General features: G+C 42.5%; 1 protein-coding gene across 1 annotated transcript; it reads left to right on the top strand.

Annotated features, from left to right (window-relative positions):
• Positions 1-789: 789 nt before the first annotated feature.
• Positions 790-51949, top strand: LOC140184949 (CMP-N-acetylneuraminate-beta-galactosamide-alpha-2,3-sialyltransferase 4-like). Its single transcript, XM_072238196.1, has 8 exons — positions 790-820; positions 6210-6297; positions 24917-25081; positions 32418-32531; positions 39421-39607; positions 40853-40987; positions 50803-50952; positions 51860-51949. The coding sequence occupies exons 1-8, from the start codon at positions 790-792 to the stop codon at positions 51947-51949; spliced, it is 960 nt and encodes a 319-aa protein (XP_072094297.1).
• The last annotated feature ends 20140 nt before the right edge of the window (positions 51950-72089 follow it).

Consider the following 72089-nt stretch of genomic DNA (forward strand, 5'->3'; position numbering starts at 1 on the left):
ATGGAGTCATGCGCCAGAGCCCTGATTACCACCTGGGTGGCACAGTTCAGACTCCCAGCCCATGTCACTTCAGACAGGGGTGTGCAGTTCCCATTGGCTTTGTGGTCTGCGCTGGCACAACTGCTCAGAACCCAGCTCCACCGAGCGACTGCTTACCACCCGCAGTCTAACGACCTGGTGGAACGTTTCCACAGGCACTTGAAGTCGGCCCTGATGGCACGCCTCCGAGGGCCAGACTGGGTGGACGAACTCCCCTGGGTGCTGCTTGACATCCGCACGGCACCCAAGGAGGACCTGGCCGCATTTTCGGCTGAACTTGTTTACGGTGTCCCGCTCACAGTTCCCGGCGAGTTTGTGCCAGTACCCTGTGGCCAGGAGGACGCACCTACGGTGGTCCTAACTAAACTCCGGGAGCGGCTTGCAACACTTGCCCCAGTCCATCACGGAACAACACCCTCTTTCGTGCTCAGGGACCTACAACAGAGCAAGTATGTTTTCGTTCGCCGAGGCGCGCACAGACCACCCCAGCAGCGACCATACGAAGGACCCTACAAGGTGGTGCTCCATAATGGGACGACCTGTGTTCTCGACATCGGCGGCCGTGAAGAGACTTTTATCATTAACCGTCTCAAACCAGCGCATCTAGACCTCGAACGTCTGGTTGCGGTACCATCCTCACGACGACGAGGCCGGCCACCTTAAAGAATTGACAGTGTGCAGGCTGTGGACTCTGTGCCTCCTAGCGCCGGTTCTGGGGTGGGTGGGGGGGTCATGTGGCGGCTCGCCCACATGGCAAGCAAACTGGCTCCAGCAGTCGCGGGTGAGTCCGCAGCCAGCGGCAACTGAGAGGGCTCTGAGTGCGGGACAGACCTCGGCCTGGAAGCCGACGTCACTTCCGCCCCACAAAGAGCGGGGGATGCTGGGAGTGGGCACTTAAGGCGCGCAGTTTGAAACGGTAAACAGTTCAACCAGACCCTGCTCAACTCAGTGTGTTGTTTTCACTCGTTGCGTATCAGCGTGACTACAATAGAATCAATGAATCACACCAACAGGGCAAATATCCAGTGTGCAAATAAAAGAAAAAAATGAGCAAGAAATATCGAGAACATGAGATGAAGAGTCCTAGAAAATGAGTCCATACAGTATGTTGTGGGAACATTTCAGTGATGGGACAAGTGAAAGCTCGGGAGCCCGATGGTTGAAGGGTAGTAATTGTTCCTGAACCTGGTGGTGTGAGTCCTGAGGCTCCTATATCTTCTTCATGATGGCAGTAGTGGGAAGAGATCATGGCCTGTGTGCGCGGGTCTCTGATGATGGATGCTGATTACCTGCGGCAACACTGTGTAAATGTGCTCAATGGTGGGGAGGGCTTTAAATAGAGTCCTAGAGTACAACACAGTAACAGGCTTTTTGGCTGATCTAGTCCATGCCAAAACCATTTAAACTGCCTACTCCCATTAACCTGCACCTGGACCATAGCCATCATTGCCCCTACCATTCCTGTAGTTATCTAAACTTTGCTGAATTGTTGAAATCGAACTCGCATGGTCCACTTGTGTTGGCAAGTCGTTCCACACTCTCACAACCCTCAGAGTGAAGAAGTTCCTGTCATGTTCCCCTTAAGCATTTCAGCTTTCACCCTTAACCCATGACCTCTGGTTGAAGTCCCACCCAACCTGAGTGGAAAAACCCAGCTCTCATTTATGCTATTTATACCCCTCTTAATTTTGTATACCTCTATCAAATCTCCCCTCAATCTTCTACGTTCTAAGGAATAAAGTCTTAAACTATTCAATCTTTCCTTATAATTCAGATCCTCCAGACCTGGCAACATGCTGATCCGTGATGGACTAGGCTGCATCCACCACTTTTTGCATGATTTTTCATTCAAGGACGTTGGTGTTTCCATACCAGGCTATGATACAGCCAGCCAATAGAAGTTAGTCAAGGTTATATCATGCTGAATTGTCACAAACTCTTTAGGAAGTAGAGACGTCATCATGCTTTCTTTGTAATAGCACTTGCGTGCTGGGTCCAGGACAGTTTCTCTGAAACAATAACATTGGGGAATTTAAAGTTGCTGACCCTCTCTGCCTCTGATCCCCTGATGAGGACTGGCTCAGGGACATCCAGTTTCCTCCTGCAGAAGTCAATAATCAGCTCCTTGGTCTTGCTGATATTGTTGCTGTGGCATCACTTAGCCAGATTTTCATGCACATGGATTAAAGAAAAATGGAGGCTAAGTGGGTGCCTGGGATGGAAGAGTTAGATCAAGGGTTCCCAACCTTTTTTATGCCATGGACCAATACCATTAAGCATGGGGTCCACGGATCCCAGGTTGGGAACCCCTGGGTTAGATTGATCTTGGAGTAGGTTAAATCATCAGCACAATATCACTGGCTGAAGGACCTGTACTGTGCTGCACTAATATTAACTGTTTCATCCTTCATAGACGCGATCTAACTTCTCAAGAATTTCCAGCATTTTTGTTTTTCTAAGTGTAATGCCCTGGTTCATATTTTTTACTATTGTGCTGTATGTATTCCATTTTGTGCTGTTCTGTGAGAGCTGCTTGGTTTCAGCTTATGTTTGGGTTATTGTTGAAGATAAGAAATGAGGATAAATGTGTGCTATCCGATTAGGATGGTTGAATTGAAGGGGAAGTTTCTCTGGTGAGGGACCCTAAGGTTGGGCTTGGGGCTTTTGTTCGAGAGGAGATGAAGAGAGAAGATACTGGGAGAGAACCGGTCGTAGCAAATGATCCAGTGGGAGACCCGTTTGTCCGAGATGGATTGCCAGTGACGTTCGGAAGGTGGTGTGTGCTTTCACGTTGACCGAGGGCCCAGTGTGTGAATGATGGAGAAGTTCAAGATGAGCTCCAACTTGTGTACATTTGACTGTTTAATTAGAATGGGCCCTTTTATTTTTGTTATTCTTACTAACCCTTTAGTTAAGATTCATAAATATAATTCCTTTTATCATATGCAGTGTACTGTCTGTTATTTCATGGCATTATTTTGTAACAGGTTAGCAAATGACACAGCATCCACACAAACTGGGGTTTGGGATGGGATCGAGCGAGCCTCGATCTCATGGGTTTGGCAGGGCCGAAGGTTGTCTTCCCTAGACTCACGCAGCCAAGGAAAGCAGGGTGCTTCCTAGGTTTATATGATGGGAAGACTATGTAGTACTGTATGTGGTTTCCTTATGCCGTGCTTAAAAGCATGAGAAGAATCAAAAGCATTGCTGTTATGACTGCCTTAACCCTCAGAAGCGGTAGATGATTGAAAACATTGGCAGGTCAGCAGCTAATGAGGGAAAATGTGCAGAGTTGGGATGTTATGTTGAAGTTGTCAAAGACATTGGTGAGGTATAGTTGGGAGTATTGTGTGCAGTTCTGGTCACCTACCTACAGATAAGATATTAATAAGATTGAAAGAATACAGAGAAAATTTACAAGGATTGTGCTGGGACTTGATGACCTAAATTATAGGGAAAAGTAGGTTAAGACTTTATTCCCTGAAATGCAGGCATATGAGGGGAGATTTGAGAGAGGTCTACAAAATTATGAGGGGTAGAAATAGGTTAACAGCATCAGGCTTTTTCCACTGAAGTTGGGTGAGACTAGAACCAACTTGATGGGCTGACAGCCTTGTTTACTGCTGTAGTGATCTATGTCTCTATAACGTAAGATTATAATTTTGGCAGGGCACAAATGAGAAATGTTTTGGTTGCAGAAGAAAATTGCTTCAAACAAATGCATTCGAGCAATGAAATACAAGGAAGTATAAGGAGGTACTGGTCCAAAATATCCAAAATACTTGCATTTGATTTTGAAAATCGAGCTTATTCTCATCTGCGCAAGTATATGTATGCAGGGGTTCAATGAAAAACTTATTTGCAGCATCACTGGCATGTAGCATTAGACCCACAATATTCACAAGACAATAATAAATTAAGTATAAAAAAAAAAGAACAAAAAACCCAAAGTCTATTGTCATGTAAATATGAATGCAGAATATAGTATTAATGGTAAGACTCTTGGCAGTGTGGAGGGTCTGAGTCCATAGGACGCTTAAAGCAGCGGCGCAGGTTGACTCTGTGGTTAAGAAGGTGTACGGTGTATTGGCCTTCATCAATCGTGGAATTGAATTCAGGAGCCGAGAGGCAATATTGCAGCTATATAGGACCCTGGTCAGACCCCACTTGGAGTACTGTGCTCAGTTCTGGTGACCTCACTACAGGAAGGATGGGGAAACCATAGAAAGGGTGAAGAGGAGATTTACAAGGATGTTGCCTGGATTGAGAAGCATGCCTTATGAAAACAGGTTGAGTGAACTCGGCCTTTTCGCCTTGGAGTGACGGAGGATGAGAGGTGACCTGATAGAGGTGTATAAGATGATGAGAGGCATTGATTGTGTGGATAGTCAGAAGCTTTTTCCCAGGCCTGAAATGGTTGCCACAAGAGGACACAGGTTTAAGGTGCTGGGGAGTAGGTACAGAGGAGATGTCAGGGGTAAGTTTTTTACTCAGGGAGTGGTGAGTTCATGGAATCGGCTGCCGGCAATGGTGGTGGAGGCGGATACGATAGGGTCTTTTAAGAGACTTTTGGATAGGTACATGGAGCTTAGAAAAATAGAGGGCTATGGGTAAGCCTTGTAATTTCTAAGGTAGGGACATGTTCGGCACAACTTTGTGGGCAGAAGGGCCTGTACTGTGCTGTAGGTTTTCTATGTTTTCTAAAGTGGTCCAAGTGGCCATTCCCTTGTGACACTGGGGTAGTGATTAGAGTTGTGCAGGATGATTTAAGAATCAAATGGTTGAAAGGAAGTAGCTGTTCCTGAACCTAGTGGTTTGGGACTTCAGGCTTCTGTACCCACTGCCTAATGGTGGCACATCCTGGATGTAGGAGTGTGTGGGAGGTGGTGGAATGTTGATGACAGATGCTGCCTTCTTGAGGCACCAACTCTTGTAGATAAGATTGATGGTGAGGAGGGATCTGCTGTGATGTATTGGATATGCCTGCAGTCAGGAAGGACTTGACACTGAGTGATCAGCACATGGACCGAACATCCAGACAGATTAATGAGACTCACTGCATTGATAAATCTTTGAACTCATTCTTTCCCAGGACCTTGAAACAGAGGAGCTCTTCTGTTGAGACACTCCTCCTCAGCTCTTAGTGCTAATCACATTGGGTACACTTCTGAAGTTGGATATAGCTCCTTTATTAGGGCTGAAACCTCAAGACTTTTCCAATCCATAGATAAGCTTCATGTAACAGACACAAGAGATTCTGCAGATGCTGGATATCCCGAGTAACGTGCACAAAATGCTGGAGGAACTGGGCAAGAGAGGCAACATCTATAGAAAGGGATAAACAGTCAATGTTTCCGAGACCCTTCATCAGGACTACTTCTACTTCACAATTTTGAATGATTTGCCGATGATGTGATTTCTATCTTTCATGGATTAGGGCTTCTCAGCAAATCCTTGACACTTGACGAAACTCGAAGCAGCACACATAGGAAATGGCCATCACCCAGCACGATCCACAGTGACTGCATTTAAAGATTAGTAATTTTATGTTAGAAATTCTGGCCTGTTGCGAATGGAAGATTTTGAATTTGATTCTTAGGCTGAGTAAGTCAGAGATGTAATATTGTTTTATTTTACTATACTACACATTTGAAAATTGATGTTATCAGGGGTGAAATGCAATTGTGATCATTTGCAGCTTGAATTACCCACAAATTTAATTGTCACCATTGATTGTAATTCACCTTTGTGTATTTGATGCATGCCTTCTCGCCTGACCCCAAATTCTGGCCCATTCTGCCTGCTCAACCAATCCCTTGGTCACCAGCATAAGGAAGTGTGCATTAGACAGTCATTACTGCCTGACCCCAAATGACTAGTGCAAAGTTATTGGCAAATCAGCTTATGACATTATTCTACCCCCAAGCAGATGCACAACCCTTTTTACATAGATTAGAAAGAGGTCCCCGGCTCTCAATTCTCTTTCCATTTCCTTTATATTTTTAACAACGTGGCCTTGAGATCCCCAAAGGGATGTACTTTCTTGCTTTCAGGTAAGGCAATAATTGAAGCACATTTTTGTTCATAGTCTGCCTCTGATTGTTAAGTACGTGAGATGTTGGTGTGCAGCTGTGCTAAGCAATTTAATTTTTTTTCATTCATGTGCTTAGGTTGCGGTAAACGTGGATGTAGTTGTCTCTTCATTTTTGCAGTGCTGCTCACCTTCTTCTTTGCCATTCTTTGGAACATGTTCCTTAGGTAAGTCCTTTCTGTTTGGTGTTGATTCCCAAACTGGTCCTTGGGTGCAACTATCATTTCCATGAATTAAATAGAAATTAGCTTTCTTTAAGTCATATTTTACTTAATGACAAATTGAATATTTTATTTGTCTCTCAGGAATTTGGTTTGGAAACAATTCAATATAATTAAATAATAATGATTGCAATCTAACTTTTATTTTTTTTTATTATGCTAAGAAATTCAACTGTATTAAACATTTCAGCAGCTGTTTTTCTCCTGGAGAGACACTTGATTAATCATTTCCAGATCATTCAGCAGGAGTCAGAAATTTCCTTGAGCACTTCATGGTGCCAATCACTCAGTGGCACTGTTATGATCCTGTCTTGTATGCAAGGGATGAGGTCAATGCTCACACACCATTCCTTTTGGAGCATTGTTAGGGATCATGGACTTTTGGGGGCACCTGTTCTTGAACACTCCAAGAACAATATGGTCTTGGCAAGTGAGTGCTAGGCCAGAGCGCAAGTAAATAATTAAATTTTGTCCACAAGTTCCCCTTCATAAAGTGCTGAGACCTCACTATTTCAACTGATTTTCAACTTCTCACCCAACCAACTAGATCTGCAAATTCCACCATATGATCCCCATTCCTCTTGGAGTATACCATGTCCAGTTTCACTCCTTACCCTGAAATACTGCCGGTCACAATCAAGGATCTGATCACACTAATGCCAAATGGTGGTCTCTCCCCTATCTCCCCAACTAAGTATTTATCACTCTCCAGTCTCCTCTCCCCTGATCCCGTCTAAACAAGCATAGGTCTCCTCAAACCCTCCCCAACAGATCCTGTTCTTCTCTAATTTGAATAACTTCTTGGTCTCTTCCCAGTCTCACCAAACCAGGTGCAGGTCTTCCCTGATTCTCCCCAGCACCAAACACCAGGAGTTGCTTTTGGTCCAACACCCAACCCTCTCCTACTTGCAAGAGTCTGATGCCCTCAACTCCTCCAATGCTCCAACCATTCCTGATCAGGCCAGCATAACAAAGAAATACTGAAATAGGCCATATAGTGATCTTGGTCACTTCTTAACTTTCCTGCACTAACCCCTGATTTGCATAATGTTTGGAAAAAATCGATCTGTCTCTCCTTTGCTTACAATGAGTTGCACAGCACTGTTGGATAGAGAATTCCAAAGATTCATTTCTTTCTGGATGAGGAAATCTTTTCTCAGGGCCCATTGATCTCCTATGCACAAGTAAAGTGCAAGTTGGTCCATCTTAACTCTGAACACATACAATAGCCATATGTCCTCCTGAGGTTTGGGCTTTAAGTGTAACAAATTTCTGCTTCTGATGGATGTTTCTGTACTTAGCCCTTTTTTATATGAATAGTTTTCTCTCTGTCCTGTCACAGAACCATATTTTCCATTGCCTTAGTTACATTGAAGACTGTGTCTCCAGCATCCATTCCACACCCCAGTAGTTCCTGCCTAGTGTATATAAGTTTACTCAGTCTCTCAATTTTCTTCTTCTCAATGCTCTTCACTGCAACCTATACTTAAAGTCTCTGAATTATCATCTTCATTTAAAAAAAAAATATGATGCAGGCCAATGGGACCAAGCCAAAGAGTTTCTCATGACACGATGGGCTGAAAGGCCTGTTTCTATACTATATGACTCTATGACTCCATGACTCCATAAACAGTAACCAAAATATTAAATGAATAAGTTGTGCCTGTCATTGTAGGACTGGAATTTCCTTTGCCCTCTACAATGGGCTGACAAATGAATACCCCTGATTTGCAAGGCCCTCACCAGAGAGTTTTTTGTAAAGGACACCAAACTAGAATTTCAGGGTTTAATCTACGACATCAGTCACATCCATGACTTCAGCTCCTGTCTCAGTGATCCAGCTATTGAAATTTTCCTGTGAATGATAAGAACAAGAATCAGATTCAGTTTTATTGTCATAGACATCAGTTGTGAAATTTGTTGTTTAATGGCAGCAATACAGTGCAGACATAACAACTTACCATAAGTCTATTGTGTCTGGTGCTCCCAGTGTGATCGCCTCTCTATTAGTGAGACCTGTCATAAATTGGGGGACCACTTCGTAGAGCACCTTCGCTCCATCCGCCAAAAGCAGAGCTTCTCATTGACCAAACATATTCATTCCAATTCTCATTCCCATTTGCATTCTAACACGTCGGTCCACGGCCTCCTCTTGTGCCCAGATGAGGCCATTCACTGATGGAGGAGCAACACCTTATATTCTGTCTGGGTAGCCTCCAGCCTGATAGCAAGAATATCAATTTCTACTTCTGGTAATTTTTTTCTCCTCCCCTTCCCCTCTTCTTCTATTCCCCACTCTGGCCTTTTGCCTCTTCTTATCTGCCTGTCACTTCCCCTGCGACCCTTCCTCTTTCGTATTCTCTTATGGTCCACTGTCCTCTCCTATCACATTCCTTCCTCTCCAGCCCTTCACCTTTCCACCCACCTGGCTTCACCTATCACCTTCCAGCTATCTTCCTTCCCTTCCCTCCACCTTTTTATTCTGGTGTCTTCCCCCTTCATTTTCAGTCCTGAGGAAAGGTCTTGGCCTAAAGTGTTGACTGTTCATTCATTTCCATAGATGCTGCCTGACCTGGTGAGTTTCTCCAGCATTTTAATGGCGTAACTCACTATAATGAAAATAATTAACAAATAGTGCAAAAGAGCAGCGAGGTAGAGTGCATAGGTTTATGGAGCATTCAAAAATCTAATAACAAAGGGAAAGAAGCTATTCCTAAAACATTGAGTGTGGTCTAAGATTGTGCCAACAACAGTGGTGTCATCAGTGAACTTAAAGTTGACATTTGAGCTCTGTCTAGCCACACAGTTATGACTGTAGAGAGAGTGGAGCAGTAAGCTAAGCATACATCCTTGAGGTGCGCCTGTGTTGATTGTCAGCGAGGAGGAGATGTTATCAACAGTCCATACTGTCTATAGTTTCCTGTTGAGGAAGTCAAGAATCTAACTGAGAGGGAATACAGAAGTTTGAAGCTTAGCCTCCCTTCCTGAGTGTAGCTCTTGTTTTGCTTGTAGTCCGGATTTTGACTGCGGTAATTATTTCCTGACTATAGCTTCATCTTCTGACGCAAGCAGTTATATTCTTTTGATAGTAACATTATTCTGATCGAACATGAGAAATAGGAGCAGGAGTAGGCCATCTGGCCCACAGAGCCTGCTCTGCCATTCAAAAAGATCATGGCCGATCTGGTCATGCACTCTTTTCTACACCTGCCTTTTCCCCAGTGGGCACGTGGCCAAGTGGTTAAGGCATTTGACTAGCAACCTGAAGGTCGTGAGTTCAAGCCCCAGCTGAGGCAACATGTTGTATCCTTGAGCAAGGCACTTAACCATACATTGCTCTGCAACGACACTGGTGCCAAGCTGTATCAGCACCAAGCTGTACCTTGCCCTTCCCTTGGACAACATCGGTGTTGTGGATAGGAGAGACTTGCATGGGCAACTGCCGGTCTTCCATAAAACCTTGCCCAGGCCTGTGCCCTGGAGAGTGAAGATGGATGTCTTAAAACGGATGCCTTTTCCCCATAACTTTTAATTCCTCTACTAAGCAAAAATCTATCCAGCCTTGTCTTAAATATATTTACTGCTTCATTGGGCAGAGAATTCCACAGACTCACCACCATCTGGGAAAAGCAGTTCCTCCTCATCTATGTCCTAAATCTACTCCCCTGAATCTTGAGGCTATGTCCCTTACTTCTAGTCTCACCAACCATTGGAAACAATTTTACTGCCTCTACCTTATCTATCCCTTTCATAATTTTATATGTTTCCATAAGATCTCCTCTCATCCTTCTGAATTCCAGTGAGTACAGTCCCAGGCGACTCAATCTCTCCTCATAGTCTAACCCCCTCATCTCAGGAATCAACATGGTGAACCTCCGCTGCACCGCTTCCAAAGCTAGTATATCCTTCCTCAAGTACGGAGACCAAATCTGCACGCAGTACTCCAGGTCTGGCTTCACCAGTACCCTGTACAGCTACAGCATAACCACCCTGCTCTTAGATTCAATCTCTCTAGCAATGAAGGCCAACATCCCATTTGCTTTCTTGATAGTCTTTGCAAACCAACCTTTTGTGATTCATGCACTCCCAGGTCCCTCTGCACAGCAGCATACTGCAATTTTTTTTACTATTTAAATAATAATCTGCTCTTCCACTTTACCTTCCAAAGTGGATGACCTCGGATTTACCAACATTGTACTCCATCTGCCAGACTCTTGCCCACTCACTTAACCTATCTACATCTCCCTGAAGACTCTCCATATCTTCTGCACAATTTGCTTTTCCACTCAATTTAGTATCATCGGCAAACTTAGATACACTTCATATGGCCCCCTCTTCCAGATCGTTAATGTATATCGTGAACAGTTGCAGGCCTAGCACTGATCCCTGTGGTACACCGCTCACCACTGATTGCCAACCAGAGAAACACCCATGTATCCCAACCCTCTGCTTTCTATTAATTAACCAATCCTCTATCCATGCTAATACATCACCCCCAAATCTGTGCATCCTTATCTAATGGATAAGTCTTTTATGCAATACCTTATCGAGCTCCTTCTGGAAATACAAGTAAATAACGTCCATCTGTTCCCCTCTATCCACTGTGCTCATTATATCCTCAAAGGAGTCCAGTAAGTTTGTCAAACAGGGCCTGCCTCTACTGAGTCCATGCTGTGTCTGCCTGATGGATCCATTTCTTTCCAGATGCCTCGCTATTTCTTCAAGCATGTTCCCAAGTACAGATGTTAAACTAACTGGCCTATAGTTACCTGCCTTTTGCCTAGGTCCTTTTTTGAACAGTGGCATGACATTCGCCATCTTCCAATCCGCTGGGACCTGCCCAGAGTCCAGGGTGTTTTGGCAAATCATCATCAAAGCCTGAACTATAACCTCTGCCATTTCTTTCAGTACCCTGGGATGCATTCCATCAGGTCCAGGGGACTTAATCTACCTTCAGGCCCACAAGTTTTCTCAGCACTACCTCTTTAGTGATAGCTATTGTATCAAGGTGCTCACCTCCCATCACATCCATAACATCTTTCTTTGGCATGTCAGTCGTGTCCTCCACCATGAAAAATGACACAAAATAGTCATTCAAAGCTTCTGCCATTTCCTCATTACCTAATATCAATTCCCCCTTCTAGTCCTCCAAGAGACCTACATTCACTTTAGCCACCCTATTCCACTTTATATAATTATAAAAACTTTTACTATCTGTTTTGGTATCTTGTGCTAGTTTATTTTCATATTCTATATTTCCTCTCTTTATTGCTCACTTTGTGGTTCTTTGTTGCTTTTTAAAGACTTCCCGATCTTCCAGTTTCCCACTACTCTTGGCAACTTTGTATGAACGAGCTTTTAGTTTGATGCCTGCTTTTATTTCCTTAGTTCTCCAAGGCTGGCTCTCCCCACCCTTACTGTCCTTGCCTTTAACTGGAATATACTTCTGTTGAGCACCGTGAAAAAGCTCTTTGAAAGTCTTCCACTGTTCCACAACTGTCTCACCATATAGCCTGTGTTCCCAGTCTACAGAAGCCAAATCCTCCCTCACCCCATTGTAGTCTCCATTGTTTAGGCATAATGCACTGGTTTTAGATTGAACTATTGGAACCTCCATTTGTATGAGAAACTCAATCATGCTGTGATCACTCTTTCCAAGAGGATCACTAACTACAAGATTGCTAGTTTTACCTGTCTCATTGCACAGGACCAGATGCAAGACAGCATGTTCCCTTGTAGGTTCAGTAACATGCTGTTCAAGAAAACCATCACATATGCATTCTATGAAATCTTCCTCAAGACTGCTGTGACCAACTTGATTTACCCAAGTTATGTGCAAGTTAAGTCCCCCATGCTAACTGCTGTTCCATTCCTACATGCCTCAGATATTTCTCAGTTTATTGCCTGTGCCACTGTAATGTTATTATTCGGTGGCCAATCGACAACTCCCACCAGTGATCTTTTTCCCTTTACTATTCCTAAACTCTACCCAGATGGATTCAACTTTCTGCTCCTTAGATCGTCTCTCACTATTGACCTGATCTTATCCTTAATTGAGAGCACTACCCCACCTCCCTTACCTTCCTGCCTGTCCTTCCGCATTACCTGATATCCTTGGATATTTAATTCCCAATCCTCTCCACCCTGCAACCAAGTTTCTGTAATGGCCACTAAATCATACCCTTTGTACTGATTTGTTCCACAAGTTCACTGACCTTGTTATGAATACAACAGACATTAGATAAAGTGCCCTTACACTCATTGTGTCTTTAAAATCTAGTAATCTTTGTCTCTTACGTATTTGACTTTTCTGCACTACACCCTTACTTTTCTCTTTTTTAACTTTTGCTTTTACTTTTTCTTTATCCACACTTTTCTCTTTTGCTTTATCCATACTTCTCCAATCTGTTGAACCCATCCCCCTGCTTTTTAGTTTAAAGCCCCATCCACAACCCTAGTTATGCAATTCGCCAGGATCCAGGTCCCATCATGGTTCAGGTGGAGCCTGTCCTAATGGAACAGCTCCCTCCTTCCCCAATACTGGTACCAGTTTCGCATGAATTCAAACCCACTTCTCCCACACCAATCTTGAGCCACACATTTAACTCTCTAATCTTTTTATCCCTGTGCCAATTTGCACGTGGCTCAGGTAGTAATACAGGGGTTACCACTTTTTTGGTTCTGCTTTTTAATTTAGACCCTAGCTGCTCAAATTCCCTCAGGAGAATCTATGTCATTGATACCCACATGGACCATGACAACTAGATCTTTCCCCTCCCACTGCAAATTCCTCTGCAGGTCAGATAAGATGTCCTGAACCCAGGCACCAGGCAGGCAACACTGCTTTCGGGACGCTTCCCTGGGACAGAGAACTTTTGTCTATTCCCCTGAATCTACCCAATCCCCAATTACCACTACATTCCTCTTCTCTCCCAGTTCTTGAACGGCTCCCTAAATTACGGTGCCACAGTTAGGTTGCTCATCCTTTCTACAGCCCCCACTCTCATCCACACAGGGAGCAAAAATCTCAGATCTGTTGAACAAGCTCAAGGGCTGAGGCTCCTCCAATACTGTCTCTTGGATCCCACTGCCTGCCTCACTTGCAGTCACACCCTCTTGTCCCTGACCACAGACCAAATTGAGGCAGTTAATCTAATGGGTGTGAGTACCTGTGAAACAGAGAGTCCAAGTAACTTCCCCCCGCCCCCTAGATGTAGATCCTGTATTAACTCTGTTCTGACTGCTGTTGGGCATGTGGCCAAGTGGTTAAGGTGTTTGTCTAGTGATTTGAAGGTCGCTAGTTCGAGCCTCAGCTGTGGCAGTGTTTGTGTCCTTGAGCAAGGTACTTAACCACACATTGCTCTAGTGTCTGTGCGAGGAGTGGCGCCCCACACAGACTTTCAATCTGTGCCTTGTAAGGCATGAAAATGCCTGACGCAGGCCTCTCATGGTCTGAGTCAACGTTCCCTCCCTCCCCTCTGACTGCTGCTCCTGTCTTGACTGTAAGACAGGAAGGAAGGAAGTTGAGAAGCAGGGATTACTGCCTGTGCCACGCGACAATGGGTATAGGAATAGAATGAGGTGGAGGATGAATGCGTGGCTGAGGGATTGGAGCAGGGGGCAGGGATAAAGAAGAAGAGGGAGTTGTATGAAATGTATAGGAAATAGGGGGTAAATCAGGTGCTTGAGGAGTATAAGAAGTGCAAGAAAATACTTAAGAAAGAAATCAGGAGGGCAAAAAGAAGACATGAGGTTGCCTTGGCAGTCAAAGTGAAGGATAATCCAAAGAGCTTTTACAAGTATATTAAGAGCAAAAGGATTGTAAGGGATAAAATTGGTCCTCTTGAAGATCAGAGTGGTCGGCTTTGTGCGGAACCAAAGGAAATGGGGGAGATCTTAAATAGGTTTTTTGCGTCTGTATTTACTAAGGAAGCTGGCATGAAATCTATGAAATTGAGGGAATCAAGTAGTGAGACTATGGAAACTGTACAGATTGAAAAGGAGGAGGTGCTTGCTGTCTTGAGGAAAATTAAACTGGATAAATCCCCGAGACCTGACAGGGTGTTCCCTCAGACCTTGAAGGAGACTAGTGTTGAAATTGCGGGGGCCCTGGCAGAAATATTTAAAATGTCGCTGTCTACGGGTGAAGTGCCGGAGGATTAGAGAGTGGCTCATGTTGTTCCGTTGTTTAAAAAAGGATCGAAAAGTAATCTGGGAAATTATAGGCCGGTGAGTTTAACGTCAGTAGTAGGTAAGTTATTGGAGGGAGTACTAAGAGACAGAATCTACAAGCATTTGGATAGACAGGGGCTTATTAGGGAGAGTCAACATGGCTTTGTGCGTGGTAGGTCATGTTTGACCAATCTGTTGGAGTTTTTCGAGGAGGTTACCAGGAAAGTGGATGAAGGGAAGGCAGTGGATATTGTCTACATGGACTTCAGTAAGGCCTTTGACAAGGTCCCGCATGGGAGGTTAGTTAGGAAAATTCAGTCGCTAGGTATACATGCAGAGGTGGTAAATTGGATTGGACATTGGCTCGATGGAAGAAGCCAGAGAGTGGTGGTAGAGAATTGCTTCTCTGAGTAGAGGCCTGTGACTAGTGGTGTGCCACAGGGATCAGTGCTGGGTCCATTGTTATTTGTCATCTATATCAATGATCTGGATGATAATGTGGTAAATTGGATCAGCAAGTTTGCTGATGATACAAAGATTGGAGGTGTAGTAAGACAGTGAGGAAGGTTTTCAGAGCCTGCAGAGGGATTTGGACCAGCTGGAAAAATGGGCTGAAAAATGGCAGGTGGAGTTTAATACTGACAAGTGTGAGGTATTGCACGTTGGAAGGACAAACCAACGTAGAACATACAGGGTTAATGGTAAGGCACTGAGGAGTGCAGTGGAACAGAGGGATCTGGGAATATAGATACAAAATTCCCTAAAAGTGTCGTCACAGGTAGATAGGGTCGTAAAGAAGCTTTTGGTACATTGGCCTTTATTAATCGAAGTATTGAGTATAAGAGCTGGAATGTTATGATGAGGTTGTATAAGGCATTGGTGAGGCCGAATCTGGAGTATTGTGTTCAGTTTTGGTCACCAAATTACAGGAAGGATATTAATAAGGTTGAAAGAGTGCAGAGAAGGTTTACAAGGATGTTGCCGGGACTTGAGAAACTCAGTTACAGAGAAAGGTTGAATAGGTTAGGACTTTATTCCCTGGAGCGTAGAAGAATGAGGGGAGATTTGATAGAGGTATATAAAATTATGATGGGTATAGATAGAGTGAATGCAAGCAGGCTTTTTCCACTGAGGCAAGGGGAGGAAAAAAACCAGAGGACATGGGTTAAGGGTGAGGGGGGAATACTTCACACAGAGAGTCGTGGGAGTATGGAATGAGCTGCCAGACGAGGTGGTAAATGCGGGTTTTTTTTAACATTTAAGAATAAATTGGACAGACACATGGATGGGAGGTGTATGGAGGCATATGGTCCGTGTGCAGGTCAGTGGGACTTGGCAGAAAATGGTTCGGCACAGCCAAGAAGGGCCAAAGGGCCTGTTTCTGTGCTGTAGTTTCTATGGTTCTATGATTCATATTTCTGGATCATTAGGACCTCTTTTGGGACAGGTGTGGGACAGGGGAGGTTTGCTAAGGCTACTGGGGAGAGTTTAAACTAGGATTGTTGGGGGTGGGAACTGAACTGAAGAGACGGAGGATGAGGCAGTTGGCTCACAAATACAAAAAGCTTGGAGACAGTTTGTGAGGGAGGATAAGCAGGTGATAGAGAAGGGATGCGCTCAGATGGATGGTTTGAGATGTGTCTATTTTAACGCAAGGAGTATTGTGAACAAAGTGGATGAGCTTAGAGCACGGATCAGTACTTGGAGCTATGATGTGGTGGCCATTACAGAGACTTGGATGGCTCAGGGGCAGGAATGGTTACTTCAAGTGCCGGATTTCAGATGTTTCAGAAAGGACAGGGAGGGAGGCAAAAGAGGTGGGGGCGTGGCACTGTTGATCAGAGATAGTGTCAGGGCTGCAGAAAAGTTGGACATCATGGAGGGATTGTCTATGGAGTCTCTGTGGGTGGAGGTTAGGAACAGGAAGGGGTCAATAACTCTACTGGGTGTTTTTTATGGGCTGCCCAATCCAATAGTAGCAGGGATATCAAGGAGCAGATAGGGAAACAGATCCTGGAAAGGTGTAATAATAACAGAGTTGTTGTGATGGGAGATTTTAATTTCCCCATATATCGATTGGCATCTCCCTAGAGCAAGGGGTTTAGATGGGATGGAGTTTGTTGGGTGTGTTCAGGAAGGTTTCTTGACACAATATGTAGATAAGCCTATAAGAGGAGAGATTGTATTTGATTTGGTATTGGGAAATGAACCTGGTCAGGTGTCAGATCTCAGTGGGAGAGCAGTTTGGAGATAGTGATCATAATTCTATTTCCTTTACAATAGCATTGGAGAGAGATAGGAACAGACAGGAACAGACAAGTTAGAAGAGCGTTTAATTGGAGTAAGGGGAATTATGAGGCTATCAGACAGAAAATTGGAAGCTTAAATTGAGAACAGATGTTCTCAGGGAAAAGTATGGAAGAAATGTGGCAAACGTTCAGGGGATGTTTATGTGGAATTCTGCAGAGGTACGTTCCAATGAGACAGGGAAATTATGGTAGGGTACAGGAACCGCAGTCTTTTTACGAAGCTTCCATTTCGCTCATTCTCAAAAAGAATAAGAATCCTACTGAAGGTTCTTCGTATAGACCTATCTCTTTACTCAATTTTGATACTAAAATTTTATCTAAAGTGTTGGTTCGCAGACTTGAAAATATTATATCTTCTATCGTTTTGATTATCAGACAGGATTTATTAAAAATCAATATTCCCATTTTAATCTGCGGCATTTGTTAAATGTTATGTACTCTCCATCTAAGGAAATATCGGAATGTGTGATATCTTTGGATGTGGAGAAGGCTTTTGACAGAGTTGAATGGAACTATCTATTTACATCCTTAGAAAAATTTAATTTAGGACCTAATTTTATTCATTGGATTAAATTACTTTATCTATCTCCCTCCGCTTGGGTTCTTACTAATTTTCAGAATTCTAAACCCTTTAAATTCCAACGTGGAACTAGGCAAGGTTGCCCTTTGAGCCCTCTGCTTTTTGATTTAGTATTAGAACCCTTAACAATTGCTTTTCGAGAGTCTAAGGAGATTGCTGGTATTTTAAGGAGAGGCACTATTCATAAAGTGTCGCTCTATGCTGATGACTTATTGCTTTTTATATCTAATGTTACAACCTCTTTACCATTTGTGTTCTGTTTACTGACTAATTTTAGTCAGTTCTCAGGATATAAATTAAATTTGGTTTTGGTTGTTCGTCCATCGTTGACGTTGATGAGGACCTCGACACCATTATGATGGTGTCAAGACTAGCGCGTGATTTGGATTTAAGTGAGGGGGAGTTGCGCAGCGTCAGCCTCACTCTCTCTTCCCAATTCCCATCTGGATCCAGTGGCAAGACAGAGTCTAGACGGCTGGAGATGGGACTAGGCACAGTGGATGACCGGGACGTCTTCTGTGTCTTGTCCTGCTCTACACGTTCCACGACGCTTGCAGAGACCGCCTTCTTGACCGTTGGACCTTCCATTGGTCTCGTCCGCTCAATCCGCCGGAGTCTGTCTTCACATGCTGGGATAGACAACTCCCTATCTCACCGAGGGTTTGAGACCCGTCAGCTACCCTCACCTGGTTTAGCCGGCTTGTGGAAGCCGTTGCCCGGGGTGTGGCCGCTGTCGCATGCAAACAGCTATGGGAAGCCACAGGTGAGAGCTGAGTGCCAGGTGGGGACCAAAGGTGGACTAACTGCCCTGAAAAGGACGTGACATGTTCCCCCACCAGAGGTGCTACCCCTCCCTGACACCCCATACACCCTATACACCCTCAGTGGTAAGAAAGAGGCTGCTATGTGATAAGTGAAACCATAAGGGTGTGGGGCGATGGAGAACTCATGGTGAAATGAAGGCTGGTGAGGCAGGAGGAGGTGGGAGTGTTGAAGCAGAAGCCAAATTCCTGCATCACCAATTTCTTGTGTCTATGTTTTGTCTTCCATTCAGTTCTCTAACTATTGGTTTAGTATAAATATTTAACTATCAACACAGTTTACAAAACAGGGGCCTGAAAGGCCTTGGGCCTATGCTTGATGGAGTTCAGAAAGATGAACAGGGATCTTATTGAAACCGACTGGACAGAGGAAGGTCTGGATAGAGTGGTCGTGGAGGGGATATTTCCATCTGTAGGAGAGTTGAAGATCCAAGGGAGCAGCCTCAGAATAAAGGGATATCCCTTTAAATCTGAGAGGAGTAGGAGTTTCTTCAGCCAGAGGACGGTGACTTTGTGGAATCTGTTGCCACATAAGGCAGTGGAGGTGAATTCATTTGGTATATGTAAGGCAGAGATTATGGGTTCTTGATTGGTAAAGGTGTTATGGGGAGAAAGCAGGAAATCAACTATCATTATATGATGGAGCAGACTTGATAGGCTGAATGGCCTGATTCCGCTCTTGTATCTTGTTGTCTTAATGTAAGTATGACCCAAACTGTGACAATGACACCGAATCATAAAAACATGGTGTTCTGCAGATGCTAGAATTCCAAAGCAATTCTGGAGGAACTCAGCAGGTCAGGCAGCATCTGTGGTCTGAGACTCTTCTTCAGGACTGAAAAAAGATCTGGGAAGATGCCCAAATTAAACAGTAGGGCAGGGGGAAGGGGGACAAGCTAGAAGGTGATAGGTGAAGCTAGGTGGGTAAGAAAGGTAAAGGGCTGGGGAGGAAGGAATCTGATAGGAGAGGAGGCTGGATCACAGGAGAAAGGGAAGAAAGAGGGACACCAGAGGGAAATGATAGGCAGGTGAGAAGAGGTAAGAGGCCAGAGTGGGGAATATAAGAAGAGTGAAGAGAAGGGATTTTTTTTTTTAACTGGAAGAAGAAAATCAATATTCATGCTATCAGGTTGGAGGCTACTCAGACAGGATATAAGGTATTGCTTCTCCGCCCTGAGGGTGACCTTATCTTGGCACAAGAGGAGGCTATAGACTCACATGTCGGAATGGGAATTGGAGTTAAAATTTATGGCCACCGGAAAGTCCTGTTTTTGGCAGATGGAACAGAGGTGCTCGATGAAGCGATCCCCCGATTTACAATGGGTCTCACCAATGTAGAAGAGGCCGCATCAGGAGCACTAGACATGAGAGATGACCCCAGCTGTTTTGCAAGTGAAATGTTGCCTCACCTGGAAAGATTGTTTGGGGCCCTGAATGGAGGTGGGGGAGGAGGTGAAAGGTGAATGGAGTATGTGTAGCATTTAGGCTGCTTGCAGGGATAAGTGCCAGGAAGGAGATTAGTGGCGACAGACAAATGGACAAGGGAATCACAGAAGCAGTGATCCCGCAGAAAGTGGAGAGAGGTGAAGGAGGTAAAGCTCTGTTTGGTGATAGGATCCCTTTGGAGATGGCATAAGTTGAAGAGGATGATGTGATGGATGCAGAGGCCCATGGGGTGATAGGTAAGGACAAGAGGAACCCTATCAGTGTGAAAATGGGGTGAGTGTGGATGTTCAGGAAATGGAGGAGGTTTGGGTAGGGCAGCATCAAAACAAAAACGAAGGAACTGAGAAAAGGGAATATCACTTTTACAGAAGAAAGGGTGGCAGGATATATAGTCTAGATAGCGGTAGGAATGGGCAAGTTTATAAAATGTCAGTCAACAACAAATGCAGATTTTCCTGTTCTGCCAAATGCCATGAATTCTGCAATAAAGGCCTGCTTTGTAAATCTTAATTTACTTTTGTCTTTATTGACATAAAGAACTGGGACACTTACATTCTGTTATGACTGTTTAAAAGTTGTTATGATTCTGAGAACCAGCACTAAATGTAGAATATATCAGCAATCTTTTGACAGATTGAGAGTGACGTAGACTCGTGCAGCATGCATTTATCTCATATTCTTTGTGTTTCAGGCACTCCTTTCGAAGGGAGACATTCTTTCCATTGTAAGTAAAGGAATTTTTTTTTTATCTTTTGTTGATGATTTTCATTTTACTTGACTGCTGAAAGACTTTGAATAGCTAGCACAATTATTTGCATTCCAAATGCTACTAGCATCATGGAATTGTGGGATCCTAGAGATTTATGCGCAGAAAGAGGATGCTGGGGCCCTTTTTATCCAGATGTGAGTCCACACGTAGGGTATTCCTGTCTCCATGTTTGGTGAGTACCCAAGTGAACATCAGAATCATCTGAGAGGGAGCAGACTCTGGTTGTTTACTCTGGCACAGGGATGTTTGGAATTAGAAAATGTGGGAGGAAACTGGAGCAGTCAGGGCAAACCTGAGTGGTCACAGGAGGCATGTGCAAACTCCACACAAACAGTATTAGAGGTCGGGATTGAACTCAGTCACAGGAACTATGAGGCAATTGCCCTAATAGCTGCCCTACTGTGCATTGTACTCTGAGTATATTATCAACATATCAGGGCAAATTGTGAATGCCCATATTCCCGTGCAGATCCCTTAGATGGCAACTTGTTGCCTTCCAGATTTGAATTTGAATCCTGCTCTTAAAACCTGAATGCATGCCGCTTGTTTGACCTGGTATTGGTCACACATAAAATCTGTGCTCCTACTTCATTATAATTTTGGTACTTGGCCATGCCCTCTACAGTTTGTTACATTAGCATATGTCCAGAGGATGTAATCCAAAGGTCTTGACTTGAGTTGACCAATACCATGTCCAGCCATCTTTTCAAGATATACCTGCAAGTTGGGTATATTTTTTTTTACCGGACTGGTTACATCTAAGGAGGGAGCTGGGCATGAGAAACAGAAAAGTGACTGATCTTTTGCTATTGATCAATAATTAGATAGGTTTCTTGTGGACTGGATGCATATATATGTCTTGTAATGTTGACCTATTGGGCCTTTGAGCAGGCACTGAAATAATTAGCCAGAGAGAACAGATACAAAAACACTGAGGGACAATCAGAGGAGATTATGTACAACAAGACCTAGTGAAGGGAGGAATAGAGCAGAAACTGAACCAAGAGTATATAGTCAGCCTTGTGGGCCATCATTGTTGTTTAGTACATCACAAGTTAGCTATTTCTAAAGATTTGCCTCTCATATATTAATTTTTTTATTATTAGTTTTGGATTCCAAAATGCGAACTCTTTTGATTCTGCTGATCTGTAAGTATGACTATTTGATACCTGCATCTGTCCCTGACCTATTCTAACCTCACCTGTACATTTGTTTAGAAGTGCGTAAAGTCTCTGGAGTGGAGAAAGGGATTCATCAATGTTCCTCTCACTCCCATACTGCTTGCCATCTCAAAGTATTGGAGGAGAAAGAACAGTACCTCCATGTTCTCTGTAACTCTCACATGTATGGCATGATCTGTCTGGATGGCACACAAAACAAAATCATTTCAAGGTATCTCGATGTATGTAATAATGATAAGCTAATACCAATATCAAAACGGATGCGATATCCCCATTGATTCTATGGAATCCCTGACCAGTGACAGCTCAAAGTAAGGAAGAAGTATTTTATAATGCCTCTGAGAACCTTGAGTCTATGAGCCAGGTCTTAACTGAAAAAAGGCAAATGAAGCTCAGCACCTCACAAATCACAAACCTGCCCACCCTATCGTGCACCTACAAGGATTCGCTGTCAACCACTGGGAAGCCCTCCCTTGATTCTACTGCTTTAACCATTCTAACTGGCTTTCAATAAAGCTATGCATTTGTATTTCTAGGTACTTCTTTTCCATTACATAGGTCACACTTTCCTGACTGCATCACTTCACACACATTTGTTACTGAAGTACTACGAACAACACCGCCTAATTCTGTATTATCTGCAAACTTGTCGATCATTCTTTGGGCATTCCCATTCAAACCACCTATATAAATAATGAATAGCAAATATCCCAACACTGACCCCTGTGGCACACAGCTAGTCATCCCCGGTCTCTATTCTGAGAAACAAACTTCAAACACCACCCTCTGTTTTCTACCTCCAAGCCAATTTTGAATCCACTTTGAGTGCAGTTGGTGGAGGAGAAGTGTCTGAGAAGCTAGGATATCGATGATCTCTGAAGGTAATATCATTGGCTCTTCCACACTTGGTGAAATGAGTAAGGGAGGAATAGAGCAGAAACTGAACCAAGAGTATATAGTCAGTCTTGTGGGCCATCATTGTTGTTTAGTACATCACAAGTTAGCTATTTCTAAAGATTTGCCTCTCGTATATTAATTTTTTTATTATTAGTTTTGGATTCCAAAATGCGAGCTCTTTTGATTTTGCTGATCTGTAAGTATGACTATTTGATAACTTATTCAACATGATAGCAGTAGCGATAGATGGTAGGGATCAGTGTTTGGGATCCCAACTATTAGTGATTTGGTTGGAGGTTAATATAGTTCATTTACAAGTTTGCTGGTGATACAAAACTTAGTGGGAGTAGGAATGGTGCTAAGGATGCAAAGAGACTTAAAAGGAACATGGACAAAGTGAATGGGAAAGGACACAGAAGATTGAATAAAGAATAGAATCCATGTAAAGTTCTCCATTTTAGTAGAAAATACAGAAATGTTGAGTATTTTAAATGCTGAGAGATTTTGAAATGTTGCACTTCTTCAAGAAAGTTTTGAGCATATTCTTAAACCTATTCGGTAATCTCCATCTATTTGGTAAACTCCACCCATGACAGAGCTTGGAACAGACTAACTTTTTTAGGAGATTGGTATCAAGCATTGGAATAATGTAGCTTACCCAACCCAGTCAATGGTAAGTAACTAGGGTCTCTGTGTTGGCAATGTTAATTCGGGAACAGAGCTTGACACTGGGTTGCTTATTCTCCCAGTGAACTTGGAGGATATTCTGGAAGAAAAGGTACTGCGGATCTTTGATCTGTTCTGTAGTTTGTGATGTTGATCTGCTCCATTCATTGCATACCATTTTTGTTGTTTTGCAAGTAAACAACCCTGCATTTATTAGAATGGCATCTCAGCATCATAAGGCTGGCAAGATTAACACCAATTGCTGGCACAAAACTTTGGTAAAAATATGATTCCTGTGAAGAGGCCTCAGGGCATTTTATAATTGAATCAAGTTAAAAATATTTAGGCATTGGTCTTTGCTTTATTGAAAATAATCTATTCAATTAAAATGAACAGTCAGGCTGCATTTAAATGCTGGAGAGCATCATGGGTTAGAGGCTTCACAGTTGTCTAGGCTGTTGTATTCCAAACGCAAACAAGAGAAAATATGAAGATGCTGGAAATCCAAGCAATACACACACACAAAATGCTGGAGGAACTCAGCAGGCCAGGCAGCATCTATGGAAAAAAGTAAACAGTTGACGTTCCTCCACCATCAATGTTGCCCTCAACCACATCTCTATCACCTTGTGTTTCTCCCTCCCCTCCCCTCACCTTCTTACTCTGACTCCTCAGCTTTTATTCTTCAGTCCTCCTGAAGGGTCTCGGCTTGAAGCGTCGACTGTACTCTTTTCCATAGATGCTGCCTGGCCCGCTGAGTTCCTCCAGCAATTTGTGTATTGGCTGTTTTGAAGAAGTAAAATCCTCTTTCCCTGTATTATAATGCCCTGTATGATAAGAGGTTCAAGGCAGTGAAATAATGACAGGCCTTGGCTGGAGCAGTGAGGGCTGTGAAAGCATGTTCTGGTATGTTGCTGTGTGGTACTCACAGCACAGTTAGGGATTGGGGATTGATTGATTCTGCCACAGAAGGCTTTGGGCAGGACAGTGAATCTGCTATACCAAATATAAACCAACACTCCATAATCATTACTTTATCTCCACATAATTACAGAGAAAACAACATGCCTTGCTCAACCTGGTACTCACAGAAGACTGCTCTGATCATCTTAAAGTAAGTCATTTATTGATTACAGCAAGATCTGATGATTCTAAAAGTGGTGCATTTGCTGCACTTTGATGTTTCTCCACTGTTTTTTTTAAACAGTTTTTCTCGGAGTCCCAATGTGTTTTTAACACTTGAAGGCGATTGGCGGTACACGCCGAACATAGTGTCTTATAATTTGCCATATGGGATAAAAGGTGAGGACCCTTCAAATGACTTCCCTTTTTTGTTTTTCCTTTGAAAATATGATTGATAGAGCTCTCTCTTTGAAAACTGAATGGTAAGCATGAACCATTAGTTTGTAAGGTTTGTGTCACAGTCCCGGATGTCCCTCCTGTTTATTCCTCATATTCTCCTAATTCCCTTTTCCCCATGTTTCTTTTGCTCTGTGTGTGTGTGTGTGTGTGTGTGTGTGTGGCGTTCCTTTTGTTCTCCCGGGCTTCCTGATTGCGACGCACCTGAATCTCATCTAACCTGCAGCATAAATACCCAGGCTTTCCAGATCGTTGCTTCAGCCAGTGTGGCAGTTCACATTCTAGGTCGCTTAGAACTGTGTATTCTAAGTTTTGTTTCTGCGCTGTTGTTTGCCTGTGTTAACTCTGTCTCTCCGTGTTGACAGGAGCATTGCATGCCGCCCGCCTTCCCGTTCATCCTCCTGCCTGCCGTTCTCCTCCAGCCGCGCTCACACCCTTGTCTGCATCCCTGCTCTGCCTCGCCCCGCCACCCGCCTACACTCTCCGCTGGCTCAGTGGTTAAATGCCGCACTCTCACCACAGAGACCCGGGTTTGATCCCCAGTCAAGCCTCGCACACTCCTCTGCCTAATCCTCACTCCCCTGCCTGCAACCATTAATAAACACTCTTCAGATTACTCTGCCTCTGTGTCAGTCTGCGTTTAGGTTCACCTGTTCCTCACAACAGTTTGATGTTCCTGAACCAGGAGGTCTCAGAATCTGGTTTGAATTAACTCAGAGGTGATGGAGGCTGGTTCCACACATGTGCTGCATTTTCCCTTACATTTCTTGGCTAGGGAGTGATAGATTCTGAGAGTTCTTCATGAGATTTGTAGTAATGTACGTAATTGGATGGGTTGGGATTCATTGTGACAGCTGCCTAAAGTCCAGAAGTCAAATAGCTGCCTAAATGTATCTGAGCACATTATTCAGAACCTCACTGGCACTTGTTAAACAGGACCCCAGTAATATCAACATACAAAATGCTGGAGCATCTCAGAGTCAGGCAGCATCTATGAGATCCTCCAGATTTCCAGCATCTTCAAAATTCCTTTTATGTCTCCAGTGATATCACATGAGTCTGTCTTCACATGTAGGTCAGACTGGAGGCAGGTTTTCTTCCCTGAGGACATTAATGAACTGGAAGGGCTCTTTTTCTATAACAGTCTGGCAGTTTCATGTTGTAGTTACTGAGACTAACTTTTTCATACACTCCATATTTCTTTAAGTAGCTGAGTAGAAAAGTCCAAACGGAATTTAATCCAAAATTACAAACGAGAAAATCTGCAGATGCTGGCAATCCGAACAACACACACAAAATGCTGGAGGAACTCAGCAGGCCAGGCAGCATCTAGGAAAAGAGTACAGTCAACATTTTGGCCCGAAACATGGACTGTACTCTTCCTAGTTGCTGCCTGGCCTGCTGAGTTCCTCCAGCATCTTGTGTGTATTAATCCAGAATTAAGCCATTTGGCCCATCGAGTCTGCTCTGCTATTTCATCATAGCTGATCCATTTTCCTTCTCAGTCCTGATCTTCTGCATTCTCACCCTGACTAATCAAGAATCTATCAAGCTCTGCCTTAAGTATACCCAGTGACTTGACCTGCACACCCACCTGTGGCAACGAATTCCGCAGGTTCACCACTCTTTGGCTCAAGTAATTCCCACTCATGTCTGTTCTAAATGAACATCCCTCTATCCTGAGTCTGTGAGACTCACCCACCATAGGAAACATCCTCTCCACTTCCACTCTAATGAGGCCTTTCAACATTTGATAGGTTTCAATGGTATCCCCCCTCATTCTTCTGAATTCCAGTGAGTACAGGTCCAGGGCCATCAAACATGCTTCATATAACAAGCCTTTCAATCCTGGAATCATTTTCATGAACCTCCTTTGAACCCTCTTTAATATCAGCATATCCTTTCTTAGATAAGGGGCCCAAAACTGCTCATAATGCAATGAGGCCTTACCAGTGTTTTATAAAGCCTCAACATTACATCCTTGCTTTCATATTCTAGTCCTCTCAAAATGAATTCTAACTTTGCATTTGCCTCCTCACCACTGACTCAACCTGCAAATAACCTTTAGGGAATCCTGCACAAGGACTCCCAAAGTCCCTTTGTGCTTCAGATTTTTGAATTTTCTTTCCATTTAGAAAATAAGCTATGCTTTTATTTCTTCTACCAAAGTACATGACCATACACTTCCATCTGCCGTTAAGTATATGTAGCCCAAGTCTTATGCTTTGCTGCTGTGATCCCCGGCTGCTGTACTCTGTACCCCGGTAATATGATGAACTGATACTGAGGCTTTGGGCCTACTCTGGGCTACTCCAGGGTTCAGATCTAAGGACTCAATTTGGTTCAGAATGTTGTTGCTTGCTTCTATTGCTTACATGATTTGTGTTCCACCCCCCCCCCCCCCACCTTCCTCTGCACATCAGGTGCTGGCCTTTACTTTTAATCCGGTTCTTTTGGGTTTCTTGTTTTGCGGCTGCCTCTAAGCAAGTAAATCTCAAGGTTGTATAATTTATACATTCTTTGATAATAAATGTACTTTGAAACTATGAAGAGAAGCAAATTTGCACCACTAAAACAATGGAATCCTCAGTGTAAACAATACAAACACAGTTGACAAAATGAACGTGACAAGCACAATGAAGTTGATTGGATACAAAGCACAGGATATGAAAGTGCATATCTACTTAAACATAGATAAACACTGGCATTCAACTACTGATCAACTGTGATGCATTAAAATTCAGTGAATGCACAACAGAACACAATTGATTCAGGAATGCACACAATAGGATGAGAAATTGACAGAATGAGCAGCAACAATTCTAAGGATATCAGGAAAAAGAATTTCATATCATCCAAACAAGAGAAGATCTGCAGATGATGGAAATACAAGCAACACACAAAATGCTGGAGGAACTCAACAGGCCAGGCAGCACCTATGGAAAAGAGTACATTTGACATTTTGGGCCGAGACCCTTCTGCAGTCCTGTACTTTTTTCCATAGATGCTGACTGGCCTACTGAGTTTCTCCAGCATTTTGTGTATGTTCCTTCATACCATCCAAGGGTAGTTTTCACTCTTTGCTAGTGTACACTCTGCTCTGATCTAGGTGTTGCCTGGAATATAGTTCTGTTTGTTGATTTGCCCATTCTGCTTCCTCCTTTCCTGTTTGCACTTCAATTTTCAAGCAATTCTATTGTTTGACTGGAGCCTTTGTATAAGTTGCTTGACAAGTGAGATATACACAATGTCATCCTCCAGTCAGCTGACACAAAGGTATATTAGTCTTATAGGATAGCCATTGTATGGGAAAAGATTAGCAACTTGAGGTTAATGATTCAGCTGGCTGCAAATTATTTTGTGAATATACAGGGAGACCAGTGCCAATTTATAGCTTTGAAGACACTCCTCCTATGATATCTGGACATCAGAGTAAACAAATGAAGCCAGGAGAACTCAGGAACTGCCTTGAGTGAACCTGGTGATTCATTGTTGTTGTCACTACAGCTTTTGTCATCTACAATTTCTGTCCCAGCATAATGACTACCCTGCTTCTCATCATTGTACACCATTGGTACAAAGCAATGGAGTCAAAAACTTCTGAGGAATCCTGCTGATGTTTTTATGTGCTGATTAGCAAATCCATCAGTTGTTTTCAGAATAAGTTTCACTCCACCTGCTTGTAAGCAATCCTGAGCAACTCAAGTCCATGGGCCTGAAACTTAATTAATAACTTCACAATTTGTGTATTTGGCAGTAAATCCCCAGGTCACAGTTTCTGTTGGAGAACCCATCATCACCTGGTGCATTTCAATCCATATAACCTTTGGACGTGAACACGTGTCCAATTGTGATCACCGTGGTGTCCTCTTCTGTCTGCATAACATCATGACAGCAGCTTAGTACTACAGAGGGGCCGTTAGGCTTAAGGTGAAGGAGTATGCTGACACCAGTCTGAGGGTAGGTGTGCTGTAAGGCCATCAGTCAGTACGTGTTTGGTTTCTTTATTTTAGAGCTGATCACATTGAAGCACCAAATGCAGTATACCAGATTGAAAGAAGAGGCTGCACCTGGAGAGGCAGTTTGGGTCCCTGGATGGTGGGATGTGGAAAGCTGTAAGGACGTGTTGCATCTCCTTTGGTTGGGAATTGCCACAGTATGGGAAGTGGTTGCTGGGAGTGGAAGAGTAGACTGTGAATCGCAAAGGAAGCAATTTCTGCAAATTGCTGAAAGGGACAAATGCTAAGCGTCTAGTAGAAGAATTTTGTTGGAGATGGTGGAAATTGTGAAGAATGATCCATTGACTGTGGAGGCTGGTGGAGTGAAAGGAGAGAGATACTTATCATAGATGTTGCCTGGCCTTCTGAGTATTTCCACATTTTCTGTTTTTACTTCATATTTGCAGATTTTGATTTCCATTACACACTGCAGATTGTCCATTTTCAAAGTCAAGGTTCAACTATTATTTATGAGTTTGGTAGATTACATGGCTTTATTGTATGTCAGAAAATAAACAAAAGACCTTTGGTCTCTAAAATAGTTAATTGAGGCCTTGAAATGTGATCTGAAAATTTCCATTCAAGTCACTTCCTCACATAAATAACACCGGACAACAAAGATTTTGCTTCCTGAATACCTTTAGGTGTATCTTATGAATTTTGGGCTACTGATCATGAAAATCACTATGAAATTTCCCTATCACGCACCATTTTAAAAAATAAACATGTTTATTATTTCAATTCATAATTCAAGTCAATTAAAATGTTGCCTACAATGTAAGCTGGAAAGTTTTCTATCCTGTCCAGGCATGCTTGGGCATGCTTAGGTGGCGCAGCTGCTGCATGGCAGGGCAGATTTTAGTAAAAATTATTGGGTTCAGGACTGTAAGGATGGAATTTGCTATCACCAGGCACAAAAATTTATATGAAGGATTTTGATATTTGAAAGAGACGCTTCCCAGAATAATAGATGCCAAGATTAAGGAAAACAGTTTTGTTGGTCCACAAATCAAACAGGTCATCAATGACAGGCAATTTGAAGAATTTCTAGTGGGACCAGAGAAAATCACATGGAAGGCATTCAAGGAAGTTGTTGAAATTTTTCTTGGCATCTAGAGAGCACCAAACTACATGCAGCTGGTTGAAAGCATACTTCAAGCATATAAAACCATGAAATACAACTTGTCACTAAAGATTCATTTTCAGCATTCCCATTTAGACTTCTTCCCTGCAAATCTTGGTGCTGTTAGTGACAAGCATGGTGAAAGGTTTCACCAGGACACTGCGGTCATGGAGAAAAAATACCAGGGCAACTGGAATCCATCAATGCTAGCGAATTATTGTTGGACATTTAAGCGAGAAGCCTCAGACACTGAGTACAAATGAAAATCATTAACAAAATATTTTTAACTTAGTTGAACTATTGCAAAGCATCAGCACCATTATGCAATTAAACACATTATATTCAATAAAAGTTAATTTGTTGTTTCTCCGAATTCCTACGTGATACAAGTAGTCTGAAATTATATTTGTGTTCATCTTCAAGCAGTCTACCATAAGCAAAAAAAAATTCTGAGGAAGCAACACTTCTGAAAAATTTGTTGTCCAGTGTAATTATTCTTTAAGTATTAATGTGAAAACCACCAGTTGTGCAGTAGCAGTAAGTGGAATAGTTTGTAGACATTCTAAAGCAATCATTGTATCCTAATATTTTTCTAATCTTTCCAGAAGAACTTGTCAGACAGATACTCGCCCAAACAAAGTCCAACATGCCGGAAAGGATCGATGGGTAAATGCTTCACCTTGAGGGGGAGGGGGGTTTAGTAGTTTTGGGCATTTTCCCCTGTTTGGGCTGGCATTACTTTGGCCAGTTCTTTGCATCGAGGATGGCTTGCTTCCACTGCGGTTCTATGGGTTCTGTAGGCCTGGAGTGGCTGATGAAACCAATGTGAGATCCACAGACTCTGTCACAAGTGTGACAGGACGTGCTTGGTCGGGCAGTTGGGTGGAGGGGTGAGGGGTGCTTGGTTTGTTTGCACTCCTTCCACCATTTACATTCACTCTCTGTGTGCTGTCACTTGAGAGGCTCAAAACTGGTGCTTTCTCAAACAACTCTCCACCAGTTTGAGGGTTTTGGGCCAGGGATTCTCATGGGTCAATAAAGATGAGTCCCCAAGAAAGCTTTAAGGATATTCTTGGCTTTCCTTCAGTCCTCCTGGAAGTTTCTTGCAGTAACTGAGCTTGTTTCAGGAGTTTGCAATCAGACCTACCAATGATGTAGTCCTACTACTGATGCAGGCTGAATACTGCTTCCATATTGAGAATGTTTGCATTGTTAGAGTCCAGTGCTGACTTTGTTTTATCCCATGGATGTTTTCAAAGTGTTATGTTATGCATCTTTTATAATAGATGCTAATACTTTCCCTTCTACTGATGTTAGGCCTAATGGTCTGGAATTCCATGTTATTGCCTTTCTTTTTAAAAAAAATTGTGAGTTATAGTTGGTGCCCTCCAATCTGTAGGAAATACTCCAATGTCTAGGTCTTTGGAAGATGATGACAATTGCCTTCACTATTTCTAGGGGTCATTTCCTTTAGTTATTCTGGGATATAATGAGGTACACAAGATAGATAGTCTTTTTCACAGAGTAGACCAAAATAGTGAGGTAGTTTTCATGGGTTTATTCTCAATTCTGAAATCTGATAGCAGAGGGGGAAAAAGCATAAAAACATAAATTGCACAGCCACAGGATATTCCCAATGTCAGGGACTTCATCAGGAATGGTAATCACACCATTGACCGAGCTGAGCAAGTCCTGAGAGATATGCTAGTTAGAGAGAACTGATATACACATGATATACACATATGTGCTTTGTCCTCACTATTCTACCTAAGTAACTGAAGTGACCAAGGTAATGGGTTTTTGCCAGAAAATATCCTTCCCTTGAAATGAATGTGACATTTGAGTGAAATCCTGTCAATCTGGTCAATGGGCATAAAGGGGAAAGCATTCCAATGGTTGAAGTTATATCTTGTACAAAGGAAGATAATGTGCCTGATGGAGATCAATCATCAGAGACCAAGGCAACTGATTCTTCCCTGCATACAACAAGAACTCAATAACATCGGGACATTAAAGGAAAATCACCAGGTGGTGACTATCTCCATGTCTAGAGATGTCTAACCACCAAACCCCAGCATTCACATTTTCAGTGACAGTGGGCACATAACAGTAGAATGGGAGCTTGAAAGGGGAGGAGGGTTCAGTTATATATAGGAAGAAGATGGGGATATGGATGGAACAGGTGGGATTGAGCAGAGATTGAGTTGGCGCAGTTGGTAGCAGGAGAGAGTGGGATGGAGCATATGGGAATGCGGAAAGGTGAGGGTATGGTAGGCTGAGATGACTAGAAAGTGGGATAGAATAGATGGAATGGGCGGGTTTTGGACAGAGTAAGTGGGTACAGGCAATGAAATGGAGGAGGAAAGATGCAGTGAAGGGTTACTCAACGTAAATTTCCAAGGCTCTCTATGAAATTCATTATAAAGTGTAGCAAGTAGGAAAATGCCAAGAGATTCGGAACATCAGAAAATATTAAAGGATTGTGATTTGGAAAGCTGAGAGAGCTGGACTGAAAGGGAGAGTTGTGGTGGGTGGCAAGACTGTGAGTAGGGAAAGATTTGAAATAACAATCTGGACAATATGTGGAATTAAAAGTGAAAGACTTAGGCTGTCATGTCAATCAAGGATATGCATGTGACTAATTCATGGAAACCCTGAAGTCAAACCAAATAAGAATTCCAATTTTGACACCATCTCTAACTTACAATGTTCAGTCACTGTGATCAGAATCCAGTTCTTCTTAAGCTCTTGGTCTCTTGCTAGTTTGGTCTGTAAACGGTGTGTTGTTGTCGGAAATGGAAACACCTTAAGGAACAGCTTACTTGGAGAAGTTATCAACAAATACGACATTGTTATTCGGTGAGTGATGTGCAGTCATCTTATTCATTTCACTTTGCCTGTGATGTGACGTACTCTTCATTGGCAAGACCAAGTGTACACCGGGTTACTGTTTTACACAGCACCTATGCAATGTCTAATGGCCAGCCTTGAACCTTTGGTTGTGCATTATTTCAACTCTCCTTCCTATTCTCACACTGACCTGTCTGCTTTAGCCTACTCCACTGCCAGGGTAAGGCCAAATGCAAGCTAGAAGAACAGCACCTCATATTCTGCTTGGGTAGTCTACAATTCAAAATTCAAAGTTCAAAGTACATTTATTATCAAAGTGTGTATACAGTATACAAGCCTGAGACTTGTCTTCCTGCAGGCAGCCACCAAACAAAAAAAAACACATGGAACCCCTTAAAAGAAAGCATTAAACACACAAGGTGCGAAAAAAGGAACAAATCGCGCAAATGGCAAAAACTGAGCAAATAACATGGAGAATGTTAAACATCAAACCTCAGAGTCCCCGATAATGGTCAAGGAGTGACAACCATTGAGTCAGTTCAATTTTGCACTGTGTCAATGATTGCAGGCCTTAGCCACAGAACCAGTTAAGCACCAAAGCACCTCAATCAAATTGCGCAAATAGCAAGAAAGATTAACCAGAAACACATGGAACATGAACCAAGCGATGAGTCCTCCAAAAGTGAGTCCATGGATTGTGTTCAGTGCTGAGGACATTAAGCATCAAACTGCAGATTCCCCTGACAAGGGCTCACACAGCCACGAGCCGCGCCACCAAGGCGATCGAACCCAAGAGTTCTGCACCTTCCTCCAATGGCAGGGAGAGGGAGACGGGTGAAATGTAGGCAGGTGCTGCTGAACACTGCTCGACTTCCACCCTTGTGCTTGTCGATTTCAATCTCACTTGATGTTTTAATCAATGAGGGGTGATGAAGCTGGCCATGGGTTCGCGTTCTGCATTTAGAAAATTATGGTGGTAAACTCTGCTCTCGACCTATTTTAGTGTTCAATGCGTGAACATTAAATTTTCCAATTTCAAGAAACACAACTTCCTCGTGTTCCTTTCCCATAGCCACCAGTCCACCCAGTGTCTCTCTCCCTTTAATCAACTTTTCCACACACCTCTCCCCCTCTTATAAATCATCTAACTGCCTCTTGCATACAGATCATTGTTCATACAGATCAGAACATCACATGATGCATTGAGGTAGAATAAAGTAAAACAATAACAATGCAGAATAAAGTGTAAAAGTACAAAACAACTTCGCTCTACTTATTCGAGGGAACACCTTGTCAGGCTCTGGGGATTTATCCACCCTTATTTTTCTGAAAACAGCAAGCACCTCTTCCTTTATAATCTGTATATGGTCCATGACCCACTGCTCTTTTGCCTCAGTCTATATACTTTGCGTCATTCTCCTAAGTAAATACAGATGCAAAAAATATATTTATTTTGGTCCTGTGCTAAGATGACCATGCTGATCTCCCAGAGGACTGATTTTGTCCATTGCTTTTGCTCTTAATATACATCAGGTGCACATCTTTATTGGCATTGGTACTTGCCACATGTACCAAGATGCAGTAAAATGCATGTCTTGTATACAGATCAAATCATTACACAGTGCATTGAAGTAAAACAAAGAAAAATTATAGCAATGCTGTATAAAGTGTAAAAATGTAAAACATCTTATCTCCTCTATGTCATCTTGTTCCACTTATCACCTAACAGGCACCATCACACCCTTACCTCGCTTGCAAACTAACTTCTATGTTCTTTCTGATGCAGGATCTCATTCTGAAACATTAACCGTCCCTCTTCCTCTACAAGGTTGCTTGGCCCACTGAGTCCTCAAGCAGGTTTTAGCTCCAAATTCCAGCATCTGCAGTTTCTTGTGTCTTTGCTTCATCTGAGTGTCAGTTTTAGTCAGTGCTAACAACCTATCCTCTGAATGCAGTAACATGAGTTTGCCCTTATCCGCAGCCACTGATTTTTTTTTACAGTACTTTGAAATTAGTTTAGTTTTTACAGAAATGGATCTCTCTCTTCCAGAATCCTCTGTTTCCGTAAACATGTAGTCCATTCGAGAGTGTTACGTACCCCGTAACTGGGTTGCCAAAACAGCAGAAATGGAACGCTCATTGGAGTCTGGATTACTAGGAACTAATAAAGTTTTATTAAAGACATAAGTAATACAGTACTCTAATCGTAAGGATATCAGTGTAACAGGTTAGCAATGATAATACACACATATACACAGAAATAAGGTAATAGGAATCAACCAAGCTCTATCACAGTCTAGGGGTAAAATGATCAGTCTTAAGTGAAGCAGAGTTCAGTTTAGTTTAGTGCAGTTCGCAGTAATCGCTGTTGTTGTACCATTGGGGGGAGAGAGAGAGAGAAAGAGAGAGAGAGAGAGAGAGACGCAATTTGGTTCAGGCAGACCTTTGATGTCTTCACAGTTGGTTTCGGGCAGACCCTTTTATGTCTTCTAATCCCCGCTGTGGTCACCGACTGTGACCCCTCCGTTCCGGATACGATTGTTCTTCCATGGTGAACCCGGCACCCAGGCAAGGGCGGACACACACCCCAGGTTCCCACCGATCGTACCTTTACACTCTGTGAGCCTCTGGTCGGTTCCCGCGAACCGGACCTCCAAACTCCCACCACTTGTGGGGGTACACTGCTCTTTCCAGGGTCTTGTGGTGTGTCGTGTGCCTTAGCAAACCTGCTCTTTTTATCCCCCTGCTGGGGTATCACCTGTCCATCAAGCTTCAAACAGTTCAGGTTCAAAGCAATCGGTCTGTCAATATTCTGAATTGTGTTTCTTTTTCCTTTAATTCCTCTCTTCTCTCTTATTAGCATTTTGAATGTTTCTCCATTGTCTTTCTCATCTCTCTCATTAGCATCAATCGTCCGATAGCTTTGCTTGGCGTCACAGGAGACACTGAGTGCAACTGTGACTTGAGTGATGTTGAGAGTGGATTAACAAACCTGCACTTTAGGTTCCTCTGAAGACCTTAACAAACAGTCCAACACTTTCAACAATTCCTTTTCTGCTACGGATGCTGTTTACCAGCTGCGTTCTTCCACCAGATTAATAGTTGGTCATGTCCTGTCATTAGATTAATCAAAGTTGTCATGGGTTTTTGATTTTCTTAATATCTCCAACATTCAGAAATACTTCAATTATTCATATAACCATATAACAATTACAGCACGGAAACAGGCCATCTTGTCCCTTCCAGTCCATGCCGAACGCCTACTCTCACCTCGTCCCACCGACCTGCACACAGCCCATAACCCTCTATTCCTTTTCCTGTCGATAAAGCTATCCAATTTTACTTTAAATGACAATATTGAGCCTGCCTCTACCACTTCCGCTGGAAGCTTGTTCCACACAGCTACCACCCTCTGAGTAAAGAAGTTCCCCCTCATGTTACCCCTAAACTTTTGCCCCCTAACTCTCAACTCACATCCTCTTGTTTGAATCTCCTCTACTCTCAATGGAAAAAGCCTATCCATGTCAACTCTATCAATCCCCCTCATAATTTCAAATACCTCCACTAAGTCCCCCCTCAACTTTCTACGCTCCAAAGAATAAAGACCCAACTTGTTCAACCTTTCTCTGTAACTTAGGTGCTGAAATCCAGGTAACATTCTAGTAAATCTTCTCTGTATTCTCTCTATTTTGATGACATCTTTCCTATAATTTGGTGACCAGAACTGTACACAATACTTCAAATTTGGCCTTACCAATGCCTTGTACAATTTTAACATTACATCCCAACTCCTATACTCAATGTTCTGATTTATAAAGGCCAGCATACCAAAAGCTTTCTTCACCACCCTATCCACATGAGATTCCACCTTCAGGGAACTATGCACCATTATTCCTAGATCCCTCTGTCCTACTGCATTCTTCAGTGCCCTACCATTTACCATGTATGTCCTATTTTGATTAGTCCTACCAAAATGTAGCACCTCACATTTATCAGCATTAAACTCCATCTGCCATCTTTCAGCCCACTCTTCTAACTGGCCTAAATCTCTCTGCAAGCTTTGAAAACATTGTCCATTATCCACAACACCACCTATCTTAGTATCATCTGCATACTTATTAATCCAATTTACCACCCCATCATCCAGATCATTAATGTATATGACAAACAACATTGGGCCCAGTACAGATCCCTGAGGCACACCACTAGTCACCGGCCTCCAATCTGACAAACAGTTATCCACCACTACTCTCTGGTGTCTCCCATCCAGCCACTGCTGAATCCATTTTACTACTTCAATATTAATACCTAACGACTGAACCTTCCTAACTAACCTTCCATGTGGAACCTTGTCAAAGGCCTTACTGAAGTCCATATAGACAACATTCACCGCTTTACCCTCGTCAACTTTCAACAAAATTCAATAAGATTCCTAATCAGACCCTGTCTATCCAGATAATTATATATACCATTTCTAAGAATACTTTCCATCAACTTAACCACCACTGATGTCAAACTCACAGGCCGATAATTGCTAAGTTTACTCTTAGAACCCTTTTAAAACAATGGAACAACATGAGCAATACGCCAATCCTCCAGCACCATCCTCGTTTCTAATGACATTTGAAATATTTCTGTCAGAACCCCTGCTATTTCCACACTAACTTCCCTCAAGGTCCAAGGGAATATCCTGTCTGGACCCAGAGACTTATCCACTTTTATATTCCTTAAAAGCGCCAGTACTTCCTCTTCTTTAATCGTCATAGTTTCCATAACTTCCCTACCTGTTTCCCTTACCTTACACAATTCAATATCCTTCTCCTTAGTGAATTCAGAAGAAAGGAAATTGTTCAAAATCTCCCCCATCTCTTTTGGTTCCACACATAGCTGTCCACTCTGATTCTCTAAGGGACTAATTTTATCCCTCACTATCCTTTTGCTATTAATGTAACTGTAGAAACCCTTTGGATTTATTTTCACCTTACTTGCCAAAGCAACCTCGTATCTTCTTTTAGCTTTTCTAATATCTTTCTTAAGATTCTTTTTACATTCTTTATATTCCTCAAGCACCTCATTTACTCCATGCTGCCTATATTTATTGTAGATCTCTCTCTTTTTCCGAACCAAGTTTCCAATATCCCTTGAAAACCATGGCTCTCTCAAACTTTTAACCTTTCCTTTCAACCTAACAGGAACATAAAGATTCTGTACCCTCAAAATTTCACCTTTAAATGACCTCCATTTCTGTATTACATCCTTCCCATAAAACAATTTGTCCCAATCTACTCCTTCTAAATCCTTTCGCATCTCCTTAAAGTTAGCCTTTCTCCAATCAAAAATCTCAACCCTAGGTCCAGACCTATCCTTCTCCATAATTATACTGAAACTAATGGCATTGTGATCACTGGACCCAAAGTGCTCCCCAACACATACCTCCGTCACCTGACCCATCTCATTCCCTAACAGGAGATCCAACACTGCCCCTTCTCTAGTTGGTACCTCTATGTATTGCTGCAAAAAACTATCCTGCACGCATTTTACAAACTCCAAACCATCCAACCTTTTTACAGTGTGGGCTTCCCAGTCTATGTGTGGAAAATTAAAATCTCCCACAATCACAACCTTGTGCTTACTACAAATATCTGCTATCTCCTTACAAATTTGTCCTCTACTTCTTGCTGCCCATTAGGTGGTCTATAATACACCCCTATGGGTGTTACTATACCTTTCTCATTCCTCAATTCCACCCAAATAGCCCACCTAGACGAGCCCTCTAATCTATCCTGCCAGAGCACCGCTGTAATATTTTCTCTGACAAGCAATGCAACACCTCCCCCTCTTGTCCCTCCGATTCTATCACACCTGAAGCAATGAAATCCATTCTGAAATCATTCTGAAACAACTTTAGATATTACATTTCAAAAAGTAAATAAAATCAATTGCAGCACTTATTTTTGAATCAGTTAAATCAACAAAACGAAAAAAACAAATGCTTTGTATATACTCTCCATTCTTTCATGTAATCCTATAATCCACATTCCAGTGAACGAACAAGTGGAGCTTCCATCAGCAGAACCCAGAGTTTAAAGACTGGGGAGCCTTAGCAAGCTGTCACTCCAGTGCTGGCTCCCAGCAGAAAATGGCCGACTGTATTGTTGTTCTCTCATTGCCTTTTCTCACTTATGTCGGACCATTGGCAGTGACAACTTTAGTACGGTGTATGTAGAAGCACAGCACAAAGATATCATTGTCATAGAGTACAGAAATAGGACCTTCAGCCCTCTAGGTCTGTACTGACCACCATTTGCACTGATCTAACGCTAATCCCACTTTTTTCTCCCCACATTCCCATCAACAGCTTCCATTTCTCATATACACATGAGAGTTAATTTACAGTGGCCAATTAAACTACAACCCCACGCATTTGTGCGATGTGGGAGAATATGCTATAGCTGGATAGGTGGATTTCAACACAACTAGAATATTGAGTTGATTATTATTATCCATTCTTTAAGTTTCAAGTAATTGTATTAAAAAGCTGTGATTGTTATGCATCGTTGCAAGGTGAATATATTAATTTTGGTAGAAAAATGGTCAGGGAATGTTAAATGAACACATTGAAATGGATGTACCAGAGGCACCTTAAGGGTGTTATTCTCATGTAATAGTTCACTTGGGAGGTAAAGGTAAAAAAAAAACAATGAAATGAAGCAAAAACCGTCTTCAATGAACTTCTGTTTAATTCACCCAGTGGTGGTGTTCCTCATTGGAAAACATGTCCAAAACTACTTCATCTGTCCTGTAAATTAGAGTGTTAGTGGATAGTGTTTATTCAAAATCAGGTGCCTTACTGGACACTATGATTTTTAACCTCTACCAATTTTCCTCTACTTCTTAGATTAAACAATGCTCCAGTGAGAGGCTATGAACAGGATGTTGGCAACAAGACTACTCTGAGATTCTTTTACCCCGAATCGGCAATTGAAGACCTCTCTGGTGAAAATGAACCTGACATGCTCTTTGTGTTGGTACCCTTCAAAACAGCTGATCTCCTCTGGCTGGAGGAACTTGTATATAATAAAAGAGGCGTAGGTATCATGCATGAGAACTGTACTATTTACCACTTATACTTCCCATAACCAGAACCATAACATAAGAAAAAGTTTTTCTGCACTGGGTCACAGACAGCAAAGCCAGCATATTTTTGCCTCTCCTTTAATGCTACTTTTGAATATTTGTTGTCCTTCTAAATTAAAGTGTTTCATAAGGTCTTTAGTGAGGGAGTTCCAGGATTTTGACCAATTGATGGTGAAGGAATGATTCATAAGAGAACTAGTAGATATTCCTTCTCCTGGCAGCTTTTTCTTTGATCTCATATAGTCACTATATATTCTCTTAGCCAAAATTTTAGGCAATGCTTCTGTCGGGGTTTTACCTTACAGGAAAATTTATATATTATAAACTATCTATTGACTCTTTAATTATTAGCCCTGCCTTGCTTGTTGACTGAGATATTATTGTGGCCATATAGTCAACATGCCTCATATCTTTATAGTTTTCTCTGTTCAGTTTAAGGCTCTGCTTTCACATTGAACTAAATGACTTCCTACCATTCCAAAAATTTCATCATATTATGATCACTGTTCTCTAAAGTTCCCCTCACAACTAGACTTACAATTGGCTTACCTTGGTTATATGTAAATTTAAAGACCCAGTGATTATGGAGTTGTCCTTGTGACATGTGTCCTGAGTTGTAGTATTCTCTACATCAACAATACTGATTGGGATTCCATATACAGTTCTGACCAATGCCTTCTGGCCCTTGCATCCAAACTGACTTTCTGAGTTTTCCCCATGGTCTTTATCTGATTCTTTAATATCAACATGCCCATTTCTATCCTTGACCTCTGCCATCAACAAAAGCAGAAAATGCTGGACACTTTCAACAAATTGGGAAGCAATGGAGTTGACATTTCAGATCAATCATCTTTTATGTGGATGGGTAAAAGTTAAAAATACAGTTGCAGTGTAGAGGGAAGGTGGAACGAAGAAAGGGAATGTGTGGTGTGTGATAGACACGAATGACAGATGGTCAAAGTTGAGTTTATTGTCACATGCTCAAATACACGTATACACAAATGCAATGAAAAATTTACTTGCACGGACACATTACATTAGGGACATGACATTCATAAGAAAATGGTCATAGTGTCACTGAAACTGAGGTAGTGATTAAGGTTGTGCAGGTTGGTTCAAGAACCAAGTGGTGAAGGAAGGTATGCAGCCATGTGGATTATATACTCCTTTTGACTTGTATTGATTTTTCCCACCGGACAAGGAGTGGATTCTGGAGGAGTCCACCTATAATAAAGAAGTTGGATATTTCTAAGTTGCGGATACTCAACCCTTTTTACTCCTATCAAGCGATGACAGAATTACTGCAGAAAGCAAATGTCATCAAAAAGGTGAGGCATGATTCTAACGGTTCTTGTGAAATCAATTGGGAGTACAGTTACTGAACTCTCAGTTAACCAGAAACAGTTAAGTATCTGAATTAGGGAAGTTTGCCTCAGTTTTCAGTTGTCAGGTGACCATGTGCCAGTTCTCATTGTTTCAAAGTTCTCAGTAAATGACACTTACTGAGAACTACACATTCAGAGTTGGAAAGAGTAAGCATATTCAAATTTCTGGGAGTTAACCTTTTGGGTGACCTGCCCCGGGCCCAGCACATGCATTTAATTATGAAGCAGGTAGATCAGAAAATAGTTTTAACTGTACTGTTTACCACTTATACTTCCCATAACCAGAACCATAACATTAAAAAAAAGTTTTTCTGCACTGGGTCACAGACAGAAAAGCCAGCATATTTTTCACAAGATCACAAGACAAAGGAGCAGAAGTAGGCCATTCAGCCCATCGAGTCTGCTCCGCAGCTCCCCCATGAGCTAAACTATTCATCCACCTAGTTCCAATTTCCGGCTTTTTCCCCATATCCCTTGATACCCTGACTAACTAGATACCTGTCAATCTCCTCATTTAACACCCTCAATGATCGGGCCTCCACAGCCATATGTGGCAACGAATTCCACAAATCCACGACCCTCTGGCTAAAAAAATTTCTCCTCATCTCTGTTTTAACTGGGTACCCTCTAATTCTAAGACTATGGCCTCTTGTCCTGGACTCACCCACCAAGGGAAACAACCTTTCCACATCTACTCTGTCCAACCCTTTCAACATTCGAAACGTTTCTATGAGATCCCCTCTCATTCTTCTATACTCTAACAAATACAATCCAAGAGCCGACAGACGCTCCTCATATGTTAGCCTCTGCATTCCAGGAATCATCCTCGTAAATCTTCTCTGAATTCTCTCGAACATCAGTATATCCTTTCTAAGACTGGAGGCCCAAGGCTGCACACAATATTCCAAATGAGGTCTCACTAATGCCCATAGAGCCTCATCAACACCTCCTTACTCTTATACACTATTCCTCTTGAAATGAATGCCAACATAGCATTCGCTTTCCCTACCGCCAATCCAACTTGGTGGTTAACCTTTAGGGTATCCTGCACGAGGATCCCCAAGTCCCTTTGCACTTCCGATTTTTGAATTTTCTCCCCATCTAAATAATAATCTGCCCGATTATTTCTTCTTCCGAAATGTACAACCGTACATTTGTCAACGTTGTATCTCATCTGACATTTCTTTGCCCACTCTCCTAAACTGACTAAGTCTCTCGACACCCTTTCCGTTCCTTCAACATTTCCTGCTCCTCCACCTATCTTGGTGTCATCCGCAAACTTGGCCACAAAACCATTTAATCCATAATCCAAATCATCGATATACATCGTAAAAAGAAGCGGCCCCAACACCAACCCCTGCGGAACTCCACTAGTAACCGGCAACCAATCAGAATAGGATCTCTTTGTTCCCACCCTTTGCTTTCTGCTTATCAGCCAATGCTCCACCCATTTCAATATCTTTCCTATAATTCCATGGGCTCTCATCTTATTAAGCAGCCTCATATGCGGCACCTTATCGAAGGCCTTTTGAAAATCCAAATACACAACATCCACAGCCTCTCCCTTGTCAATCTTATTCGAGATTACCTCAAAAAATTCCAATAAGTTGGTAAGGCAGGATCTTCCCTTCATGAAACCATGCTGGCTTCGGCCTATCTTGTCATGCACCTCGAGGTATTTCATAACCTCGTCCTTGAGGATTGACTCCAATATCTTTCCAACCATCGATGTCAGACTAATAGGTCTGTAATTTTCTTTTTGCTGCCTCCTTCCTTTCTTAAATAGCGGAACTACATTTGCGACCTTCCAGTCCTCCGGAACCATGCCAGAGTCTATTGATTCCTGGAAGATCATTTCCAATGCTTCCACAATCTCCAAAGCCACCTCCTTCAGAACCCTTGGGTGCACCTCATCCGGGCCGGGAGACTTATCTATTCTTAGTCCACTTAACTTCCCAAGCACTTTCTCTCTAGTTATCTTGACTGTACCTGATTCTATTCCCTGATACCTCTGGCTATCAGGTATATTGCTCATGTCTTCCACTGTGAAGACTGATGCAAAATACTCATTCAGTTCCTCAGCCATCTCTTTGTTATCCATTATAATTACTCCAGCATCATTTTCAATCGGTCCCATATCTACCCTTGTCACTCTTTTACTCTTCATATATTTAAAAAAACTCTTAGTATCCTTTTTTATGTTAATCGCCAACTTCCTTTCATAATTCATCTTTTCTTTCCTAATGACTCTTAGTTTCTTTCTGTAAGTTTTTAAAGGTCTTCCAGTCCTCATTTTTCCCACTAATTTTTGCTTCCTTGTCCGCCGTTTCTTTTGCTTTTATTTTTGCCTTAACCTCTCTCGTTAGCCACATTTGTGCCATTTTTCCATTCATGATTTTCTTTTTTCTTGGAATATATTTTTCCTGCATTTTCCTTATTTCTTGTAGGAATTTCATCCAATTCTGCTCTGCCGTCCCTCCATTTAGTTTACTTTTCCAATTGACTTGGGCCAGTTCCTCTCTCATACCACTGTAATTTCCCCTGTTCCACTGAAATATCGATACACCTGATACCAGCTTCTCCTTTTCAGATTTGAAACTGAACTCAATCATATTATGATCACTACTTCCAAGAGGTTCCTTTACCTTCAGCTCCCTAATCGTCTCAGGTTCGTTACAAAGCACCCAATCCAAAACAGCCGGTCCCCTGGTGGGCTTCTGGACAAGCTGCTCCAAAAAGCCATCCTGTAGGCATTCTACAAACTCCCTCTCCTGAGATCCATTACCTTCCTGACTTTCCCAATCCACTTTCATATTAAAATCCCCCATAATTATCTTGACATTGTCCTTCTGACACGCTTTTTCTATTTCCAGCTGCAACTTGTAGTCCACATCCCGACTGCTATTTGGAGGCCTGTATATAACTGCTATTAGTGTCTTTTTACCCTTGCCATTTCTTAATTCTACCCATAAGGATTCTACCTCTTCTGATCCTATGTCCCTTCTTTCTATTGATTTGATATCGTTACTTACCATCAGGGCCACGCCACCCCCTTTACCTACCTTCCTATCCTTCCTGTACACTGTGTATCCTGGGATATTCAGCTCCCAATCACATCCATCATTTAGCCATGACTCGGTGATGGCCACAATGTCATACCTTTTAACCTGCAGCTGTGCAGCAAGGTCATCCACTTTATTTCTAATGCTGCGTGCATTTAAGTACAGTACATTTAGATCGGTACCTGTTGCCACTTGTGCTATATATCTATTTTGCAGCAAATTATCCTGTATATTCACCGGCCTGTCCTTCTTACCATCTTTGCTGCACAGTATTGTTGACTTATTTCTATTTTCCTCTTCCTCGATCCTAACACCTTGGTTTCCTTCCCCTTGCCAACTTAGTTTAAACCCTCCCTAACAGCTATATTAAACAATCCCACTAGGATATTAGTACCTTTTGAGTTCAGGTGTAATCCATCTTTTTTGTACAAGTCATACCTTCCCCAAAATAGATCCCAATGATTCAAGAATTTGAAACCCTGCCCCCTGCACCAGTTACTTCGCCACACATTCATCCGCTTAATTTTGCTACTCTTACCATCATTAGCGTGCAGCTCAGGCAGCAATCATGATGTTATTACTCTGGAGGTCCGGCTTTTCAATTTTCTTTCTAGCTCCCAGTAATCTTTCTTCAGGACCTCCTCTCTTTTTCTGTCTATATCATTGGTACCAACATGTACCAAGACCTCCGGCTGCTCGCCCTCTCTCCTCAGAATACTTTGGACTCGATCTGAGACATCCCGTACCTTGGCACCAGGGAGGCAACACACCATCTGGGTATCCTTGTCCGGCTCGCAGAATCTCTTGTCCATCCCCCTTACGATGGAATCCCCTATAACTACTGCATTTCTTCTTGCTCTCTTGATTTCGGCACTGGGCAGAATGCCAGAGTCTCGTTCACTGTGGTCCTCCTCTGTCAGGTCTGCCTCTTCAACAGTATCCAAAACGATATATCGATTTCTGAGGGGGACTGTCACAGGGGTGCTATCTACTACCTCTCTATAGGTAGTATCTATCACCTCCTCACTTTCCCTAATTAGCCGAAGGTCATCTATTTCCATCTCCAGCATCTTAACACGGTCCTTCAGAAGCCTCATCTCAGTGCACCTGGTGCAGATGTAATCCTTGGGGAGGCTGGGAGTCTCCCAGGGTCCCCACATCTGGCACTCCAAGCACAACACTAATCCTAGATGCATACCTCTAATGCTACAGTTTGTACTAAATACCAAAAAACTGTAACTTACTCCGTTACTATGAGACTCAATGGTCGCAGGAAGCCTCTTCCCGTCTCCGCCAAAGCCCGTTGAGCCAAAGCCCTTTCACTCTGCACCCTCTCAGTCCGCAGCCCGCTCCGACACTGCCTGCTGGATATGGCGGTTTTCTTTTTAAACTGCGCCTGCGCAGTCTGGCCTCTCTCCTACTCTGAGAAATAAAATGTCTTCTCGCTGGAAATCCTTAGCCTCTTACCGCTGTCTTCTTGATCCGAACAGCCTCTCTTCTAATGCTACTTTTGAATATTTGTTGTCCTTCTAAATGAAAGTGTTTCTATCCACACCGCATTCTGGTGGTGATGAAATCTTTTCTTTGAACTAATGTGGTTCTTTTGATGAAACTACTCCCATAATGGTTCCAGATGATGAAGAACCAGCAGTAAGTCAGGATGCTGAAGTAGGAATCAGGCACTGGCAGGTGCTGAAGATAAACCTCTAGTGATGAACTGCAGTGATGTTTTGGATGAAATATGCTAAGGTTGGAGTATCATGTGTTCACCAAGCAGACTGGATGATATGGTGAGCAGCAGTTGCTAATGGAGGACTGTTGGGGCTATACTTGTTTAGGAAGATATTGGTGGCTGAGGATGGCTTTAGGAAACAGCACAGTACCCAAAGAGTTTTAATGAAGATTGGATTTGGTTCTTGAAGGACCTGCTGGTGTAAAGATTACATCTTATGATATGCTGGCTTTCAGGGAAAGATGGGCTGTTGCAGAGGCAGAAATGGACGATGGCAGAAAGCTAAGCTTTTTAATCAACAGATACAGAGAGAAGCAGTGGGGTAAGTGGGTGGTGACAGTCAGACCAAAGAGTGGGAGTGTTCCTGCAGGCCTGTGGTTCCCTTCAGAAGGGCTCACATCAGATCCAGGTCCAGAGAGCTGAAGGTAGACATGGATATACCAGGCTGGATGAGTCTTGGTAGGATTGAAATTTCCTAGAATTCTTCAACACAATGAACCAAATTCCTTCCACATCTGAAAACGATTTTGTGCGAAGTAGGGTTTGGGGGTTTGATGTCATTGACACTTTTTTTGCATGGCAGGAGGTTGGAGTAGGAGTTTGATGTTCTAGCTGCCGTTTTCTGGGTGGAAAATCTGCTAGTTTTTGTGCAAGGGAAGTGTTGGTGGGGGGGTAGGATTTGGTCTTTACGAGTTTTGATCATTCTCCAAAATAATCAGTGCAAGTTGCTTCCTATCATAAGTGCGATATTTCCCTATCTTCTCCTCATTATTTGCATGTTAGCCCATATTTTCCTATCTTCTATTCATTATTAGCATGTTAGCCCATGAGTCTTTTCCCTCATGCATCTAATGTATGACTGTCTCTATCATGTTTCGGTAAATAAAACTGACCCCCACTGGTCAAAGTGAAATCATGTCAGGCTGCCAACAGTTGCTTCAAGACTTGTTTAGGTGATACAACATAGACCTTAAGACCATAAGACGTAAGAGCAAAATTAGGCCAGTCAGTCCATTGAGTCTGCTCTGCTAATTTATCATGGCTGATCCTGGATCCCACTCAACCTCATACACCTGTCTTCTCACCATATCTTTCGATGCCCCGACCAATCAGGAAACTATCAACTTCCCCCTTAAATATACCCACAGACTTGGCCTCCACGGCAGTCTGTAGGAGAGCATTCCACAGATTCACTACTCTCTGGATAAAAAAAAATTCCTTCTTACCTCTGTACTAAAAGGTTGCCCCTCATTTTTGAGGCTGTGCTCTCTAGTTCTGGATACCCCCACCACTGGAAAACATCCTCTCCACATCCAGCATACCTAATCCTTTCAACATTCGGTAGGTTTCAATAAGATCACCCTGCATTCTTCTAAATTCCAGTGAGTACAAGCCCAAAGCTACCAAATGCTCCTCATATGTTAACCCCTTCATTTCCAGAATCATCCTCGTGAACCTCCTCTGGACTCTCTCCAATGACTGCACATCCTTTCTGAGATGTGGGGACCAAACGTGTTGACAATACTCCAAGAGCGGCCTGAATAGTGTCTTATGAAGCCTCAGCATCATCTCCTTGCTTTTATATTCTATTCCCTTGAAATAAAAGCCATTTACCTTCTTTCTCACAGACTCAAACTGTAAATTAACCTTCTGGGAGTCTTGCAAGAGGACTGCTAAATAACTCTGCACCTCTGATGTTTGAATTTTCACCTCATTTAGATAATAGTCTGCACTATTGTTCTTTTTACCAAAATGCTTTATTATACATTTCTCAACATTGTATTCCATCGGCCACTTTTTGCCCATTCTTCCAATTTGTCTAAGTCCTGCTGCAATCACATTGCTTCCTCAGCACTATCTACCCCACAACCTATCTTCGTATCATCCGCAAACTTTGCCACAAAGCCATCAATTCCATTATCCAAATCATTGACAAACAATGTGAAAAGCAGCGGTGCCAATACTGACTCCTGAGGAAAACCACTAGTCACTGGCAGCCAACCAGATAAGGCCTCCTTTATTGCCACTCACTGCTTCCTGCCTGTCAGCCATTCCTCTATCCATGCCAGATATCTTTCCTGTAACACCATAGGATTTTATCTTGTTACGAAGCCTCATGTGTGGCACACTATCAAATGCCTTCTAAAATTCCAAGTAAATGACATCCACTGCCTCTCCTTTGTTCATCCTGCTTGTTACTTCCGTGAAGAACTCTAACATATTTGTGAAGTTCTTATTGAGACATGGTCATAGAGACAGATTAGGACAATGCCAAAATGGATCCTCAGCCAACATAGTGTAGTCTATCTACACTAATCCATTTGCTGCATTAGGACTGTGCCCTTTATATCTTGCCAAAGATGTACCTAGTAGGTTAATTGGTCATTGCAGGTTGTCTCATGATTGGGTTTGGGACAAATCGGATTTGTTGGGGGTCGCTGGCGCAGCACTGCTCAAAAGGTTGGAAGGGCCTACTCTGTGCTGCCTTGCTAAATACTGTAAATATGATCCATAACGCCTCCTAAATGTAGTGATTGTATCTGATTCCACCTCCACCTCTGGCAGTGAGTTCCAGATATCAACCACTCTCCTGGTAACATATTTAACTCTCATGTCCTCTTTTTAAGTTCCATTCTCTCACCATAATCCTTTGTCAACTTATTTTTGATACCCCCACCGTGGGAATAAGATTTTGAACTTTGATTCTGTCTATGCCATTCTAAATTTTATATATTTCAAACAGAACACCCCCTCAGCCTCCTTCACACCAGGGAGAACAAGCCCAGTCCACCTCATCTCTTCCGATGAAGAAAGTCCTTCAGTGCTGGCAACATCCTGTTGAAACTCTTCTGCACTCGCTATAGTGCTGTCACATCTTCCCTTTACTGTAGCAACCAGAACTGCACACAATAGTCCAAGTGTAACCTAGACATCATTTTATGAAATTGTAGCATATCATTCCAACTCTTGTAATCTGTGCCCTGACCTATAAGGGCAAGCATTCGACTCTGCACTCTTTCCTTCTCCATATGCCCATCATCTCTCCTATTGCTTGGCAGGTCTTGCCCCAACCGTTCACCTCACCCCTTTTTACTGACTATCTGCCCTCTACTCTTTCAGTCCATATGAAGGGGCTTGACCCAAAATATCGATGATACCTTTCCCTCTATAGATCCCACCTGACCCATGGAGTTCCTCCAGCAGTTTAGTTTGTGCTGCATGCCTTCGTCACCATCCTTATAAATCTGAGATGCCACCTTCAGGGAACTATGGATTTGAGTTCGCTTTTCAGCAACATTTCTTAGTGCCCTGCCATTTATTGTATATGTTTGACCCCTATGGCTCTACATTGATTAGGCTTGCTGAACTTTAAATCCACTATGGCACCCAGGTCTCTTAACTAGCTGTTTCATAAGAACATATGAACATGCGAGATAGGAGCAGGAATAGGCCATCTGGACCATGGAGCGTGCTTCACCATTCAATGAGCTCATGGCTGATCTCACCTACCTCCCTTTTTCCCATAACCGTGAATTCTCCTGCAATTCCCCTAAATATATTTAATGAAGTAGCCTCTACTCCTTTCCTAGGCAGAGGATTCTCTGGGAAAAACATTTTCTCCTCATCTCCATCCTAAATCTATTCCCCTGAATCTCGAGGCTATGTCCCTTAGTTCTAATCTTCATTTCTGATGTTGCTCTTTCATTAAGCAGCACTGAACAATTGACAATATTAAATTTGATTGCATCTCAAAGAATCTCCTATTATTACTAAACATCCTTTAGAAAGCCTGTTTGCTCTTTCATGTCACACATTTATTAATCATTAATTATTTTTAGCTGGTTACACATAGGAAAGGGGAATCTGAGCAGTGATGTAAATGGACATATTTACTGTGTAATTATCAAGTGAGTTATAATTATCCATTCAAGTAATTGTGAAATGGAATTATTTAAATGTTGTAATTTGTGGAATATGTGAAGAAACACTATGGCATGCTTGACTTCGTAGGTTGAGGCATAAAGCTTCTCCACAGAGAGTGGCTGATATCTGGAAATCTTTTATAAGAATCTCGTGTTTATATTTTTCATATCTGGAACTTGCACCAGAACTGCTGGTGAAATTCGATAAAATTACCATGTTTAAGAGCCGTTCAGACTGATCCTTGAATGGGCAAGACACAGAAGGATAATGTCTAAATGCAGGCATATGGGATTAGTGTAGGTGGGAGTAAAGGTCAGCATAGACATTGGCTGAAGGACTCTGTGTCTCTAAAACTGATGGATTGTTAATCGTCAAATAAATTTAATTGCTTCACTTATTCCTTCAAAGAGAGAAAACTGCCATCTCTGTTTTGGGTAGACTACATATTAATCCGATCAAAAACATTGTAGTTGACATTTAATATGCATAATACTATGGCAAATAAATAATGTATACTGCCTCCCACCATTTTCTGTATCTTCAGATAAATAAAACAGAGATGCCTAAGATTTCACTGCTATTCCATTATGCTAGAATGGAGCTTCCCTTCATTAGAATTTCCTTGCCAGTTTGTCATTGTGGGAACTGTTCATCTGAACTTCCTTCTCAAATACCATATGTGTCTGTTTACCTTTTAATTTCCTCCTCAAGTCCAAACTGACAAAATCAAAACTCTTCTGTATGCTTTTAATGGGCTTGGTGGTTTTCCCATTCAATCCAAGAACCTGGAAGCCAAGGCATTTTTTCATTACTAAATGGTTAATCTTTTTGTAATCCTTTCCTCCCCCTGCCCTGCATTCCACATCGTTGTTCAGTATTAAGAGTTATTTTTTATTTCAAAAGTCTTCGTATGCCTCCACTGTCCTCACCTCCTCTGATCCACCTCCTTTCCTCATGTGGTTTCCCATGTTACTTTCTCAGTCTGATTTGCCTTTAGCGTTGTTGCACTTTTCAGTAAATATTTTCTTTCTCTATCACAGACAGCACCTTATGCAACCACTGGCTTATTAGCTGTCACAGTGGCCCTGAACTATTGTGATGAAGTGCATGTCGCTGGATTTGGGTATCCACTAAATCAAAAAACAGGACTGATTCATTATTTTGATAACCTGAACATGAATCTCATGTCTGTAAGTATAAAATAGGAGCAATCCTAGATTTTACATCCTCTCCTTTGTCACAAGTTATCATCTCTTGTAGTCACCATCTTCTGTTTAGTGGACAGTCACTTTTATGATTATATGCATGCATTATGTTTATTGAATTATACTCGCAACTACCTGGGCTTACTTGTTTGGGAGCAAGAACTCAAGCATTTACAGTAGGCCTCCAGATGGAGTCAGCATCTGAAGTGTTAATACTTGCTCCAACACTTGCTCCATACGGGGTCACCCAGTTCACCACAGATCCTCATTCTGGTTAGAGCACAGGAGGAGATTGTTCAGCCCATGTGTGTACAGGCTCTATGTAAGATCAATCAAGCTGGACGATCCCCATGCTTTTTACCCATAGCCTATAAACTGGTCCATTCTGCCTGCACACGATCCATATCCCTCCATTCCCTGCATGTCCATTTGCCTATCTAAAAGTCTTTTCAACACTGTCATACCTACTCCTACTGTCACGCTTGGCAGTGTGTTCCAGGCGCCTAAAAAAACACTGTGTAAAAAGAAAAATTTGCCCCATACATCCCTTTAAGCTTTTCTCCTTTCACCCTATAGCTATGGCCTCTAGTACTAAACAATCCTAGCATTTCTTTCTTCTTTTCCCTTGTATTGATAACTATGTTTTACTGATCCCTGCCTTTTTTCCAGTCTGTTCTCTGATTCCCAAGACAAATTAACACCATATGGTCAATTGCCCCAAAAAGTCACTAAAGTTGTTTAATTTACTTATTACATTAATATCCATGTACTGTAAACCTATCTTGATGCTTCTTATACTTTCTCTTGGTCTGATTCAGCCTAAAGCTATTCCATGTTGTTGGTACTTGTATACCTCAAATTTTTTTCAACTTTTTATTCCCTTCCCTTTCAGTGTTACCTCCTGTTCCCATCGTCCTCACCCTATTGTATCAAAGAACCTTCCTTTGAACCCTTAGCTCCCAGCTTGGTTGACGTGAAATAAGTCTGACTCACACATAGACAACTTCCCCAGAATTGATCTCAATACCACAGAATCTGAAGTCCTCCCTCTGTGAAGGATATTCACTTTCCAGGCCCTGTGAAGCCTTTTGCTAACCTCAGCTTTCTAACACAACAGCATAACTTTTCCAAAGGTCAGCGTTGTTTTTGACAAAGTTAAATTTCTAACCAATATTCTTTGCTTAACTTCTTGTTATGAATAAGTAAACACCAAGGACTTGTAAGCCCATGTTTAATCAATGTAAGACAATGGGGTTATATTAATTGGCCTGCATCAAACACCGGCTAAATTGTTTGCACCATTGTGACTGAGTTCAAGGAAGTTCGCAGACCAGACTGATTTTGTCACTTGGCACAGCAGACATGGTCGCAGGTATAGTTAATCAATGGTTGGGATGTTTCTGTACTCTGAGGGTTAGCCCTCAGAGCATTAATTTTGAGTGTCTGGGATCTCTGTCCTCAGAAGCTTTTAGACCATCTGTGAATTACTTTGTCCCAGCAAAGGTATCTGTAAAACATCACATGCAGATAATGTCAGCTAGTAGAAAACAGTAGAGATGTTAGAAGGCATTAAAGATTGTTAAGAATGACAGAAGGACTGAGTGACAGAAAGAACTAGAATTCGTTCCTAACCCTTCAGTTTCTGCGACAGATAACTTGCTTGTCTGCAACTCGTTGGTATGTCCTTTAGATATATAAGAATTGTACCTGTGTTTGGAAACCCTATGAAGTTTATAAATCTTCTGTAATTCTGAAATCTTTTATAAATCAGAAATCAGTTTTAAGTCTGTATTAAGAACTATTTGTCCAAGTGTATCATTAAAATAAACTGTTTAAAGTACTTCATTAGCTGTAAGTATCTCCTCCTTGGTAGGGAGGGGAACAAACCACTCAAACAGTGGGTATTGGCAGCGAAACTAGGCACAGATATAAGTTAGTCTTTGAAGAGTAGGTTGATACAGTATACATTTTATAGTGAGGGTACCATAGTTATCTATATTGGGTAAAGCTTGACATCTTCTTTTGAGTTAAGGGTTTTGTGGACAGTGAACTCAATACCATCACAAGTCGTAGATCATTTCTCCAGCTTCTCCTTTTTTCCACTGTTGTATCTCTTTAGTCAATTGTGCATGACTTTGGAAGTAACAGATGTTATCATCTTTGATTTGATTAGATTAGATTAGATTATGAGGACACGCAGTCCTCTTTTATTGCCACTTAGTAATGCATGCATTAAGAAATGATACAATTTGTTCCTCCATTATGATATCACAGAAACACAAGACAAACCAAGACTAAAAAAAACTGACAAAAACCACATAATTATAACATATAGTTACAACAGTGCAAAGCAATACCGTAATTTGATAAAGAACAGACCATGGGGCACGGTAAAAAATAGTCTCGAAGTCTCTCGAAAGTCCCATCATCTCACGCAGACGGTTGAAGGGAGAAACTCTCCCTGCCATGAGCTTCCAGCGCTGCAAACTTGTCGATGCAGCATCCTGGAAGCACCCGACCACAGTCTGACTCTGAGTCTGTCCGTAAACTTTGAGCCTCCGACACTGAGCACCGAGCACCATCCCTGCCGAGCGCTTCGACCCCGGCCCCGGCAACAGGCAATAGGCAAAGCCGAGGATTTTGAGCATTCCCCTCCAGAGATTCTTGATCGCACAGTAGCAGCGGCAGCGAAGCAGGCATTACCGAAGTTTCTCCAGATGTTCCTCCGTGCTTCTCACGTTTGTCTCCATCAAATCAGGATTGTGCACGGCCCCTATTTAACAAATACGATATCATTTCGGAGCGGCCGCGTGCGCTGCGTCACACCGCCATCTTCTCCTCCCCTCCAAGGATGCCCAGCTTCCTAATCTCTTTCCTAGTTCTTAAATTCATGTAAGGAACTTCATTCACTTTTCTATCAATGACATCGGCAACAATACAGACCAGAATGTCTGTTTGTCTCTCTCCTGCTCCAGAATGTTTCATAACACCTTGAAGGTTGGGAACAAAGGGAGCATTGAAAAGGATGATTTCCAAAATGAATTTGAAGATATATGTAGCAACAGACACAGAAATATAAACTCTGGCAACAATGAGGCAACATAACTTCCACTGACTTTAATGAGTTTCTACTACCAGATACGTCTTCCCTTCCTATTACAGGTGTCCCCCGCTTTTCAAACATTTGCTTTATGAAACCTCACTGTTATGAAAGACCTACATTAGTACTTTGTTTTCGCTTTCAGAAGGTGTTTTCACTGTTACGAAAAAAAAGCAGTGCGTGATAAAAAATTTAGCGCGCAAAATAAAATCAGCGCGCGATAAAAGGCAGGGCGCGCCCCGAGCAGCCGCTTTCCTCCGGATTCGGAACGGCATTGCTTTGACACCTGCCTGTGAGCATCCGTTTGCAAGATGAGTTCTATGGTGTCGGAAAAGCCTAAAAGAGCTCGTAAGGGTGTTACACTTAACGTAAAACTAGACATAATTAAGCATTTCAATCGTGGTGAACGAAGTAAGGACTAAGTGAGTTTGGCTTGTGGAAGCTGATGAAGATGATATTGAAGAGGTTTTGGCATCCCATGACAAAGAGCTGATGCAACTGGAAGAAAAAAGGATAACAATCGAAACCGAATGCAGTAGGGAAAGTGAAGCAACTACGTGAGATTTTCGCTGCAATGATAAAGTACGACTTTAACTTTGCAAGGGTACGTCGGTTGAGGGCATATTTGCAGGATGGTTTGAGTGCTTACAAAGAACTGTACGATAGAAAAATGCGCGAGGCTCAGCAGTCAAGCAAGCCTTCCACATCAGCCACAGCAGACGACGAACCTCGACCTTCGACATCGAGGCGGGCAGACATAGAAGAAGATGAGCTGCCTGCTCTAATGGAAACAGACGACGAAATGACTCCCCAGTGTCCCACCACCCCAACCCCCAGGCCACGGACAGATACCGATTTGCGGAGAATGCAACAGTAGCCGGAAGGTGCGCAGTACATCTTTAAGAAAAAAGCCGAAATAAACGTGCTAATTAATTAGGTGCCACCCCACACATAAATGTCGGCCCAGGTCAAAGGTAAAGCAATCGGCACTGATCTGGGCTGACAATTTCGTGCCGGGCAGCATCTAATTAATTAGCATGTTCATTTCGGCTTTTTTCCGAAAGATGTGCTGTGTGCCTCCTGGCTACCGCAGCATGCTTCGCGGCAATGTATTGGGTCGGCGGCCAGGAGGGTGGGGACCACTGCACCACCCAAACCTCCGATGACTCAGCCTAACACACCATCATCAGTGTGCTTGGCGCTGTCTCCTGATTCCAGTAAGTGATACTACACTGTAGATACATTATTTCTACTTTATATAGACTGTGTATTTTTACGTGTTATTTGATATGATTTGGCAGCTTCATAGCTTAAAGGTTACTGGAGAGCACTTGCGCCGTGTTCTTGCCAACAGCGCTTGTGTGAGGTTTTCTGCCGACGGCGCTTGCGTGAGATTTTCGCTACGGATAACAGTGCAGTAATGATTGTGGAAAAGTATTTCTACTTTATATAGGCTGTGTATTTATCATATCATTCCTGCTTTTACTATATTTTACAGTTATTTTAGGTTTTATGTGTTATTTGGCATGATTTGGTAGGTTATTTTTGGGTCTGTGAACGCTCACAAAATTTTCCCATATAAATAAATGGTAATTGCTTCTTCGCTTTATGACATTTCGGCTTACGAACCATTTCATAGGAACGCTCTACCTTCGGATGGTGGGGGAAACCTGTATTCAGCATTCTAAAGAGTCTGTTCATCCTGTAATCCCTGGTGCATTCATCCTTCTCTGCTAACACCCTCGCCCCCTTCTCATGGCATCTTTCGGTGCAGCTGCAGGAGATTCAACACCCGCTGTTTCACCTCTTCCCCTCCCATCATCCGTGGGTCCAAACACTCTGGCTGTTGATTGCACTGAGATGCTGGAGTTACTAGTAATGGAGAAAGCATGCACATGAAGCCCTTTCTTCCCGACACTCTGTGTGTGGAAGCTGTTGGCTGAATGAAATATTAGGGGTTGGGAGGATCAAGCCTTGGAAGGATTGTGAACTTAAGGATGAGAATTTAAATGCTTGGAATTTGATAGAAAGGAAGATATGGGGAACAAAGTTTTGGTTTAATCATCGAGGAAAATGGATGCAAGTGAATCCAGGAAAACACTTGGAGCATAATGAAGAAGGCTTTTCAACCCACGAAATTCATGTTAGCTGTTGTGGAAGTTGAGTTCATGTCCATAAGTGATGTCACTGAAAGAGCGTTGAAATGACGGATCCTGAGTAAGATTTGGAGATGGAGAACGGGGAACGATAATGGACAGGGAAGCAATCACTGATATCTAGGTTGGATCTGGTGCTGCAGTGAGCTACCTAGACAAAACAGCAGGATGGTAACAGGATCATGGTTACACATATAGAGCAGTAATAATTAATTTAAATGTAAATCTCTGCAGGTCACTAAAACAGAATATTCTGCCTAAAATTTTATGTGTATGAGCTACTTCAGGTCCTTATCTCAGGTACTCTATGAACACACCTCAGTGTGATGATATTGTTTACTTTGGAATACAAACTTTTTTTCTTGAAGGAAAATCTGATTTTATGGTCCATCACCTGTAATGCTTCCTACCGTGAGATTAAATCTGGTTATTAAATGCAAACACTGTTCCTTTAAGTGACTGAGTTCTCAACATTGGTTTTAAAGTGTCCTCCTTGTTACATTAATTAGTTTAAAGGCAGGTCGAAATTTGGGTTCTCAACAAAGGGCAAATTGTTGAAAAACTGAGGCACTCTTAACATGAGCCTTCAATCCCAAGCTTGATTTTATTGAATATTTCTTACTGAGGAGACTATTCTGCTCTTGCTGCACAGTGTTACCAATCTCAAAGATATATCCAGTGAGCTCTACTCATCCATTCATCCTACAGATCCTGTACACACATTCCAACAAGTATATATCTAATTCACTTCTGAAATATTAAAATTATCTGAATTTCCTTTGATATTTCAGGAAATGCATCTCAGAGCCAATGGAGAAAGATTGCTGGAGCATTTTAATTATATTAACTTTGTGTGCTCTCACTTCCATAATAGATAGCTTGTCCTCATTGACGAGAAGGCTGATTGAATCAACTATCTAGTCAGCTTTCCTAATGTTAGCAGAGCCTCCCTTTAAATAATGAGAAAGGCAACACACTTGCAAAAAGCGTTTTGCCATAGCATAAATAACAAGATCACTAGAGTCATGGAGTAATAGAGCACTACTGCACAGAAATATGCCCTTCGGCCCATCTAGTCCATGCTGAACTAGTATTTTGCCTAGTCCTATTGACCTGCACCTGAACAAAAGCCTTCCATACCCACCCCCATCCATATACTCATCCAAATTTCTCTTAAATGTTGAAATTGAACATTTTCAACACTTTCACTGGCAGTTCATTCCACAGTTGCATCACATTGTAAGTGAAGGAATCCCCCTCTGGTTCCCCTTAAAGATTTCATCTTTCACCCTTACCCCATGACCTTTAGTTCTAGTCTCACCCTACCGCAGTGGAAAAGGTCTGCTTGGATTTACCCTGTCTATACTCCTGATAATTTTGTACAGCTCTTCCAAATCTCGCCTCAATCTCCTATGCTCCAGGAATAAAGTCCTAACCTAGCTAACCTTTCCCCTATAACTCAGGTAACATCATTGTTAATATTCTCTGTACTCTTTCAATCTTACTGATATCTTTCCTGTAATTGGTGACCACAGCTGCACACAATACTCCAAATTAGACCCCACCAACGTCTTATAGAACTTCAACATAACATCCCATCTCCTGTACTCAATTCTTTGATTTATGAATGCCAATGTGCCAACAACTCTCTTATGATGCCTTATAACTGTGACCCTACTTTCAATGATTATGGACCTGTATTCCCAGATCCCTCTGTTCCACCACAATCCTCAGTCCCCTAACATTCACTGTGTAAGTCTGACCCTGATTTGTCCTCCTGCAGTGTGACACCTCACACTTGTCTGCATTAAATTCCAACTGCCATTTTTCAGCCCATTTTTCCACCTGCTCCAGATCCCACTGCGAGCTTTGATAGTCTTTCTCGCCATCTCTAATCTTGGTGTTATCTGCAGATTTGCTTATCCAGCTTACTACTTTATCATCCAGATCATTGATATACAGTAGATGACAAACAACAACAGATCCAGCACTAGTCCCTGTGCACACCACTAGTCATGGGCCTCCAGTCAGAGAGGCAACCATGTACTACCACTCTGTGACTTCTCCTGCAAAGCCAATGGTGAATCCAATTTACTACCTCACCTTGAATACCAAGTGACTGAACCTTCTTGACCATCCTCCCATGCAGGACCTTGCCAAGGGCCTTGCTGAAGTCCATGTGGAGAACATCCACTACCTTTCCTTCATCAATTTTCCTGGTAACCTTCTTGTAAAACTCCATAAAATTGGTTAGACATGACCTACACGCATAAAGTCCCCTTGACTATCCCTAATCAGTCCCTGTCTAGCCAAATACGTATACAGTATATCTGTTCCCTTAGAATGCCTTCCAATAATTTACCTACTACTGATGTCAGGCTCACCAGCCTATAATTTCCCAGATATTCTTAGAGTTTTTCTTAAACAATAGAAAAGCATTAGCTATCCTCCAATCCTGCAGCACCTTACCCTTGGCTAAGGGCATTTTAAATACCTCTGCTAGGGCTCCTGCAAATTCTGCACAAGCCTCCCACAAGGCCCTATGAATTTATATACCCTAACTTGCTTCTGTAATCAGAAGATCTCTTTGCTATTTTGCCTCAGTCTATAGACTCTGTGTCCATCTCCCAAGTAAATACAGATACAAAAGGTTCATTTAAGATCTCCCCCATCTTATGCATAGATGTCCACACTGATCTTCAAGAGGATCATTGTTATCCTTTGCTATCCTTCTGCTAAAATAAACTGATACTAATACCAATAAAGGTGTGCACTGAATAATATACAGTATATTAGGTGCACATATTTAGTTCAAGTTCAAGTGTAATTTTTCATTGAACCATACCAATGAATGTAGCCAAACAAAACAGCATTAACTCGGGGCTAAAGTGCAAAACAGAACCGATAGTCACACACAGTACAAGGCACATATAGCACATGTAAGACAGCAGTAAAATACAATCACACACAAAAAAAATTATAATCCTAGTCCTTGAGTCAATGGATGTTGCAGCAGTCTGCAGTCAAATGCAATATAGCTTGTCTTCTGCTGAGTGAACTCTGGGGGGTAGCATTATCACTGTGCCACACCACATCCGGCACTCCGGTGGAGTGCCCAAATCCAATGCCTTCCCGTAGGCAGCTGTGAACGGGCAACACCGTGGCCTGAGGCCCAGTCCTCGCTATGACCGAGGCCAAGCAGCTCCTCTGCCATCCGCCCTACCACTCGACAATAAACCTGTGAATTGGACTTGCAGCATTCCACATTAATAATGTCCACCGGTGTCTTGCGATCACAAGAAAAGCAACTAAGATGTTCACTCGCTGTTAGGTTGCACTGACTCCTCAGATGCCTCTCTGACGCAGACAGCAGCACAATCTGCACTAGGTCCAGCTCCTTCAGTTTCTATTGTTGTTCTTATTGTTCTTATTTATTGGTATTGGAATTGCTTTATTATTGTCACAAGTACCAAGATATAGTGAAATGCTTGCTTTGTGCACTGTTCACTCAAGATCACATCATTACACAGTGCATTTATTTTTTATTTAGACACAGAGTAGAATCGTCCCTTCTAGACCTTTGAGCCACCCCATCCCAGCAACTCATGATGATCTTGATTTAATCCTAACCTAATCATAGAACAATTTACAATGACCAGTTAATCTACCCTGTACGTCTTTGGACCCTTGGAGGAAACCAGAGCACCTGGGGAAAACCCGCACATTCCACATGGAGGATGTACAGAGGCTCCTTCAAGGGGACGCCGGAATTGAACTCCAAATTCCGACTCCCTGAGCTGTAAGAACATTGTGCTAATGGCTACGCTACTGTGGCACCCGAACAAGATGCTTTTTAAATCAATAAAATTATACTGCATGGAAATGGGCCCTTTCATCCATCTATGTCTGCATTTGGCCACTACCCCTTTATACAGAAGAACATAAGAAATAGGAGCAGGAGTAGGCCATCTGGCCCATCGAGCCTGCCCCGCCATTCAATAAGATCATGGCTGATTTGTCCGTAAACTCAGCTCCAGCTACCAGCCTTTTCCCCATAACCCTTAATTCCCTCACTATTTAAAAACCTATCTAACTGTATGTTGTGTGGGCACGTGGCCAGGTGGTTAAGGCATTGGACTAGCGACCTGAAGGTCGTGAGTTCGAGCCCCAGCCGAGGCAACGTGTTCTGTCCCTGAGCAAGGCAATTAATCACACACTGCTCTGTGACGACACCGGTGCCAAGCTGTATCGGCTCTAGTGCCCTTTCCTTGGACAACATTGGTGTCATGGAGAGGGGAGACTTGCAGCGTGGGCAACTGCTGGTCTTCCATACAACCTTGCCCAGGCCTGCGCCGTGGAGAGTGAAGACTTTCCAGGCGCAGATCCATGGTCTCGCAAGAATAACGGATGCCTTTAATTTAACTGTATTTTAAATACAAAACTGCTTCCCTGGGCAGAGAATTCCACAGATTCACCACTCCCTGGGAAAAACAGTTTCTCCTCATCTCCGACCTAAATCTTCTCCCCTGAATCTTGAGGGAATGCCCCCTAGTTCTAGTCTCACCAACCAATGGAAAGAACTTTCCTACTTCTATCTTATCTATCCCTTTCAAAATTTTGTATGTTTCTATAAGATCCCCTCTCATTCTTCTAAATTCCAGAGAGTATAGTCCCAGGCGACTCAATCGCTCCACATAGGTTAACCCCTTCATCCCTGGAATCAACCTGGTGAACCTCCTCTGCACTGCCTCCAAAGCCAGTATATCCTTCCTCAAGTATGGAGACCAGAACTGCACACAGTACTCCAGGTGCGGCCTCACCAGTACCCTGTATATTTGCTGCATGACCTCCCTCCTCTTGAATTCAATCCCTCTAGCACTGAAGGCCAACATTCTGTTTGCCTTCTTAATAACCTGTTGTACCTGCAAGCCAGCTTTTTGCGATTCATGAACAAGCACTCCCAAGTCCCTCTGCACAACAGCATGCTGCAATCTTTCATCATTTAAATAATACTCTGCTCTTCTATCATTCCTTCCAAAGTGGATTATCTCGCATTTACCAACATTGTATTCCATCTGCCAGACCTTGACTCACTCACTTAACCTATCTATATCCCTTTGCAGACTCTCCACATCCACTGTACAATTAGCTTTTCCACTCAGTTTAGTGTCATCAGCAACTTTTGCTACGCTACACTCAGTCCCCTCTTCCAAATCATCAATGTAAATGGTAAACAGCTGCGGGCCCAGCACCGACCCCTGTGGCACCCCACTCACCACTGACTGCATACCGCAGAAACACCCATTTATACCAACTCTACGTCCAAGTTCCTTTTACTGTTGTTCTGTTATACAGCATCTACCTCTACCAGATCCCCAGACAACTTGTTCCACAACATCACCCTCTGTGTGAAAAACTTCCCCCTTAGATCTCCTTTAAATCTCCCCCCTCCCACTTTAAACCCATGCCTGTAGTTCCAGATGACTCTGTTCTGGAAGAAACAATAGATCCCGATTATCTATCCTTAAGTATGACCTCTAAACTGTTATAAACCTCTATAAGGTCACTCCTCAGCTTCCTACAGTCCACTGGGAATAAACCTAGCTTATCCCATTTCTTCTTATAACTACAACCAGGACAGCAGTTAGCATGACATATGGGACAGCATAGGGCCTCAGAGTGCAGAATTCAATTCTGTCACTGTCTATAATGAGTTTGTACACTCTCCCCATGACTGCATGGGTTTCCTCCTGATGCTCTGGTTTCCTCTCACAGGCCAAAGACGTACAGATTAGTAGGCTAATTTGTCATTGTAAATGGCTCTGGGATTAGGCTAGGGTTAAATAGATTGGTTTCTGGGTGGTGTGGCTTGTTGGGCCAGAAGGGCCTTTTCCATGCTGTTTCTCTAAATAAATAAATAACCCTCCATTCCAAGCAATATCCTGGTGAGTCAATCTATTGCTACCACAATAAATGTTAGTGTAAAACCATACACAACACTCCAGGTATGGTCTAACCAATGTTTTGTATGACTGCAGCATGATCTTCCAACACTTGGCTTATTAAGGCAAGCATACCAAGCGCTTTATTCAGCTGCCTTGGTACTTTAATTGAGCTGCGAATTTGCATTGCGAGGTTCAAGGTTCAAGGTACATTTATTCTCAAAGTATGCATGAGGTTCATCACTCCCTGTCAGAAGTTTTAAATGACCAGATTCAGATTTATTTATCACATATACAAGGAAATCTACAGTGAAATATGTTGTTTGCATTAACAACCAACACACCTTTTATAGTTAAGGGTACAGAAGCTGTGCAAGCCCTCCAGAGGCAGTCGCACCAATACCTTGTGTATTTTGTCTGATGTTTTGCTAGTTCTAAACTCCAACTCCTTTGCAATAAAGGTCAATATGCTATTTGGTCTTCTGACAGCTAACTGCTGCAGTTTCCAGTCCCTGCAATCTCTAAAGTCCCTTGGCAGGAAATCTCTGCCCTACACCCCTCTCATGACTCTGTTGTCAATTTCAAACATTGGGTCAGCATTTGCTACAGTAATATGTTCAGCCTACTGAATGGTTTGTAATGATTTAGCGTATCTCTGTGCTTTTCATAAAGATAGTTCCTTTTTCCTGATCTGTGTGAGAAGGGAGGTGGTATGGGGGATGTGGGTGTTGCATTTGCTTCTCTTCAGACTCTGTGCATTGTTTGCTGTTTGAAGTTGCGATCTATGTTTAATCATTCTGATTACTTTGCTTTTTTTTCAGAGGTCTGTGCACAATGTTACGAATGAAGACCTATTTTTGAGGAAGATGCAGAAAGCTGAGATTATAAAATATCTCACTTAACCTTAAGAATGATTTGTACATTTGTAAACATGATTTATTTTTAATAACCTGCCAGCAAAGTGGACTTTACTTGAATCTAGTACTACCTCTCTGTTACACTTGGGGTTTCACTGCTATGTGTAGCTCTTTTACCTTCTCATCCTATTCAGCCAATCTGGCAGGGGTGGTCAATACTCAGTACCACCCTTTCCCGCTCTCTAGTGAGACAATGTGAAGGAGTGCCAGTGAAAGATGATTCTGTTTTAATATTCATGATATCACTGAAAACTCTTGTTGTGGTGGTTGGGCTATCATATTTAGGTCAAACAAAATGGCCTCTTAAATCGGCAGACAGAAAAAACTTCAGATGCTAAAATCCAGATGCTAAAGAACAAACTTACTCAGGTCTGATGCAAAATAAGATGCAAATTCTGATGCAGTTCTGACCCAAAATATTGACCACCCAGCTGCCTCTGCAAATCTGCTTGATCCACTGATATCTTTCAGCATTTTGTTTACATTTTCCCTAACCTTGTTGCTTTTAATAAGCGGCATCGTACTCGCATGCTATGGGGTGCAATGCTGAACACCACAGCTACCTATTGAAATTTACTGGATGCCAGGGTTACAAGGAATGAGAGGCAAATGTATTCAAATAAGAGAGGTGAATGAGCTGCAGAATTGGCAGTGAATAGTAGTGTTTGTGCAGAGCCCAAGATGGATGAAAAAAATTGAGATTAGGACACAGTAAGTGAAATCAGAAGGTTTTCCCTTCATTGTTATTGGCCTGTCTCCTCTTGGCTTTCCTTTTAAAATTTGGCAGACATTTTGTTTTGCTCTTTCCAAGTTCTAGTTGAGTCTTATAGTGGTGATGGTATTTTATCAGGATGTGCTCTAAGCCATAAATTGAGATGTAATGGAACAGTGTTAAACAAGAAAAAACAGGTATCTAAACAACGACTCAGATAACAATGAGATTTGTTGAAAATACAGGGAGGAAAGTACTGTATGTGCAATGAAAAATAGTTTTCCAAAGAGTAAAGAGTAGAATATTTTACTGCTGTTGCTCATGACAGTTCCTTTGATCATGCTGCTAAGAAAAGAACGTAATAATGGCATTAGATAGCCAATTTATGAAGGAGAGGACGGATGATATGCAATTACAAACCATTGAATAGAATTTCAAGCAAGTCTTTTAACCAAGGTGAAGGAATCTGTCAAGACTCCCAGGCATCTTAACGTAAAACTATGCTCATTTAAATAGAAGTTATGTGGAGCAAAACCAAAAGAAGAAATTACTAGAAGTTTTGACACTGAGTTGCACAGTGCAAGACATGGAGTTGTGCAGAGTTGAACTTTTACAATGCTTCTCAATTCAACTACACCAAAAGTAGCCATCCTTAGGAAAATACTGGATATGAGATTTGATCACTTTGTGGGCATCATTCATGCTAATAATAATCTCACCTGGTTTAGATCCTGAACCCTTCATGAACTTGGACAGGCATTTGTGTACCAATCATGGTAATGTGGCTGGGATATTTCTTGGCATCAAGCAAACTCCAAAGGCACAACATGCATTTCCCCCCTCACTGCCATATACCAGAGTTTGCGAATACAGTCTGGGACCATTGTGGAGTAGTTCCAGAGCAGTGAGAAGAATGTCTCACTATACAACCTGCTCACCTGGGAGACTTGACTGGGCAGTTTTGTAACTGAGCACAGGTTGCTCAGACCCTTTCCAAAGTCCACAGAACACGGAATGTGCCTCCTTCAACATGTTCACTTAATGCAGCCCTCAGTAGCCATGCTTGCACATTCAGAATCATTCTATCCGTGTCTCTGCCACTCCCTATTCCTTGCAGCCTATTTCCTTTTCCTTCTCCCCCAGCAGCTACCATCTCCCATCCACTCCTCCTCTGCAGCATTTCACCCTCTCTACCTGGCAGCTACAGTAGGTGGTACTGCCTTTTGATTGCCATGGGGAGTTTACTTTAAGAACCAAAACTCGTATGCTTTCAGTGCACTATAAATTGCCAGCGATTATGCTAAATCAGTGATGTCCTGCCAGCAATGTGAGGACTAGTTTTAAAACACGATTCTAGGTTTTAGCCTTTGTTATTGGCAAATTTCATGATTCTTTGCAGTGAGAGATGTAGGGACAGGTTAAGGCACAAGAAAGTCAGGATATTCAGGAGAAGTTGGACATTATGTTGCAGTTGTACAAGACATTAGGCAGGCTGTTCTTGGACTATTGTGCACAGTTTTGATGACTCTGTTACAGGAAAAATGTCATAAGCTGGAAAGAATGCAAAATAGATTTACAAGTATGTTGAGAAAGGAACACAGGGAGATGAGAATTACCCAAAGTTTAATGTTCATCCCATTGGGTTATTTTCGCCATGTGTACAAGTACATGTATGCATGGGTGCAATGAAAAAAAAACTTACTTGCAGTAGCATCACAGGCACAGAGCGTTCACAAGAAAAATTCAAACATCAACTAAACACCAATGGTCATAGTGTTGTTATTTGAGTTATGCTGGCTGGTTCGATAACCAGATGGTTGAAACCAAGTAATTGTTCTTGAACCTTGTGGTGTGGAACCCCAGGCTTCTGTACCTCCTGCCCAATGGTAGCTGCGAGAAGATAGCACAGCCCGAATGGTGGGGATTTTGATGATGTCTATTGCCTTCTTGAGACAGCACCTTCTGTAGATGCTACAATGGTAGGAAGGGACGTGTCTGTGATGTACTGGGCAGAATCATTATTCTCTATGTCTTCTAACGTATCTGCACGTTCTAATTGCTGACCCAGACCATGACGCAACCCAAAAAGATACTTTCAACAATACATCAGCAGTTCTTTCTGAAAAAGTGAGTGTTGACCTTTGTCGTCTGGAGCTTCCAAGCAAATGAAGTTCCTCTGCTTTATCCATGCTAGAATCTTTCCTGTGAACGATGGGCTTGCAACTTGTTAAGCAGCCTCATGTGTGGCACCTTGTCAAGGAATTCTTACAGCTTTGTCAGGCGAGATTTTCCCTTGAGGAAACCATGCTGACTATGGCCTATTTTATCATGTGCTTCCAAGTACCCTGAGACCTCCTTAATAATCAACTCCAACATCTTCCCAACCACTGAGGTCAGACTAACTGGCCTATAGTTTCCTTTCTTCTCCCTTCTTGGAGTGACATCTGTACTTTTCCAGTCTTCTGGAACCATTCCAGAATCTAGTGCTTATTGAAAGATCATTACTAATGCCTCCATGATTTCCTCAGCCACTTCTTTCGTAACTCTAAGGTGTACACCATCTGGTCCAGGTGACTTATCTACCTTCAGACCTTTCAGTTTCATAAGAACTTTCTCTCTAGTAATGATAACTTCACAAGCTTCATGCCCCCTGACACTTGGAATTTCCACCATACAGCTAGTGTCTTCCACAGTGAAGACTGATGTAAAATACTTATTTGGTTCATCCGCCATTTTGTTGTTCCTCATTATTACCTCTCCAGCATAGTTTTCCAGTGGTCCGATATCCACTCTCGCCTCTCTTCTATATCTTAGGTATCTGAAGAAACTTTTGGTATCCTCTTTAATATTATTGGTTAGCTTACTTTTGTATTCCATCTGTACTTTTTCAATTACTTTTTTTAGTTGCCTTCTGTGGCTTTTTAAAAGCTTCCCAATCCTCCAACTTCCCACTATATTTTTCTCTATTATATGCACTCTCCTTGTTTTTTATGTTGGCTTTGACTTCCCTTGTTAGCCATGGTTGTGACATCTTGCTTTTAGAATACTTCTTCCTCTTTGAAATGTATATATCCTGCGCCTTCCCGAAATTCTAGTCATTGTTGCTCTGCCATCATCCCAGTCAGTGTTCTTTTCCAATCAATTCTGGCCACCTCCTCTCTCATGCCTCTGTAATTCCCTTTACTCCACTGTAATACTGATACATCTGACTTTAACTTCTCCTCCTCAAATTTCAGAATGAACTTGATCATATTATGATCACTGCCCCTAAGGGTGCTATGACCTTAAGCTCCCTAATTCAATTCTGGTTCATTGCACAACCCCCAATCCAGAGTATCTGATCCCCTAGTGGGCTCAACCATGAGCTGCTCTAAAAAGCCATCTTGTAGGCCCTCTAGAAATTCCCCCTCCTGGAATCCAGCACCAACCTGATTTTCCCAATCTACCTGCATATTGAAATCCCCCATTACTATTGTAACGTTACCCTTTTGGCATGCATTTTCTATCTCCCATTGTAATTTGTAGGCTACATCCTTACTACGGTTTGGGAGTCTGTATGCAACTCCCATCAGGGTCTTTTTACCCTTGCAGTTCCTTAGCTTTATGCACAATGATTCAATACCATCAACCCTATGTCACCTCTTCCTAATGATTAGATTTCATTTTTTACCAACAGAGCAACACCGCCCCTCTGCTTTCCTGCCTGTCCTTTCAATACAATGTGTATCCTTAGACAATAAGCTCCCAGCTATAATCTTCTTTCAGCCATGATTCAGTGATGCCTACAACATCATGTGTGCCAATCTGTAACTGTGCTGCAAGTTTATCTACCTTATTCTGTATACTCTGGGTATTCAAGTACAACACCTTCAGTCCTGTATTCACCCTTTTCAGTTTGGTCTACCTTTTACGCTGCAACTTATCCTTTTGACCCCAGTTTTGCCCTATCATCAACGGCAGCCTCTCCTCACTACACATTGCCTCTGTTTGTAAACCAGCTATCTCACCTTCAGCACTATTTTCCACCTTTCCTACAATACTTCTTGCATTGAAATATCGGCAGCTCAGGACACTAGTTGCACCATGCTCAACCTTTTGATTCCTAACTTTGTCTGAGGTCTTACCAACATCTGCCTCCACAACCTCTCCTCTAACTGTTCTGGCACTCTGCTTCCCATCCCCCTGCAACTCTCGTTTAAATCCCACCATGCAGCATTAATAAACCTTCCCTCGAGGATTTTAGTCCCCTTGTAGTTCAGGTGCAAATAGTCCCTTCTGTACAGGTCACAGCTTTCCTGGAAGAGAACCCAATGATGCAAAAATCTTATGCCCTTCCTCCTTCACCAACTTCTTAGCCACATCTTAAATGTATAATCTTCCTAGTTCTAGCCTCACTAGCACAATGCACGTGTAGCAATCCTGAGATCTCAACCCTGGAGATCTTGCTCTTTAACTTAGCGCCTAACTCCCTGAACTCCCTATGTAGAAGCTCATCACTCATTCTACCCATGTCATTGGTACCCACATGGACCATGACTCACGACTCTGAATGTTCACCCTCAATCCACTTAAGAATGCTGAGGACTCGATCCAAAATATCTCAGAACTTTTCACTGGAACACGTCCTAATTGTTTCCTGAAATTTCCCTCTCTTTTACATTAAGATCCTCATAATATATACAGCTTTGAAAGGGTTTTTCATTTTTCCTGTACATCCTGTGTTATTTTTTAACCAAGAAAAAGGGCGTGAAGCAACTTGAGAAATATGGCTTAGTTAAGTTGTGTCATTGCATGTACATATACATTCTCTGTATATTGGTTGAAGCGGGTTTTTATTTTCAACGATTTGTGTGTATAATATGCAATCACTGTGATTAAAACTTTACCAGACTCTTCATGCAATCAATGGTAGTGCCAGTGTCATCACTCATTTCGATTGGTCATTGCTCAGATGAAGAGCGAAAAAGGGGGACTTATGGAGCAGGGAAAGAAGATGGGAGAGAGAGAGAGAGGAGGTGGATGTAGAGTTACAGAAGGTTAAAGGATGGGGAGCAGTGGGGGAGATATGGAGGGGAGATGGAGGGATGGGGAGATTAGAGAGATGTGGATGATATGAAGGCAGAAGACATGGAATGGACAGAAGGATGGCGGGGAGAGAGAAAGTTAGCAGAGTTACAAAGGAGGTGGAGCAGGGGAGATATGGAGGGGACGGGAGATATGGAGTAGGTTGAGTGGGGATATGAGTGGGGAGAAAGAGTTTGCGGAGTGATAGAGGGGAGAGGAAGGGGTTGTGGGTTTATGGAAGACAGGAAGATGTACAGAGGAGATATGGAGCAGGTAAAGGGATATGCTTTGGAGATATGGAGAGGGAGTGGGGACATATGGAGGGAGAGGGAAGTGTGGGGAGCTTAGTAGAGTGGGGGAAGAAGATAGGGGAGATGGGGAAAGGGGAGCAGAGAGTTATCCTGAAGGACTGCTGAAGAATGATGTTATTATTTGGTTTTACTTTAGTGGACTTTCCAACCTATTCACTACATCATTATTAAGATTAAGACCTGGTGACAAAAAAACTACTCTGGAGGAACTCAGTGCATCAGGCAGCATCTGTGGGGGGAAATGGGCAGTCAGCATTTCAGATCAGGATCCTTCATCTGAATTGCTGAAGTCGAGGATGACTTGCTTCCATTCTAGTTTTGAGGTGGTTAAGGTGGGAATCTTCCACATTCGGGGAGGAGAAAGCCAGGAATGAGTGGGTGGGAAGGTCGTGATATGGTCTGCTTTTTCCACTGCCCACACAGGTCACCTGTGTACTTGAAATGAAGAGACTCCAGTCCAGGTGAAGAATTTCAATCCGAAAAGCCGACTGCATTTCCCTCTATTAACACTGTTTGACCTGGTAGATCCCTGCAGTATTCGCTGTTACCCAAGTGGATTGGATGCTCCAGAAGAGAGAGAGCACTGATATTGAACATTTCAGGAAATTTTCCCCACTTTCCCTTCACTGTGGTTGCGGTGCCTCAGGTGATCTTGGAGCTTAGACATCCAGTTCTACTTACAACCAAAGTGCAACACCACTGAGTGTGACAAGAGACTGAACAATGTTGCCAAGAGAATTTCAATAAACAGAACCTATCACTGCTCTTAGTAACAGGAGTCCAGTTCGACCCTTCATAGCACCCACACTGCACTCGCAATCATTCCTCTGAACCCACACCATTCAATCACCTATTATATCTCACTTGCCTTCTGTTTGCCCCATGATTTTGAAGATCAAAGAGCTGAATCCTAAAATTGCTGGGTGAGTACAAAGATGGATAAGACAATGAGGACAAATTTGATTGATGTGTTAAATAATAATTTCTGGTGTAGAATAATAGTTTTGTCCACTTAAATAAGCACCCTCTTTTCCTTATTTTCCTGTGCCAAAATCATCTCATTTTATCCCTTTGTAATCTCTCCTGTGTGAAAAGGGTAAACTCTTTCTACTAACCATAAGGCCTAGGAATAGAATAAGACCATTCAGCCCATCGAGTCTGCTCTGCCATTCCATCATGGCTGATCCTGGATCCCACTCAACCCCATACACCTGCTTTCTCGCCATATCCTTTGGTGCTCTGATTGATCAGGAAACAATCAACTCATGCTTTAAATATTCCCACGGACTTGGCCTCCACTGCAGTCTGTGGCAGAGCATTCCACAGATTCACTACTCTCTGGTTAAAAAAAATCCTCCTTACCTCTGTTCTAAAAGGTTGCCCCTCAATTCTGAGACTGTGCCCTCCTGTTCTGGACACCCCCACCAGAGGAAACAACCTCTCCACATCCACCTTATCTAGTCCTTTCAACATTCAGTAGGTTTCAATGAGATTCCACCTCCCCCCCCCCCGCCACGCCCCCGCCGGAATTCTTCTAAATTCCAGTGAGTACAGCAGGCCCAAAGCTGCCAAACGCTCCTCGTATGTTAACCCCTTTGTTCCCGGAATCATCCTCATGAACCTCCTTTGGATCCTCTCCAATGACAAGACATTCTTTCTGAGATATTTTACCTTTTAATGTATCATAGTTTCCAAAAAAGTATATAATTATTGGTGATCTTTGCTCAAAATTACCATGGTACATGGGAGAATATTTAGAATATTATTGCCATTTTGAGCACAAGCTCTCAAAAATTGATATTAGTTTTCAAAGGAAAATAAATGTAATCCTTGCATCCTTCTCCAAACCCTTTTAGCAAATACCCAGTCCTCAAAGTGAAGGTGACCCAGGAGAAGGAAGGGGAGGGTGGAGGTAGCGACAGAGGCTGGAAGGTTTTAGTGGTCCCAGATAAAGGAGGGATGAGTGTTAGAATGTACCAAGGAAAAGGAAACTGGGTAATGAGGACTGAGAAGGGTTGTTTGTAAAAAATGGATACAATACTTCATATACCACCTGGACAGTCTAAGACCCAATAAAATGAACATCAAATTTTCCAATTTTGGCTTGTTCACACATCCTGTGCTCCCTTCTGTCCTATTCGGATCCACCCTGGTTGTCTCATCTCCCCTCTATTTTTTCCCAAATCTCACCCAGACACCTGTTACCCAGTTTGATTCCACTCCCCTCTCCAGCTCTGTTCACCTATCATCTCCCCCCTCAACATCACCACCAGCCCCCATCTCAACTCTTTACACCGACTACCTCCCCTCTGCACTCTCAGTCCTGATACAGGGTCTTGACTTCACATCTCATTCCTCTGCCTCCTCATAAACTGCCTGTCCTGCTGCATTCCTCTGTCAGTTTGTTTTTCACTCCACATTCTAGTAGCTGTTATCTTTTGTGTCTCCTGTTACGTACCCCGTAACTGGGTTGCCAAACCAGCAGAAATGGACCACTTAGTTGGAGTCTGGATTACTGGAACTAAGGAAGTTTTATTAAAGAAATATGTAACACAGTACTCTAATCATAAGGATATAAATGCAACAGGTTAGCAATGATAAAACACACATGTACACAGGACTAGGATAATAGGAATTAATCAAGCTCTATTGCAGTCTGGGGGTAAAATGATCAGTCTCAAGTGATGCAGAGTTCAGTTCAGCTTAGTACAGTTCGCAGCAATCATTGTTGTGCCGTTGGAGAGAGAGAGAATATGCAAATCGGATTCAGACAGACCTTGATGTTCCTCCGCAGTTAGCTTTTGGCGCGAGCCCTTTTAATGTCTTCTGAGGTCACCGACTGTGACCCCTCCGTTCCGGATACGATCGGTCTTCTGCAGTGAACCCGGCACCCAGGCAAGGGCGGACACACACACCGGCT

This window comes from Mobula birostris, chromosome 20 (genome assembly GCF_030028105.1).
Source record: "Mobula birostris isolate sMobBir1 chromosome 20, sMobBir1.hap1, whole genome shotgun sequence".
Lineage (NCBI taxonomy): Eukaryota > Metazoa > Chordata > Chondrichthyes > Myliobatiformes > Myliobatidae > Mobula > Mobula birostris.

Bases quoted from the DNA above. Each gene is read 5' to 3' on its own strand.
- LOC140184949 (XM_072238196.1), top strand. From the start codon at position 790: ATGGCAAGCAAACTGGCTCCAGCAGTCGCGG. The intron at 25,082-32,417 runs GTTTGATCCCCA...GTTCTTCTTAAG, and splicing joins CTCTCACCACAGAGACCCGG to CTCTTGGTCTCTTGCTAGTT. The intron at 40,988-50,802 runs GTGAGGCATGAT...TCTCTATCACAG, and splicing joins AAGCAAATGTCATCAAAAAG to ACAGCACCTTATGCAACCAC.